Source organism: Mustela putorius, unplaced genomic scaffold, assembly GCF_011764305.1.
Source record: "Mustela putorius furo isolate JIRA1106 unplaced genomic scaffold, ASM1176430v1.1 tig00537284_pilon_pilon_pilon, whole genome shotgun sequence".
NCBI classification, from domain to species: Eukaryota; Metazoa; Chordata; class Mammalia; order Carnivora; family Mustelidae; genus Mustela; species Mustela putorius.
In genome coordinates, this window is record NW_025422422.1 from 1,604,933 (window position 1) to 1,676,817 (window position 71,885).

At 45.6% G+C, this 71,885-nt stretch overlaps 1 protein-coding gene across 1 annotated transcript; it reads left to right on the forward strand.

Annotated features, from left to right (window-relative positions):
• Window positions 1-3,610: 3,610 nt before the first annotated feature.
• APOB (apolipoprotein B) lies at window positions 3,611-41,040 on the forward strand. The gene is made up of 29 exons (XM_004745883.2): window positions 3,611-3,788; window positions 4,045-4,083; window positions 5,028-5,143; window positions 6,072-6,217; window positions 8,263-8,416; window positions 9,266-9,421; window positions 10,927-11,051; window positions 11,740-11,825; window positions 12,989-13,208; window positions 13,975-14,202; window positions 14,424-14,541; window positions 14,648-14,794; window positions 15,480-15,691; window positions 15,966-16,203; window positions 16,772-16,948; window positions 18,294-18,485; window positions 19,558-19,725; window positions 20,400-20,611; window positions 23,354-23,536; window positions 24,379-24,500; window positions 26,278-26,488; window positions 27,283-27,458; window positions 27,580-27,767; window positions 28,215-28,360; window positions 29,306-29,679; window positions 30,206-37,387; window positions 37,776-37,890; window positions 37,999-38,182; window positions 39,126-41,040. The coding sequence occupies exons 1-29, from the start codon at window positions 3,719-3,721 to the stop codon at window positions 40,749-40,751; spliced, it is 13,311 nt and encodes a 4,436-aa protein (XP_004745940.1). The 5' UTR covers window positions 3,611-3,718; the 3' UTR covers window positions 40,752-41,040.
• The last annotated feature ends 30,845 nt before the right edge of the window (window positions 41,041-71,885 follow it).

Below are 71,885 nucleotides of genomic sequence, written 5' to 3' on the forward strand. Positions count from 1 at the left end.
ACAGTTTGCTTCTGGTAACCAACAGGTGAACCCAATGCAGAGTTTCACTTCTAGAGGCTGCAGCTGGACTATTCAACATTATCTAATTCCTTGAAAACTGGTCAGGTGGCTTCCTAAGGGGGACCCGGGGCTCTGTGTTTCCTCAGACTGATGGTTCACCCAATGGGACTTTGCATCTAGGAGCCACGAAATCGCCGCTACTCTCTGGGATTAATCTTGGTGACACCAGAATGCATCTCTGCTAGAGTCACTAGTCCGCCTGCTGTGGGAAGGCCCCCATGTGCCTCAGAAAGGGCAGAGATTTCAAATACGCAGAAATGTAAGGAATCATCAAGAGACAAACAGATACTCTGGACTCCGGGAAGCAAAGTGAGGGTTACAGAGGGGAGGGGAGAGGGGGGATGGGGTACCCGGGTGATGGGTATTAAGGAGGACACGTGTTGTGATGAGCACTGGGGGGTATATGTAACTAATGAGTTGTCAAACACTACGTCAAAAACTAATGATGTGCTATACGCTGACTAACGGAACATAATAAAAAAAGAAAGAGACAAGAGGACAGCTATGCCTAACCCTCCTGCATGCCCTGTTCTGCTTTGGCTTTTCCTCAACCCAGATTTCCTATTTTTGTTCTATTCATCTCTGCTTCTTACACAGCAGGGTTAACTAGTTCAGTAGGTATGCTACAAAGATACTTCCGCTCTGATACACACATAGTAAGTTACTTTTCTTTCTTCTCTCTCTCTTTCTCTCTCTCTTTATTTTATTTTATTTTTTTTTTTGGCCAGATATCATGCTATCAGTGCAATTACTTACATAACTGTTTCATTTAATTTTCACAAAAATAGCTAGGAGGAAGGTAGATAATTTTAATCCTATTTTAGGGATGACTACACAGAGGCTTAGGAGGGTAGAGTCACTTGCTCAAGGTTATAAACTTCCCAAGAAAGCCAGGACTCAATCTCTGGTCTTCCTGAGTCTAATACTCACACTGGTTTCCTTTACATCAGCTGACCTCTCTGGACCAGTATGTTTTCTGCTCAATGAGTAGCTTATACCATAAGATTTCCTGAATCTTAATTCTATTTAATGTCTCTATGGAAACTAGTTGATATCCTTTGAAACTTAGAACTTGCTGAGGAGAGGGAACTGAGAAATGTTTTACTCAAAGGAAAAAGATGAAGGGGATGCCTGTGGTCACAAACAATGCTAATGTTTTCCAATAGCTTTTGACAAAGGGTCTAAGTAGAGTCATAATTTAAGAAAAGTCCATATATTAATCCTCACAGTATTTCTGTGGACATACTCAGGTCAACTCAACGATTCAACGTTTGCTCCATGGTGCTTGTGTCCTGGGCCCCGTCAGAGGATGGAGTCCAGCACAGGGTGACTCTCTAGAGAAAATGAGGGAAACAGAAGCTAACCCCCATATTTGCTTGTCTTGGGTTTTCTCCTTTAGAGAGGGTGACAGCTCAGAAGCATCCAAACACCCCACAAATTTTCCCAACATCCAAGTTATCAGATTCATTTTTGATTCCCCAATCACAACAATTATGTTCTCTGCTGACACAGACAATGGTACTGAGATGAGACCTCATTCATCATTTCCATTTGGTTCTTCCTACCTAAATTTTTCACCCATTCTCTTTTTTTTTTTTATTTGCCAAAAAATATGTTATTTTAAAAAATGTATTTCTTTTTTTTTTTAATTTTTTATTTTTTATAAACATATATTTTTATCCCCAGGGGTACAGGTCTGTGAATCAGCAATTGCACTATTGGGTATTTACCCTAAAGATACAAATGTAGTGATCCAAAGGGACACATGCACCTGAATGTTTATAGCAGCAATGTCCACAATAGCCAAACTATGGAAAGAACCTAGATGTCCATCAACAGATGAATGGATCAAGAAGATGTGGTATATATACACAATGGAATATTATGCAGCCATCAAAAGAAATGAAATCTCACCCATTCTCTTTAAAGTGAACATGCGTTTCCAAAAATACGAACATCAGCTCCTCCGATGGAAAGTCAGTCATAAAATCATTCTAATAAAATGCTCAGAGAAATGATGTGGGGGGCGGATACTTCTTCCAGACCTTCCACAATTCAGTGGCTCAGGTACCATCAGCCTAATAACACCTTTAATACAGCGTGAATGCAAAACCCGCTGGTCACAGCAGGGAGTTCCGAGGCCCAAGGAGTTCCTGGCTAAAGACCACTATACACCTATAAGGAGAAATGTGGAAACAAGTGCCAGGAACAAGGCCTATGTTGTAGTGTGCATCTCCCCTGAGAGCACGGAAGGAACCTTTCTTTCGTTTTTTGTTTGTTTGTTTGTTTAGGAACCCTTCTGGAACTACCCTTCTCACCACCAGAAGACTGCAACCTTTCACAGGTCGTTTATTCCATCTGGATACAGAGGCACCTACTTGTGACTAGTAAGCACTGGCTCATGCAACAGGCGATCGTGTATCTGGTAGTCCCTGGCTCCGGGTCCTTGCCCCAGCCCCTGCCCTGCACTCCTCCAGCCCTTACTCCCCACCCAGCTTAGCGCTCCTCACAGCCTACCTTCAGGGCCCTCCGGCAGTTTCCCGTCTCTGCATCTGTTCACCAAGTGGACTTGGAGGTGCCTTGTGGACAGGCCAGTCTCCCGTGTCGGTTCATCCCTTCTGTCATACCTGAGCTCGGCTCCTGGGTGGATAAAGTCCGCGCGCAGCTGAAATATCCATGCTGTGTGGATTCCCTACAGCTGCGAAAGGAGGCACCTTGTTAAATGTCTCCTGGAGGAAGAAGGGAAGGATTTGTGGAGGAGGCTCTGGGGTGTTTCCAAGGAACATGCTGTCTTCATCCGCCACTCGGTTTCTCCCCGCTGGCCTCCCCATCCCTGGAGGAAACCCAGGAGCTGGTGCATGCAGGGGAAAACCCCCCTCTACCCAGTTTCCCAAGAAGATGGAGGGGGCACCTCAGTGGGATTTCTTGAAGATTTGGACCCTTGGACTCTTGCTGGGACTGGGACTAGGTCCCTCAGGACACTGGGTCAGTCACTCACCAGGCCTCCTGCCCCTTTCCCTCTGCTCCCTCCTGGTGGGCTGAACCCCAGGCAGGTGACCCACAGCCACAGGTACCTATCAAGAGTAGGGGCACCCGGCCACCACAAAGTCCAAAGTTTTGGTGAAAACAAAGTCACTGTTTTGGCGAAAACGGGACAGAAAGGAAAATGTCTCAACCAAGAGGCCATTGAGGACTAGTTCTGGAAATGGCTACAAAGTCAGAGCAGGGAGCTGGGGTGGGTTTTGTCCAGGTGCCTGGTCATCTCCCGAAGGCACTGCTGGGTGGGCGGCGGGGCAGGGTCCAAGTTCCCCCAACCCCACCTCCCAGGGCCCCGTTCTAAACAGGCCCGAGGAGAGGAGCGCAGAGGGGCTGCCCGCTGCGCCTGGCCTCAGCCCCTGGCCGGCCCCTGCTGGCGCTCAGAGGCTGCGGAGACTGGTGTGCAAAAGCAAACAGGCCCGGCTGGCTGCCCTTTGGACCTGTTGCAATTCGCCGGGGCGCTGCGGCCTGGGCGGGCGACCTGGTATAAATGGGGCGCGGGCGCCGGCCGCGCATTCCCTCCTCAGTGCGGGGCGGCGGCCTGCGGGTGCCCGTCCCTGAGGAGCCAGCCGGCCAGCCAGGCGACACGAGGCGCAGCGAGGGAGCCGCCCGCCCCGTCGCCATGGGCCGTCCGAGGCCCGCGCTGCTGCCGGGGCTGCTGCTGCTGCTGGCGGTCGCCGGCGCCGGGGCGCGTGAGTGGGGCGGCCCGGCCTGGGGGCCGCGGGGGCCTGGGTCCCGGGAAGAGGGGTTGGGGGGGCCGGGGACCCGGACCGGCGGTGGCTCGTCCACGTACAACGCAGTTGGGGGGCGGGGAGAGCGCAGGCCGGGGAGAGGGTTCTCCAGAACCTGCTTCTCTCCAACGACGCCAGCGGGCCCCCTGCCCGGGAGACCCGGGGCCCCCTGGAAGAGGGGAGAAAACCCAGCGCTGTCTTTCTCCTTTTCTTACAGAGGACGAGGTGCTGGAAAACGCCAGCCCCAGCTGCCCAAGTAAGGCTTTTCCCCACTGGGCGGGGAAGGGCGCCCCCAGCCCCCAGCCCCTCCTTCTGCACCTCAGCTCGCTAAGATGCTGGGATGCTATGATGGGTGTGCACGGCTCTGAGCCCCAAGAAGCCAGTTCCGTGGGACTCTGCCCTCCTCCAAGGGATCTCAACTCCTTCTGCCTGCATTTCTACTCTGTCCCAAGCGCTTGGCCTGGGGCAGGGACTGTCACTCTCTGGGCCCGGGGGCACTCTACCGAGTCCCATCACCGTCTGTTTATCAGTGGCTAATCATTGATTCGAAGCACCTGAGGGTGAGGAAATGCTGACTTTAACCTTTGTGGAGAAATCCAGACCCCCACTCCTTCCTATTTACCTGACCTCCAGGGATCAAAGGAGCTGGCCTCCAGGTGGTACCCAGCGCCCTTGGCCGAGCGAGAGGCTGGCCTCTGATGGGACAGCACTGCCATCTTGTGGCCACCTGGCATCACTGCCCTGGTGTTCGTGCCCCAAATGCTCTTTTCCTCAAATTGTTCAGCCAATTCCTCTCACAGTGGAAAACTCCAGAATTCTTAATACCGTCAGAGATCCCTGAGACTTAATGAACTTTGCCTCAGGAATTTTCAAGCTGAAAAGGCATTAGAGCTATTTGCTTTATGTTGCTGATTCTTAATTCCCCAGTCTCTCTTACAGACTTTCTCAGCCCCATTGTTTAACACTCCCCTCAGATAATACATTCAGAAACTACTGGCAAATTTAAGCAGTATCCTCAACAAAACATAGTGGGGAAGTTAAATCTGTAAAGGGAAATTCAAAATAATGCAAAGTCAATTAAAAATAATTTGAGTTTAATTACCATTTTTTACGATCTTTGCCACGACCTCTCTTTTCCCAGTAGACTACTCTTGGGGGGAATTATCTACTATGTTGCTGACCTATTTCTCCCCATGTTAGAAGGTGCAACTCGCTTCAAGCACCTCAGGAAGTACGTATACAGCTATGAGGCTGAGAGTTCCACCGGTGTCCCCACGGCCGCTGATTCAAGGAGTGCCACCAGGATCAATTGCAAGGTATGAGGAGACAGGAAGAGCCACTGGAGGAACCCAGGGCTCCTGTCCTAGCAGACCCGCTCACGCTAGGACTGCCGTTAATCACAAAGTGAGGGACTGTCTCTGGGTTTGAAAGTCAGCCACTCTGCTGAGTTTTCTGCTGCAAAAAAATTTTGCCAACCAGATTTATTATTCCATTAGCTTCTAAGATGTAACTGGAATACGTGATCTAGAATATTAGCATTGCAGCATGGTAAATTTAACATGAAGAGAGAAGCCCAGGGGGTAAGCCAAAGGAGAGGGGCATCTCAGGAAAGCATTCTAGAGTACAGTTTTTAGACTCGGAGCGAAACAATCTTTTCAAAACTTATATCTATCGCTGAAATGATTGTATTCATGTCTGTGTTCACATGGAATGGATCTAAGGGTCACTATTAGGGGCCATGTGGGAAAGAGAAGTCAAGTTGGAAAACAGACCTCTTCTTTCTAGGGCCCCATAGTCTGTGTTGTCTTATAAGGTGGCCATTGGCCACATATGGCTGTTTAAATTGAGTAAAACTTAAACTTCTTAGTTATACCAGCCACATTTCAAGTGCCCATGGCCAGCAGCTCTCCTATCAGAACATTTCAATCACTGCAGAAAGTTCTTGAACAGTGCCAAATAACCCTTACAGATCTCATGTACTCTGGCAGTACATGAAGTTCTGAATAGGCCCCAAGAGATATGAACAGTTAGGTTGCTTGGTTTTTTTGATGACATTAAGGAAACATTTGCCGTTGAAACCAATGATGGCTTTCTTTCTGCTTCTTTGTTCTTCCTCTAGCTCTTAGACTGTATTCCCTCTAACCAGGGGTCCCCAACAGTATTTTCCTCTGTGTCCTGATTAGAGAGTAAGCCCTGGGCTGTGAATGGTCTCATGTTCTTGATGCTGCTTACTACCCTTCTCAGGTTGAGCTGGAGGTCCCCCAACTCTGCAGCTTTATCCTCAGGACAAGCCAGTGCACCCTGAAGGAAGGGTCTGGCTTCAACCCTAAGGGCAGGCCCTCACTGCAGAAGACTGAGAACTCGGAGGATTTTGCTGCTGCCATGTCCAGGTAAGGCAGGGGCCTGTCTGAACTTCTGAGCTCTGAGATTTGCTGGATGTGTTGTGGATATGTGTGTGTGTGCATTCGTGTGTGTGTGTGCACATGTGTGTGTGTGTGTGTGTATCCAGGGAGGGATGAATGCTTGTGTTTTATGTGAGGCCTGTGTGTGAGGACAAACATTTCATTCTGTATTCACTGTGGATCAGGGAATTGCTAAGTTGTCCCAAGAATCAGCAAGAGGTAAACATTATTTACCCTCCCCTAGCGAAGTGCCCCTAATTATCATTTAAATGTGTTTCTAAAAACTCCCATGCTTTAAATCTCCTTGAGACAATAAAGGTGAGATGGTTTGTTTAAACAGGTGAATTCTTGTTTAAAGAATTAAACAAGACCCGTAGCCCCGTGGTCTTCAGGGAAGGTCCAGCAGGACTTGGTGTGGTGCAGGGTCTATTCCACAGGGGGCAGCAAGGCTCAGCCTCAGCAAGTGCAGAGAATGCCAAGTACCCCCCGCCCCTCACTGCCCTGCCCTGCCCAAGACTGTAGTTCTGCCCAAGCATAGTGACCAGGCCACCCTGGTGTTTGCAGCTAGCCTGTCTTCTGATTGATCTATGTCTGTATCGCTCCTGTTGTAAATATTGTGAACATCACCCCTGCCTGGAGTCCAGATCACAGTTGGTAGTGTCCTAAGTGTGTGCAAATACAGACAGTTATAGGTTTTTTGGTCTGGGGGCATCAGAAACTCCCCACCCATCTTTTCGATTTGTTAAACATTAGACATGAAAGCCAGTCCTTTCTCTGCTGAGTAAGCCTTCATGCTTCTGTCTGTTGCCAATATTTTATCCAAGACCTGAATATGTCTGCAGCACAGGGATCAGTGACAGGAGGGACTAGTAGTTTCCTTTTGGGTTTTACCTTCTCCAAACTAAAGGGACTCCTGCTCTTGACTATTACCGGCTTCCCAAGCCTACACTGCAGTATCTGGAACTTTCTGCAAAGATGTTGAGCTATGGAAAATGTGCCTGGTCTCCTTCTCCTGATTATGACCTACCCAGAGCAGGTGCAGCCCTGAATTTCCAAAAGGAAGTCCCCGAAGGGAAGTCCCTAAGACCATAGTTGATATGGGCTTCAGACATGGTCTCAAGGCTTATTAAAGAGTGATGACCCAACAAATGTATGAAAAGAGGTTCAAATTCACTGTTAGTCAGGAAGTGTAATTAACGTAACAGCAATATATTTATCACATTATGCCCATACGATTACCAAAATATAAAGCAACCAAGGGCCTGTTGCTGGTGACCTCTGAGGAGAAGTGAACATTGCTGGTGGAAATGAGAGCCAATAGTCAATATCTGTTATAATTAAAAACTTACTACCTCTGACATAGCAATTTCAAAAGGCTGGGACTCTCGCCCATGAAGAGAAGAGCAGTAATGTGTGAAGATAATATGCATAAGCATGTTTATTTCAGTGTTGTTCATGTGGGAGGGAAAAATCCAGAAAGAAAGTGAATCCCATCAAATAGAGGGAATGTCTGAATCAATTATATATAACCATAAAATGAGAAAGTTCTATAGCTTAAAAAAAAAAAAATCTGTCAGACCTGTACCAATGGAGTCAAAGGATTTCTGTGGCATATAATTGAGAAAAGAAAGATGGGGGGAAATGTGAAAACATTGTGTCGTCTATGTAAAAGAAGCAATGAAAAAATCTTTATGCGTGAATGTTTCCACCCCACACCTCTAGATAGGAGTGTCTGAGTGTGGAGAGAGAAGTGGAAAACCCAGTGAGTTATTCTGTAAGGAACATGACAGCAGAGACTGGTGTGGGTAGAAAACAGAGTGAGGATGCATAAGGCAAGAAAAGCAGGTAAAGAAGTCAAAGAATACAAAAAACATACACATATTTGTACACTTTTTTGAAAAATGTACACTTATAAAGAAAAGATGGGGAAAAAAAAACAGTAAGTAAAAGGAGATGCAAAGCTACCTAGCTTACATCCAACAGGCTTACAGCGGAAAAAGGACACGTCTGTGACCTCACTCTCTCTGAAACAGGCACGAGCTCAGGCTGGCCATTCCTGAAGGGAAGCAAGTTTTACTTTACCCAGAGAAGGAAGAGTCTACACATATCCTGAACATCAAGAGAGGCATCATCTCTGCCCTCCTGGTTCCCCTGGAGACAGAAGCTGATAAACAAGAGTTGTTTCTGGTGAGAATGCAGAAAATTGATAACCATGCCCTTTGAACTCATCTTCACAAATTTGAGCTGGGTCCCACTCTGTATATAAAGTGGATTATTGACTTAGCCACATGACTAGCTACGCCCAGGAGGCCCTGTACTGGTGAGAAGTGCTGGTACCCAGGGCTCTTCCTGTCCCCTGGGCTCACTGATGGATTCCCTTCTGAGCAGATAGAGAAAAGAGCCTAATTTTAAAGCAGTATTTGAGGAGTCCTGACCACCATACTCTTCTGTTTGATTTTTTGTGTCCCCACAAGATATAACACAGTAAAGCTCTGTGTATTTTAAACCCAGAAAATAATGGAATCTGTTGCTAGCCTCTCTCAAGAATTTGAAGTTTTGATCCAAGAGAGAATTCAATTTAGTTGAATCCCATGAACATTTTTGAGCCCTTACTATGTTCTAAGTTCTATACTCTGCTCCACTTGGAGAAGACATAGATGTGTCCTGCAGAGACCTTTCGTAATATGCTCGGGATCTGTGGAGAGAACCAAGACACACTGAGCACCAGGCAGACTGGAATCCTTGCTGTAAGGAAGCAATAGAGAAAATCCTCTGAGAGCACAGAATGTAGTCAGAGTCTGCTGGGAACTAGGTGGCCAGGCGAATGTGCCTCAGAACCAGAACCACCCTTCATGGCTTTCTCAGTCTAGCTCTGGAGTAGCAGCAATGCCCACTGTCAGCCTAGGAGGAAGAAAATCCTTTCCCAATCCATGGTGCTCCTGCCTTTTCTCCCAGGCTCCTTTCCTAGCCCCTCTAAAGCATCCAGAGCTGTTTTTCCCACATTGAATACACCTGTTGTATCTTCTACTCCCATAGGATACTGTGTATGGAAACTGTTCCAGTGACTTAACTGTTAAAACAAAGAAGGCAAATGTGGCAACAGAAATATCCATTGAAAGGAACCTGGAGAAGTGTGATCACTTCAAGGCCGTTAGCACAGGAGTTAGCCCACTTGCTTTGATCAAAGGCATGGTAAGTTTCACATCCACGTCGCTCCTTGCAATGAACACTGTCCTCTTGAGTCTTAAAATTCTGGAATGTTAGAGCTGGTAAGAATTTTAGGGAAGAATCAACCCAGACTCATTTTCGTCTAGACTATAGCAGGAAACTGACGACAGGAAAGGACTGCCCAAGGCCACGTGACCTGTTATTAATTGAACCAAGACCAGAGTCAGGTTCCTGACTTCCCAGTCCAGAGCTCTGACCTTCTTGCTGTCTTTCTGTTACTGACACCGAACCATCCACCATCCCTGGAGAGTAATGACTGTCCATCCCTGAAAAGGTTCTAGAGCTTAATGGAGGATAGCAAAGCCATCTACTGCTGTTTCCTACAAGAGGACTGGATGTCCCCAGCTCCAGGCATCCAACCTCTGAGGAAGTCCCAGGACCTGTTTTCTGCCCTCCTTTCCCTCACTCCTATGAAGTGACATTACCAAGAGCATTCCAGTGTCCTATCCTTTCGTCCCATGTATGACCCTGCTCAATGCCTGGCCTCTCTGCCCCCTGCCTAGGCCAGCCTCTTAGTATTAGCCTTCTCTCCTGTCACCTCAACAGGGATCACTAAGCACCATATTACCAGAGCTTACCCAGTGCCTTGTAATCTTCTGGGACATAAATCACAGCTTATCTCAATAAACAGGAAGGACATGAGCAATCACTGCCATGCTTGGCAATGTTCCTGGTCATTGTCCTTGAGGCTGAATATATGATGTCTGACAGCCACAAGGGTCATATTAAGAAGAAGCCAAGGCACTGGCTTGTGTGTCTTTTCTGAGAACTGGCTGTATGCTTAGCCCCACTCTGGGCAGAACTGAAGGTCAGAGACAGTAGCAAATGAACCATGGGCCTTTCCTTTGTACTTACAGTCTAATCCAGGAACAAGGTTCCTACGCATGCCAAAAAGGACAATAAATGGCATACTAGATAAAGTTATAAACTGACCAGTGCAGACAAGCAATCCTAACCCTGACCAGGAAGGAGAAAGCACTATTTACATAGTTCAATGGGAAAATTTGGTGGTAGATCTGCTTAGAGGGAATGGTGGGCGGGTATCCATCAGTCTAGCCTCAAAGATTTATGGGGGATGTGGAGCATGAACCTGTAAGATACAAAGGATGTGAGAGACCTAAGACATAAGGACAGGCTTCTAGGCAAAGAAAACTTAAGAAGCAGTGTGAAGTGTTAATGTGTGGTGGGTGGGTAGGTGTATAATACCTGGTTAGATATACTTTGTGCAGGATGAGATGTTCATTGGGGTGGAATAAGAAGAGTCTACAGCTTGACTCCGCTTTGGGTATACTGAGTTATTGCATCCCTTTGTCTACATGCCAAGTACCAAGTTTCCTTCTTTAACTGAGTTTATCTAGTGGGGCAGAACTCCCATCTCCCATCTTCCTTGAAGTTAAATGCCCATGGCAGAAGAATCAGGTTCAATCCCCAGAGGCTGATAAACACGTTTTTTCTAATCTCATTTACAGCTCCACCCCTTCTCAACTCTGATTAGCAGTAACCAGTCCTGCCAGTACACTTTGGACCCCAAGAAGAAGCATGTGTCGGAAGCCATCTGCAGGGAGCAACACCTGTTCCTGCCTTTATCCTCCAAGTAGGTCACCTTCTGCACCCTGATTCATTATTTATGGGTTGACGGGAGACGAGTGCTTCTCAGTACCCTGTTCCGAGCAAGGCTGTGTTTGGAGGAGACTGTGAGGAGGTACAAAGCAGAGCCCAACCCCATCTCTCTTTTCAAGCTAACAGATAATTAAGCAAGAAAATCTTAGGTATACAAAACAGTTTGAGACCAACAAAAGATATCTTAGACCCAGACTCTAAGGGTTATGGATCAGGAAAAACCAAGGATCATTGCAGGCTGCCCTGGTTAAAAAGGCTTTATCAAAGATTTGGGATTGGGACCAGAGACTGGTATATCCCAATCCATTTTGAAACCTGAGACATCAACTAGTGTTTACTGATTAATTGCTCTATTCTTGGCATTGTTCTGAGGGAGAGACACAGGAGTTTCAAGGCACAGTGTTAGTCCCTACCCTCTGGGGACTCCAGAGTAGTGAAAGGGGTAAGTTACAGATGTCCCTCTAATGGAAGGGCAGGTAGCATGACCAGGAGGAGGTGGAGGGTGTTCATTGGCAGGGAAGGAGGTCAAGAGGCTGGATTCAATGGTTTGAAAGGTAGGCAGGATTTGGGTAGAAGTAGAGAGGGAAACATTCAACATGAAAAGAATAGTACTCTCTAGGGAACTGGCTATCCATGACATGATGTGCTTCCTTTGTTACCAGGAGTCAGTATGGGATGAATGCACAAGTTACACAAACTTTGAAACTTGAAGATACACCTAAGATCAACAGCCGCTTCTTTGAGGAAGGTAAGATTTTATATGTATATTGTTGCCGGGACCTGGAAATCTGCCCAAAACATAGCATGTATTATGGCTAGGAGATGCCTGCTGACCGGTGAGTCCAGTGGGGTTTGACGTTCTGGGTATGGGCTCCTCTAGTGAGAAAGCATATCCCCTTCAAAATGTTAAGTGCCAACGCAATAAACGAAAAGGAGAAGTATCCCAAAGCTACCTCGGTTTTCATAAAAAGGAAATTGGCCTCCTAAGTCTACCTTTGGTAGGTCTGACAACCTCCTACACTCTGAAATAAGCCTGGGACCTGGATGAGGTGGGGCAAGTGGGAGAGGCCCTTCGGAGTCAGGAATTAGTCTTTAGAGCAGGAAAAAAACCGTAGCAATCTCTAGTCTAACCCTAACCCTGCATTTGTCTTATATTTAAATCAGTCTTGTGCATTCCCTCATTGTTCCCTCATATGCAACCTGTGATGTCAGGTGGTAGCCGTGTGTGTTTTTATACCCATTCTACAGAGGGTGAAATGAAACTTGGAGAGGCTTGTGATATATCCAAGGTCTCCAAATATTGGTAGTGCAGAATCAGCCCTCGGGTCTAATTGAAGCCAGGGCTCTTTCCATTGCATCACATTTCCCCCATGAACCCCACATTTTCCACATTAACTCCCATCCTGGCATAGGTCAGGGCAGGGTGATGAAAGAGACACAGAAGCGTTTTCCCCCATCAGCTTCTTATAGATCCCATTGGAAAAAAGGGCAGGTAAGCATCAATGGGTCTAGCCTCAGCCATAGTCATGTCAGTGGCTGCTACAGTCTTGTCTAGTTCCTTCCAGCAGAGAGGTAATCTGATCAAATTCAGATAAGCCTGGATTCAGTTGCAGCTCTGCCCCTTATACTCAGAGAGGTCTTAGGCAAGGAGAGTTGCTCATCTCTGGGTCTCAGTTCCCTTATCTTTAAATTGAAGAATAATAATGAACCCATAGGACAGTGTGATGAGTCAGTAAAAACACTGAAGTCGAACACCAAGCACAGAGCCAGATACATAACAAGTATTGAGTATAGGATAGTTTTCTTTTCCTCTTTGCTGTACCTCCCTAATTTCCAATTTTCAGTAGACCAGGAATCAGTTGAAATGTAGAGGTAAGCAAGAACCCCTTTGACACCCCCCCCCCTTTCCAGGCACTGAAGTGGTGGGTCTTGCCTTTGAGCGCACCAAGTCCACACCACCCCCACAGCAGGCTGAGGCCATTGTGAAGACTATCCAGGAGCTGCAGACATTGCATGTCTCCGAGCAGAATGCCCAGAGAGCTAACCTCTTCAGGAAACTCATTACTGAACTGAGAAGTCTCAACAAGGAGGCCTTCACATCCGTCTTGCCAAAGCTGATCGAGGTGTCCAGGTATTTCTTTAATGGTGGTAGCCATATATTTTGTATGACCTGTGGTAGGGGGCTAAACTTTCAAACCTTGGCCAAGCAGAAAATCTCAGAGGCCACTGAAATATCAATCCAATAATTCCACTATTAATTAATCAATTAATGTTTGCTGGATAGAGAAATATCAGCTAATGTGCTTAGAGTTCTATGGGACGGACACACACACACACACACACACACTCCCATGCTGCATTCAAGGCAGATAGGCATTTCTGTGTCAAAATGGGAGAGCAATGTTTCCCACCTTTTGATGGGTAACTTCTAGTTCCTCATTCTATTGTGAGTACCTTGGAAAGTTGGGGAGGAAAAGAAGTCTGTGCCCTCCGGAAGCCTACACTAGTGGAGAGAGAACTAGGCAAACAAAGTGATACTGTGATTTCTCCATACTTTAAGGCACTGGTTCTAACTGTTGGGAAGACCAGAGGAAGGACTAAGGACCGAAATGAGGCCATGCCAGTGCTTGTCTGGCACGGTCTATGTTCTGAATGAAAGGCAGTGATAACCATCCTCTTTGGGCTCTGGGGTCCCTCTGGGGTCCTTCTTGAGCCTTTCCTCCGTGGTGCTTCTCCAGTGGACAGTGCTTGTAGAGAAGGCTTCCTGCTTCCTGGGATCTGTGTTGGATTTTGGGAGATGGTCAGATTTGGAGAGCGAATCTCAGAAATCATGGGCCAAGGATATTGGAGCTGCCTGAAGGTGATCTCTGTAACCTTCTCTGTTCTTTCCTTCTCAGCCCCATCACCTTACAAGCCTTGATTCAGTGTGGACAGCCCCAGTGTTATACTCACATCCTCCAGTGGCTGAGAAGTGAAAAGGCCAACCCCCTCCTGATAGATGCAGTGACTTACCTGATAGCCCTGATGCCAGAGCCCTCAGCAGAGAGACTGCAGGAGATCTTCAGCACAGCAAAGGAGCAGCAGAGCCGGGCCACTCTATATGCTCTGAGTCACACAGTCAACAAGTGAGTTTCACACTGCTTCTCCTAGTGGGAGCTGAGGAAGACCCCCACATCTCTGTACTAAGATTATACCCCACCTTCCACTTTCAGACTCTCTTGCGTACTCTTGTTTTTTCCACTAGCTATGTTGAGAGCAAAGACTTGAAATAAGAAATATTCACACACAAGTTTGTATCTTAAATAAACTTGGCTGTGCTTGCTAAGTCCTAACTCTCATTCTGCAGCTATCATAAGGCTAACCCCTTGGTGACTCAGGACCTACTGGATGTTGCTGATTACCTGTTGGAACAGATTCGTGATGACTGCACTGGGAACCAAGATCACACCTACTTGATTCTGAGGGTACTTTCAGCCTTTTGTAGGACATGCATTGTTTCAGAAGCAATTTCATGAACACCCCCTACTTCTCCTTCTGCACCTGACTTTCCCTTGTTTCTTTTCAATACAGGTCATTGGAAATATTGGCAGAACCATGGAGACAGTAACCCCAAGACTCAGGTCTTCAGTCCTGAAGTGTATCAAAAGTACCGAGCCATCCCTGCTGATTCAGAAGGCTGCCATCCAGGCCTTGCGGAAAATGGAGCTTAATGATGAGGTGAAGTCCACAGAGGAAGTCCGAGTGTAAAAACTTTAGTCAGATTAACAAGGACTTGGAAAGAGATTCTAAATCTCATCATTCTACTGCTTTCTAATTGCCAATTTCAACAAGCCTCTTGACTGCCTAGCAGTATGTGGACAAGACAGAAATAAGAGACCACAGTCCTACTCTAGCCTCAGAATATGAGATTTTAGTTACATGCTGTCCCCCTTCCAGATCAACCATCACTCTCACCTTAGGAAAACATGAACATGCTTAATTTCCACCATCTTCCCAAATTGGGTGCAAAACGCTTATTTATTTGGAAATAAATAAGAGCTTTGGAAAACGCCTTATTTATTCACTCCAAACTCTCACTTTCCCTTCCCACCTACATTCCTGCATTGAAATAACTTACAGTTAAACAGATTTGTTTTCACTTATAGTAGCAGATCTTCCTCAAGTCCCAACTTGAGTATGTTAATGCAGTTGGATGTAACGTGCATTTAATCTGAGACCCTTCCTTGAGCTGGTTGTTCTGAGGGACACTGGTGAGAAGATACCATACCAGCATTTGAAAAGCTATCAGAAAGAAATTTGACTTCTATGTAGTAAACCACCAGCAGACCACACTGGTGTTTGCCAGGCATGTTCTGTGTTCTGACCAAAGGACAGTGGTAACAGTCTCCTTTTTTGGATACAGGTCCGGGAAGTCCTTCTTCAAGTTTTCCTCAATGATGCCTCTCCAGGGGATAAGCGACTAGCTGCCTATCTCATGCTGATGAGGGGCCCTTCCCAGTCAGATATTAACCAAATCATCCAGCTTCTTCCACGGGAACAGAATGAGCAAGTGAAGAACTTTGTGGCTTCCCACATTGCCAACATCCTAAACTCAGAAGAACTGTATATCAAAAAGTAAGTAACAGTAACTTTCCCACATCTGCCACAAAGGGCAAAGAGTAATTTCCCATCCCCCTCATTCCTAAAGCCCACTGCCTGCCCTTTATGGAGTGTTCTTTCTTCTGGACAACATGCACACAAAAATGCAGCAGTCCTGAGCCAAGCTCTTGGGCAAATGAAATCCAGATCGTTTGGTAGCATTCGGCAATCCATATTTCCTTGGGGTGAGAGAGACATGGATTTGTAACATGGTGAGTAAGCTAAAAATATGCTCCCTGTTTCCATCTAGCTTGAAAAAGTCAGTGGAAGAAGCTCTGAAAGGATCTCAACTCCCAACCATCATGGACTTCTCAAAATTTTCCCGGAACTATCAGCTTTCCAAGTCTGTTTCCTTGCCATCACTTGACCCTGTCTCAGCCAAAATTGAGGGAAATCTCATATTTGATCCAAATAATTACCTTCCTAAAGAAAGCATGCTGAAAACAACCCTCACTGTCTTTGGATTTGCTCCAGGAGATCTCTTTGAGGTATGTGTGAGACTTAGAAGAAGCTCCCATTCTTTCTCTAGTTCGGTACAACTCCATAAATAGAAAGTCAAGGTGGGGCATGAGCCAGCCTGGGAGGAGCTAAGATCAAGCAGCTCATTCCTACCATCAGTTTGAGGCCACCTTCTTTCCCTCCTCCCTCGCCCTCCTGCCTTCTAGCTAAAGGTCACCTGAAGCATGATGCTGTAGTATTAAGGGAAATGTTGATGTCTTAGGGAAGCCCTTAGATCCAAAGCCAACAAAACACATGGGCTGTGCAATCAGACTGATCTGGTTCAAACCCCAAATTCATTCCCAATCTGAATCTCTTGTTTAATTGCTTATCCTCTCTGACCTTAGCCTTTTCTGGAAAAAGGACAAGTAACAAGTTCTGCCTTTCAAGATTCTTGTAAGATTTAAAGAAGACAACTCCTGTGGTTGCCGAGTTCAGCTCCTACTGCATAGTATCCATTAAATACTTGTTTAATTAAATGGACATTAAAGAGGGATTGGAGGCTGACATGGAACAAAGCAACCTGATGGCATTTTCTTGCCTGATTTTCTTTCTCAGATTGGTTTGGAAGGGAAAGGTTTTGAGCCAACATTGGAAGCTCTTTTTGGAAAGCAAGGATTTTTCCCAGACAGTGTCAACAAGGCTTTGTACTGGGTTGATAACCAAGTTCCTGATCATGTCTCCAAGGTCTTAGTTGACCACTTCGGCTATACCAAAGATGATAAACGTGAGCAGGTATGTTTTCATTAAGAAAAGCTTTGGATCTCAATGCAAAACATTTTCCTCCTAGCCTAGAAGTCGTCAAGGAGCTATCTAACTGAAATGACAATTGTGGCTATTATTAACCAGTCCCGTGGAAGTAAAGACTAGGGTCCTCTGCAGTTATAAGCCTCCTAGAGATTCAATGTGCCCAGGAGCCAGACTTATTAGATGATTACCTGTGGAAATTCTGGGGCATGGATTTGAATTCTGACCTTACTGTTTTCAAACTGTGCACACCTGAGAAAACTGCTTGATACTCTGTCTGTTTCTACATCCCCAGAGTGCTAATAATTCATACCTCACTGGGTTATTTAAAGACTAAATGAAATAAAGTATGTAAAATGCTAAGCAGAGTGCATGACTGGTACTGATTGTTCAATAAGCAGATATTATTTTAATTTTTGAATTCTTATTTTCCTTATTAACCGCTTTCTTCGGCTCTTACTCGTATAGCGAGAGCAAAATCTACTTTGAAGCTAACATAAGCCCCCACTTAAGGAGTAGAAAATAGATAGTATAATCTGGAGTTTCTCATTCTTTAGTTTTTTGCTACTCCAAGTCTGATTCAGTCATTGGCTCACATCACGGTTTGTTAGAAACGCAGGTTCTGAGACCCCATTGAGATCTACTGCATCAGAACCTGCATCTTAATGACACTCCCTAGGTGACCTGTATGTACATTTCAGTTTGAAAAGCAGGGCAATAATTTACTCCTAGATGCCAACAGATGGCCCAAACCTCCACTTTCTAATTTACTCATGTCCCCGTGAGGCTGGGGCCCTTTGCTCTGTTGGAGTCTGTCAGTCGTTCTTTTTATTTTTTTTCCCTCATGTATAAGCATCAGTCTATGGTGTTCTTCTAATCTCTAAGAAGAACTTATCTAGGATAAGGTGTTTTTCAAGGTTTTGGCCAATTTATATAGCAGCTATATTTTCTCAAGAAACCCCTGGTATTCATCTCTCATCAGAGGAAAAAGGGGTAATCAGGAGATATCTTCTACTCTTGGTGAGCCCTAGCAATCCTGGGATCCTGGAGAACAGAGGTCCCTCTTATTATGTCTGCATTCAAGTTTCCAACAGCATGGAGACACCTCCTATCCCTGATAAGACCTCAGTTTCTTTTTTTTTTTTCATCTCAATTTGGTAAAGCTATCTATCTTTCAATAAAAGGCGGGAGTGATTTCGGTGGCTTCCCTATATCCCCACCTGTGTATTTATGTCTAACCCACCACGGCTGCAGTAGATGGCCCCACAGGAGGACTCTAAAGGTGTGTGACGATGCTGACATCTCATTAGACATTTTATTGTTAAAATCCCAGGACATGGTCAATGGAATTATGCTCAATGTCAAGAAACTGATCAAAGATTTGAAATCCAAAGAATTCCCAGAAGCCAGAGCCTACCTCCGCATCTTGGGAGAGGAGCTTGGCTTTGTCAGGCTCCATGATATCCAGCTCCTGGGAAAGCTGCTGCTAGATGGTGTTCACACTCTTCCTGGTATCCCCCAGATGGTAAGTAGGCCAGGCGCCATCACAAGCAATGAGATTAGCCCATGCCCTTTGTAGATCTCCCAGACCCCTAAGATCCTGTCCCACAAACCAGAGAAGGTGCTTATACTTCCTTCAGGGAAGCAGTTTGCTTTGAATTTCAGAAAGGAAGATTCTTGGATTGCAAAGAATTGGTAACATTTAGAAATTAGGCCTTTGATAATATTAGGTGTATCTTTTGAGGGCATCCATTTGTTCATATGTGTTTCTCTATATCTATGCTACAAGTTCTCTATATCAAATGATTATGAAATCATTTGTATAGTATTTGAAAAACTGTTATCCACTATCTAAATATGAGTTATAGTTTCCATCATTATTAATTTATGCATAAGGGAGAAAAATGTGTAAATATATCTCCTGGTATTTGATAAATAATAATGTTGGCTTTAAGAAACCAGATTTCAAGTTATTTTCTAAAAATGTTTTTTAAAAAAAAATCATACTAATATGTTCATCATCTCAGTAGCTTGTCAATTTAAAAAAAATGGTTTTGGGGTATGTGGATGGCTCAGTTGGTTAAGCAGCCCACTCTCGGTTTCACTTCGGGTCAAGATCTCAGGGTCCTAGGATGAAGCCCTGAGTCAGGCTCTGTGTTCAGCAGTGTGTGTGCTTGTCTCTCTCTCTCTGTCCCTCCCCCACTCTAAAATAAATCATTCTTTTAAAAGAGTTGTTTTATCATAATAGATTATACTTCAGTAAGCCCTCATTTCCATGTAGACTCCAAATAACCAGAATTAATCCTTGCCATCCAAGGCTACTTAAAGCTCAGAAAGCTCTGAGGCCCAGCCCTATTCTTAAGTGACTCTGAACCACTAGTTCAAAATGACATGGTATCTGGGAAGGGCAATTTCTTACATCCCATTCTGTTGAAACCAGTAATCATGCATTTGATCAAATCCTCAGCTAATCAAAATATGCTAGTCTGTTCCTTTCTGGATAAAGAAGAACAGTTACTGTCTGAGATGTGGGAGACTGCCTTTCACAAATCCCACTTGGATGAGGCTTACTTGTCGTTGCCATCTTGGATCTACAGATTAGAGAGGCCATCAGGAAGGGCTCAGTGAATGACTTGTTTCTTCACTACCTCTTCATGGACAACGCCTTTGAACTGCCCACTGGACTTGGATTACAACTGCAAGTCTCCTCCTCTGGGGTCATCACTCCTGGAATCAAGGCCGGAATGAAGCTAGAAATAGCCAATGTAAGACCCTGTTCACTTTTTCATTCCTCAGGTTGTTCATTTCCTCCACGGCGGTTTCTTGTATGATTTTAAAATGTGTGTAGTTCAAGTTGAAGTACATCATCCCTGTCATCACCTTATTCATTTTTCAAAAATTTTTATTTATTTTTTAAACTTCTTTTCAGTGTTCCAGAATTCATTGTCTATGCACCACACCTGGTGCTCCATGCAATCCGTGCCCTCCATAATACCCACCACCTGGTACCCTGACCTCCCACCCCCCTGCCCCTTCAAAACCCTCAGATTGTTTCTCAGAGTCCACAGTTTCTCATGACTCATCTCCCCCTTCCTCATTTTTATAAAAAAAACTTTAGCATTCCACTAGGAGGCTCCACCTGGCTAGCTCCTAGCAGTAAGGAACAAGCTATTCTCAAGAAAATCTGATTCCTGTCCTCTTTTCATCCTATTCCGTTAACTTTAAGCAGCTCAGGCACTTCCTGGTGCTGGTATCAGTGTAGTGTGGCTCTGGGGAACTGACAACATGGCTTTTCTTCCTCCAAAGAAATCACAGTAATGTTTCCTGAGGCGTGAGTGGTCCAGACATGTGTGCCCAGGGATGGGGAAGGGTGGTTGATCTGACTGCACAGGGACATGGGTATTTAATGAAGCTGAACAGGTCATTTTCTGATTTACAGTTGCAGATGGGGCTGGTGACAAAGCCCTCTGTGTCTGTGGAGTTTGTGACAAACATGGGCATCGTCATCCCAGACTTTTCAAGGACCGGGATCCAAATGAACACCAACTTCTTCCATGAGACAGGCCTGGAGATGCAAGTTGCCTTGAAAGCTGGGCAGCTGAAGTTCATCGTTCCTTCTCCAACGAGGCCAGTCAAGCTGCTCAGTGGCAGGTAATCCATCCGCCAGAGGGGACTAGCCAGTGTGAGAGGGAGAGTGGAAACTGGGTCGGTAGGACTTGACTGCCTGAGATAATTCAGGGCCCCGTGATCTTGGGGGTGTTGGGGGAGAGAAGGTAGTGACTTACCTAGTTTTAACGTAGGTTAGACTCACCAAATAATACCAATTTCCTCGACTGTCCAGGTTTCGCCAAATTGACATTTAGGACTCACTGATTCATCACTTAATAGATTATGTTTTTTTGTTGTTTTTGTGTTTGTTTTGAGAATGAAGAAACATAAACTCTAGAGAAATCATCCTTGGGAAATGAACCTTTTTTTCACAGGAAAAATACCAGGGAACATACTAATCTGTGGTAGCTAGCTCAGTGGATAAAGCATGAGAGTCCTAATCTCATGATTATGGGAAGCAGCATATATGGAGAGCTCCATTTCAATGATATCCTTAAACACTGATTTATCTTAGTTTCTATATCTTGGACTCATTAATTTGTTGATTCCAGAAGAGTAAAAATAGTATTTAAGTGCCTAATGCATGAAGCATGTGGAATGAAATACACCTGACCTTCTAGTGCTTACACATGGAATGAGATATACCTGACCTCTGGCACTTAGTTCATGGGAAGGACATAGAAGTATCAAATGCACGCTGAGAGGAAACACTGGAGGACATGAAGTTCTGTAAGACCTAGTCTGTGGCACTCGGGGAAAGCTTTCTGAAGAAGGCCATGCTTGAACTGCTACCTGAAGGCTGTCAGAGTTCTGCAGACCAAGCAGAAAGAAATGAGTGTTCCCAGGCCAAGAGAATGGCTTGAAGGAAAAAGAACAGTTCAGGAGCTGCAAGAAAGTCAAAACTCAGTGTGGCAAAGCTCACAGGGGTCATGGAGGGAAGTGGCAGAGGCTGGCCAGGGTCCACCTTCTGAGCCACCTGAAGGATGGTGGACTCTTCTGAAGGCAGAGGACTTTAAAGGTGGGAGCATAGATAAAGAAAGGCTGGTGTTTTAGAGGACACGCTCTGACTCCAAAGTGGGGCATGGATGGATAAGAAACATGGGTGGGGATGGGGAGACTGGTTGGAGTCTGTCACATCCAAATGTGGTTGAGAGATGCTCGTGACCTGAACCAGACTAGGGCCAGGGATGGTGTCGGAAGGAGCAAACCTACTCCAGAAACTCTTCCGTGGTGGAAACATGAGCACTTGGTGATTGACCAGTTGCAAGATGAGGAAGAAGAGGAAGAGCAGTGGGGGTGCCTCTCGCTGAGACAGGGAGAGGTTTGGAGGAAGTTAACAAACTCAGTTTGGGATGTGCCTCATTTGAAGTCCTGTGAGACCACCGGTTCTAATATCCAGCTGGGAGTGGAACCAATGGGTCTGAGCTCGGTAAACAGGCTGGAGCTACAAATACCAATTTGGGCATCACCTGCAGAAGGAGGTTGTTGAGGTCAAACAGCAACTGGTGTAGGGTCAGACGCGATGGACTAGGACAGACGTGTAGAAAATGTGAATGTGTGAAGCAGCAGAGGAGAAGCAGGAAAGCGTGAGGAGTAGTGTTCAGGGAGGTGGAAGAAGGGCCGAAGTTGTAAAGGGTCTCAGCAGCCCAAGAGAGACCCAGGAGAGACCGCCAGGATTACCCCATAGGCAGCTAACGCTGACAGAGTTCCAGCCCACCAGCAAGGCTAGCTTTTTGGGTATCCTTAAAATGAGGAAATAATACTGAAAGAAGAACATGATATTTCCAAAAAAAAAAAAAAAAAAAAAAAAGCATCCTTGGATGAAATCAGCACATTGTTGAACTTTGTTGGACTTACTAATCTTTTTAAGTCCATTCTTGAGAGGAGAATTCTATCATCTGTTCAGAGGTCAGGGACTCTAAAGTCTTAATCTGGCCATAAGTGAGCAGGTCTCCCTAATGCTCCTGGGAAATCAAGGAAGATAAAGCCTAAGAAGGTCCTCTGGAGTTAGGAGCAAGAAGGTGATTGGAGATGCTGACAGAGGCAGGGGCGTGATGGTGTGGTGTCAAATCACAGTTCGTGAGAGGCGTGTTGAAAGAGTGAAGACCATGAGGCCGACCCGTTTCTTGACTGTGAGGGAGACGAGGGGGAAGCAGGGAAAGAAAAGGGTGCGTGTGCATGCGTTCACATGTGCACACGTGTCATGGGGAAGGTGTGCAATGGAGAGGTGTGCGTGATGGGAGAGATGTGCGCGGGGAGAGGTGTGCAATGGGGGGGCGGGGTGAAGGAGGTGTGCGGTGGGGGAGGTGTGCGGTGGGGGAGACTTGCAAAGGGAGAGGTGACTTAGACTTGTTCCGTGTGGGAAAGAAGTAGAAATAAGCCAATACAGTAAGAGTTACCCTTGGGCTTCCCTTCACTAACGGAAGGAAGGGGCACACCTGAGTTCAGGGCCCAGGGATCCTTATTCAACATCTGAGTCTCTGTTTGCTCTGTAAAATAAAGAGCCTCCTAATGCCTGCCATTGTGGGGATCCCAGCTAACAAAAGCGAACACCTCAGGGCAATGCCTGAAACCCAAGAGTCCCTGTGTTTGTTGCCTTGTTGATGTTTGTGCTGTTCGTTGTTTCTGAGTGAATGAGATAACCTGAGGTGGGTGCCGACAGAGGGGAGACGGAGAGCACGTTAAGGGGGCACATGTTGGCACTGCGACCTACGTACGGCCATCAGTGGTGTTCACGTCCACTGGTAACGTGAAGGTAACACAGGTTTCTTCTTTCTTCCCCAGTAACACATTGTATTTCGTCTCTACTGACAAGACAGAAGTGGTTCCACCTCTCAACGAGAACAGGCGGTCCTGGTCAGCTTGCAAGCCTCTCTTTCTTGGCCTGGACTACTGTACCTCAGGCACTTACTCCACCGTCACCTCCCTAGAACTGGCCTCCTACCATCCGCTGACCAGGGACACCAGGTCAGAGTCGCTCAGTGTCCCAGCCTGCATCTGCTCCCCTTCCACATTATGGCCACTTGGTGGGGTGAAGGGAAATCTGTGTGTTGTAAGAGGCCTGTGCCACCAGTCTTGGGGGGCTGCACCATCCTTTAATTACTTAAAATAGCGGTCCTCTGTCCAGCACACCTGAAAGGCACTCCTATTCCTCCCTAAACTTTGAGTAGGACTGAGTTTCTTCATAGATGAGGTGGGGCGGGTGGGGGTAGAGGCAGCTGGAAGGTAAATCATGAGCCTAAAAGAGGTCCTAGCTCAGAAAATAAACAACCAAGATGATTCTGGCTCACTCCCTCCAGGGAGCTAAAGCCCTTGTACATGTACAATTGTACCAGTGTACTCCTTTGAAATCATCTCTTTATAGATGGTGTCTCCCTTTTCTCCCTTATGCATTAGGGAGTGGAATCAGAACACAGATTCCACTTTGCTCCTAATTCAGTGTCCAGGTTTCTGAGCCTCCACACCCATTAGCTGGATTTCCCCTGGGAGCCCACTGAAGTGTTTGAAGTGCCAGCCGTGCTTGAGGGCTCCTTGTCTTCAACTCTCTCTGCTCCCACTGCTTCTTGTCAGCTTTGCTGACACAACAAGTCAGCTCCTGCTCTGTGTGTCCAAACCCCCTGGAATCTCCCCCTGCCTTGGGTTCTTGGAGGGATGGAAAGTGATCAGAAAGGTCCTCCTGAGTGAGGGACAAGAGATGACATTAAAATAAGGGCCATACGTGGATTGCCATGGAGGAGGAGTTATTTGGGGGCGGTTAACATCATCACCGAAAGCTCTAACATTGTGCACATGCCCTGGGATGTCTTTAGATTTGAACTGGAACTGAAGCCCACGGGAGAAGTTGAGCAGTATTTGGCCAGCGTAACCTACGAACTGCAGAGAGAGGCTGGCGCCCCGGTGGATACACTGACCTTTGTAACTCAGACAGAAGGCAAGTATCTGGAAAGGGCTCCTCGAGCTCTGCCTCGGTCTCAGATCCAGGACTCACAAGGAGCACTGATTAATTTACTGAATTTAACAAATATTTACTGTGGTCAGGCCCTTGTAAGAGCAGAGGCTAGAGCAATGAAAGTGGTGATCAAGTCTCTGTCCGCATACCATTTACAGCCGACAGCCAAACACGTAACTCTTCAGAATGCCAGATTGGTGCTGGGGAGAAAAATAGTTAAAGGGATCTAGGGAATGTCTAGAGTGACAGGGAAGAGGAGGGCGTGGGGGAAGACAGTGCCATTTGACATGATAAGGGAAAGGGTCACTGGTAAAAGAATGTTAAAAAGGGACTTGAAGGAGATAAGGGTATGAGCCATGTAGAAAGTGTTACAGTCTGAGGGGCTCATAGGTGCAAAGGCCCTGAGGCAGGTGTATGGCTGCCAAGTTTGAGGAGAAGGAGGGAAGCTGGTATGACTGAAGAGGAGAGATCAGGGAGGAAAATGGTAGAAAGTGAGGTCACAGAGATAGGGGGCAGTACAGGAAGGACGTGTTTGTAGGTCGTGGCAAGGATATTGGCTTTTACTGTGAGTGAAATAGGAAGTCACTGGAGAGTTTCCATGATTTGATCTATGTTCATAGTGGGGAAAGACGTTACGGGGGACAGGGACATTGCAGTGGGCTGTTGCGGTGATCCAGGCCAGAGATATGGGCACTTAGGATTAGAGCAGAAGCAGAAGAGTTCTAATAGTTGGATTCTGGACATATTTTGAAGTTGGGGTTTCTTGGGATTTGCTGACAAGGTGGGTGTTGAAAGTAAGAGAGAAGATGGAATCATGATGAAGTTTTTTGGCCCAAGGAACTAAGAGTGGAGTTGCTGTGTACCTAGATACAAAATGACTGGTGGAGAAGTAGCTTTTAGGGGACATGGCAAACTTAGATGCTCACCTTGGAAGGTTTTTTTAATGTAGGGATAGTATGTCGCAAAATTAAATGAGAAAAACAAAACCCACAAGAAATGAGGTACATGCTGGGGAAAAAAATGGTCACGTAACAACTTTCCAAAGGTATAAAATGGGCAATCCTGTGAATTGAAAACCTAGGAATCTTGTGACAAAGGAAGGAGAATTTGGGGAGAGGGGAAGCCAGGACTGGCATGGCTAGGAACCAAGAAGGGTGTCACAGGTAGAGAGTCACATAGAGATGTCCTCTCTGTCTGACATAGAAGGACCTCGAGGCTTTGTTGTTCCCTGACTTTGCCAGGTGTGCCCCATGTCAGATCTTTTCATTCCAGGTCCCATTGCCTGGAATGCTCTCCCTCCTGAACATGGTATGGCTCAGACCTATTCTTCATTCGGGTCTCTGCCCACACCTTGCTGCATCAGAGAGAACTCTCACCACCACACAGGAAATAGCACCTCTCTATCCCTCTCTTTATTGTCTTCCTAATTTTTACTTTTCTTCATGAAATCTAGTATCATCTGACATAAGTAAGATGATTATTGCCTGTGCACCCCCCACTAGAATGTGAGCTCTATGAGGACAAGGTGAGCTCTATGCTCCCCAATACCAAGAGCAGGGCCAAGCATACGACAGGCAATCAATAAATATTTGCAGACTGAACAAATGTATAGTTAGGAATTGAAGGTAAACTCCTAAACTGTGTCCTCATTTGAGCACATTGAATGATTACTTAGAATTTCTCTGCCTTTTCCTCTCCTTCCTTCCTAAACATAGCTTCTGAATACACATGTCTTGATTCTCTCATATACCCTTGCTAGGTGCAAAGCTGACCGAGGCTACTATGACGTTCAAATATAACCGGCAAAGGATGACGTTGTCCAGTGAGATCCAAATTCCCGATTTTGACGTTGACCTTGGTACAGTCCTCAGAGTTAGTGATGAATCTACTGTGGAAAAAAAATCTTACAAGCTCACTTTGGACCTTCAGAACAAGAAAATTACTGAGGTTACTCTCACTGGCCGCATGAGGTATGGAAGGCTTGGATGATCTGACCTGAACAGCAGGCCCTTGTAGCTCTTCCTTTTTAGCTGTAAGACTGACCAAACCAGGGGCACATGGGTGGCTCAGTTGGTTAAGCATCTGCCTTCAACTCAGGTCATGGTCCCAGGGTCCTGGGATCAAGCCCCACGTCGGGCACCCTGATCAGCAGGGAGCCGGCTTCTCCCTCTACCTCTGTCTGCTGCTCCCCCTGCTTATGCTCGCTCTCTCTCTCTCTCTCTCTCTCTCAAATAAATAAATAAGTCTTTTTAAACCTTTTTTTAAAAAGTGATGACCAAACCAGGGGCATCCCCAGTCTGTGGTCCGAGGGGCAGATAGAGAGCCCTCAATACTCCGACCGTCTGCACATGTCTAGTTGGACCTTCCTACTATTCACTGGGCACTTACTACTCATCAGGCACTGTGCTGGGTTCTCTGAAGGAATCATCTCAGTTCTTATAATAAACTGCAACCTACATATGAGTCTCCATGTTTTATAGATAAGAAAATGGGAGCTCGGAGGGGCTAAATAATTTGGCCAAAGCCAGAGAGCTAGTAAATCGTACAGTGGGATTCAGACAATTTCTGAAAATCATTCCTTTCTCCCACACCTCCTTGGAAAAGTCCCGCATTTGTGCCAAAGTCAGCTTCAGACGTTAATGAGCTCATTTTCGGAGCCGTTCATGTATCTCATTTTTGTGGCCACAAATGACACTTTTGTTTAATCCTATGTATCCCCTTGGAATGGATGGTCATTGATATCAAATCATTTTCTTTTCAATAGCTACAACAAAAAGGAAGAAGGCAAAATCAAAGGTGTTATTTCCGTGCCCCGTCTGCAAGCCGAAGTCAGAAGTGAAATCCTTACCCAGTGGTCTCCCACAAAACTACTCCTCCTCATGGACTCGTCCGCCACAGCTTACGGCTCAACAATTTCCAAGAAGCTGGTCTGGCGTTATGGTATGTACCTCCTCTTTCCGTGAGTACTTCCGAGAGCACCGTGGACGGGAGGGTATTTCTGAGAAGCATGGGTTAGGACTGACCTGGTACTACAAATGATGTCTCACATGTGCACTTTCAGACGAAGAGAAGATTGAATTTGAATGGAACACAGGCACCAACGTGGATACCAAAAAAGCAGCTTCTAATTTCCCTGTGGATGTCTCTGATTATCCTAAAAGCTTGCATATGTATGCCAATAGTCTCTTGGATCACAGAGTTCCTCAAACAGACATGACTTTCCGGCACATGGGTTCCAAATTAATAGTTGTAAGTACAAATCAGTCAGCTGATAAATACATGGTTAAAAGAACTAATTACATACTTAACTCTGAGTTAGGTGAAGAAGAGTATCCAAAGATGGATATGCTTCCTACCCCAGGGAATTCCTGGGGAGCAAACAAATATGAATGCATGGTTAGTTACCCAGTTACACAGGCCATATGTGATAAATACCTAATGAATATTACTAACCTTCAAAGGAAGCTTCAAGACCTTGGCTAGGAGTTTGCCTATGTTATATATTCTTTTTATAAAATCCAGGAAACGATCGATGATGAACACCCCAAATTCATAATTTTCTGTGATTTCTTTATAACTTTCAATGCATTATTCTGCTTAATGATTGATCTGTCAAATATAGATTATCACCTGATGTTAATTATACTTTGAGGTCCCTCCATACCCTTTGCTCTAAAGGCTTCTTTTATTTTGTAGGCAACAAACACATGGATTCAGAAGGCATCTAATCATCTTCCTTATGTCCAGAACTGGCAAGATCAACTCAGTGGACTAAAAGAATTGTACCTCCAGAAAATGGGATTGCCTGAGTTCCACATCCCAGAAAACCTCTTCTTGAAAAGGTAAAAAAAAAAAAAAAAAAGAAAAATGAAAAATTTCTTGAACCATGGAAAGTAAATGGAAGGTTTTACTTAGCATAACTTAGACTCTTTTTAAATTTACCTTTTTAAGAGAAATAATTGAAGCATCTTAAGGAGATTAATAACTCTCACATAAGCATGATGGCATTTTTGCTTTATGGGTCATGGGATCTGAATGTGAACACCAATCCAGTCAGAAAGAACCTAAGAAAGTGATTGGGGGATTCTGGAACATTCCCACAAAGAGGTTTTATGCACCGCAGACTGAATTTGAAAGCCATCTAGTTTTCCTCTGTTATAAATGAACTATTATAATAGTCCACTGTATGTGCATAGTATTGAAAAAATTTCAAAGGGCTTTTAGGTATGTGAGGCCAGCTCTGTGAGATGGGTACTATTATCCTCTCTATACAGATAACATCACTGAGATTCAGAGAGGCATAGACACATAGCATCACCATTCCATGGAAGCTAAAACTATAGCCCAAGATTACTGCCCCTACACCACACTCTTTTCACACACCCAGTTGTCTCATTTCAGTTTGGCAAATAGGAAGTATCAAATGTCACGTGTGTGTAAGATGCTACACTAAGTGCAGTGAGGAGCTAGAAACCAGATAAAGTATCATCCTTCCTCCCGGGAAGAACATGTAAACCTTGACAACTGAACAGGTTAATTATGTAAGCAGAATTGCAACATGTTCTTTGAGATAGATTTAAGGGACTGGCTCTTGGAAGGTTTTTTAATTGATTTGAGTCTTTGATGGTTGGAGGTAAAAAGCAGGGTTCTGGACACAGGGAGCAACATGAGGAAAAGGCAGTGTGGGTTGGGGTATAGGGCACATGTGCCACTGCCTCTGTCAGAGAGCAGGGAACTCTGAGTTGTTGATGTCTGACTGTGGGGATGTTGTCTTTCTTTCATTTTAGTGATGGCCGTGTCAAATACACATTGAACAAGAACAGTATGATAATTGAGATTCCTTTGCCTTTTGGTGGAAAATCCTCGAAAGATCTAAAGATGTTAGAGACTATTCGGACACCAGACCTCAACTTCAAGTCCGTAGGATTCCACCTGCCATCTCGGGAATTCCAAGTGCCCACTTTTACCATTCCCAAGTTGTATCAACTGCGAGTGCCTCTTCTGGGTGTTCTAGACCTCTCTACAAATATCTACAGCAATTTGTACAACTGGTCTGCCTCCTACACTGGTGGCAACACCAGCACCAACCACTTGAGCCTTCAGGCTCGGTACCACATGAAGGCTGACTCTGTGATTGACTTGCTGTCCTACAGTGTGCAAGGTGAGCCATGGTCGGGTAGAGGATACACAGGGTGAATTCATTGCACGCTCTGACAGGATAGTCTCCTCTGGGAAGGAAAAGACTTGGGCTTTCTTACAGATATTTCCCTTCTATTTAGAATCCTATTCATTCATTCATTCATTCATTCACTCAACTAATAGAAATATTAATTAAACGTATAATATGTACCAAGCATTCTACTGGGGCATCAACAGAGTAAGAAGGCAGCTAAACTGATAATGAAAATTTAGCATAGGAGATACTATGAAAAATATAGTGGAAAAGTACAAGGCACAGAGAAGCACTTGATAAGGGAACCCAACAAGATCTGTGGTGGTTAGGGAAGCCTTTGGCTGTCAGATTTTATGCTTGTGTTATGGATGGAGGAGACTTGCATGACTAACTCAGATTAAGGGGACTTTATTTTTTTTTGAAGGGGAGGTACTTTATTACTGAAAGACTTTCAACATAGAAATTGCTATGGAAATTTATTATTTGATTTAACGAACTTTAATTTTTATGTCAGGGTCTGGAGAAACAACCTACGACCGCAGGAATTCATTCACATTATCATGTGATGGGTATCTACGCCACAGATTATTGGATTCAACGATGAAATTCAGTCACGTGGAAAAAATTAGAAATAATCCAGCCTCAAAAAGTTTGCTAACATTTGAAGCTTCTAGTGCCTGGGGACCTCAGATGTCTGCTTCAGTACATTTGGACTCAAAAAAGAAACATCATTTGTATGTCAGGGAAGCCAAGATTGATGGGCAGTTGAGAGTCTCTTCGTTCTATGCTAAAGGCACATATGGCTTGACTTACCAGAGGGATTCTAACACTGGCCAGTTAAGTGGAGAGTCCAACCTGAGGTTTAACTCCTCCTACCTCCAGGGTACCAACCAGATGACAGGAAGTTATGAGGATGGTGTTGTCTCGTTAACCTCCACCTCGGATCTGCAAGATGGCGTCATTAAAAATACTGCTTTCCTAAGATACGAGAACTATGAGCTGACTCTGAAATCAGACACCAATGGGAAGCATGAGGACTTTGCCACTTCTAACAAAGTGGACATGACCTTCTCCAGGCAAAATGCATTGCTACGTTCTGAGTATCAGGCCGATTACAAGTCATTGAGGTTCTTCACCCTGCTTTCTGGATCACTAAATTCCCATGGCCTTGAATTAAATGCTGATATTTTGGGCACGGACAAAATTAACAGTGGTGCTCACAAAGCAACGCTAAGGATTGCCCAGGATGGACTGTCCACCAGTGCAACTACCAACTTGAAGTATAGCCCGCTGGTGCTGCAGAATGAGCTGAATGCCGCGCTTGGCCTCTCCGGGGCATCTATGAAATTAACAGCGAACGGCCGCTTCAGGGAACACAATGCAAAATTCAGTCTGGATGGAAAAGCTGCCCTCACAGAGGTGTCGCTGGGAAGTGCTTATCAGGCCATGATCTTGGGCGTCGACAGCAAAAATGTCTTCAATTTCAAAATTAGCCGGGAGGGCCTAAAGCTTTCAAATGACATGATGGGATCTTACGCGGAGATGAAGCTTGACTACACAAACAGCCTGAATATTGCAGGGTTATCGCTGGACTTCTCTTCAAAACTTGACAACATTTACAGCTCTGACAAGTTTTATAAGCAAAATGTTAATGTACAGCTACAGCCCTATTCTCTCGTAACTACTTTAAACAATGACCTGAAATTCAATGCCCTGGATCTGACCAACAGTGGGAAGTTACGGCTAGAACCCCTGAAGCTGAACGTGGGTGGGAACATAAAAGGACTCTACCAAAACAACGAAATAAAACACATCTACACCATTTCTTACGGTGACTTATCAGCAAGTTATAAAACAGACACCGTAGCTAAAGTGCAGGGTACGGAGTTCAGCCATCGGGTCAACACAAACATGGCTGGGCTGGCTTCGACCATCGACATCAGTACAAACTACAACTCAGATTCACTCCACTTCAGCAACGCTGTTCACTCTGCCATGGCCCCATTTACAATGACCATTGATGCACACACAAATGGCAATGGGAAACTGAGTCTCTGGGGAGAGCACAGTGGGCAGCTGTATAGCAAATTCCTGCTGAAAGCAGAACCTCTGTCCCTGACTTTCTCTCATGATTACAAAGGATCCACAAGCCACCATCTCCCGTTGAAGAGCAGCATCACTACTGCTCTTGATCACAAAGTCAGCGCCCTGCTTACTCCGGCTGAGCAGACCGGCACCTGGAAGCTCAAGACCCGGCTGAATGAAAATGGATACAGCCAGGACTTCGATGCTTACAATAATAAAGACAAAGTTGGTGTGGAGCTTCAAGGACAAGCCCTGGCTGACCTCACCCTGCTAGACTACCCCATTAAAGTGCCATTTTTGTTCAGTGAGCACACCAACATAATTGACGCTTTAGGGTTGAGGGATGCTGTTGACCAGCCCCAAGAATTCCGTGTTGTTGCTTCCGTAAAATATGATAAGAATCAAGATGTCCACACTATCAACCTCCCATTCTTTGAAACCCTGCCAGAATATTTCGAGGAGAAACGAATGGTGATTATAACCGCACTGGAAACCATACAGAGAGAACTGAAACTCATTGATGTTGATCAGTTTGTGAGGAAATACAGAACAGCCTTGGATGAGCTCCCACAACAAGTCAATGGTTATTTGAATGCACTCAATTGGGAGAGACAAATTTCGAGTGCCAAGGAGAAACTAACTGCTCTCGTGGAGAATTATAAAATTACAGAAAATGATCTACAAATCACATTAGACAATACCAAAATCAGCCTTAATGACAAACTGTCTCAACTAAAAACATATGTGATACAATTTGATCAGTATATTAATGATAATTATGATTTAGATGATTTTAAAACCGCTATTGCTAAGATTATTGATCAAATCATTGAAAATCTGAAAATTCTTGATGAACATTATCATATCCATGTAAATTTAGTAAAAACAATCCATGATGTGTGTTTGTTTATTGAAAAGACTGACTTTAGCAGAATTGGAAGTAGTACTGCATTTTGGATTCAAAATGTGGATGCAAAGTACAAAATCAAAATCCAGATACAAGAGAAATTAAAACAGATCAAGACACAGATTGAGAATCTAGACCTCCAGCACCTTGCTGAACAGTTAAAACAGCAGGTTCAGGCTACTGATGTCAGAGTTCTTTTACATTGGTTGAGAACTATAATTCCATTTCAAAGAATACAGGAAATTATTGAGCATGTGAAATACTATATTATAAATCTTATGAAAGATTTTGAAGTAGCTGAGAAAATCAGTGCACTTGGAACCATGTCCCATGAGTTAATTAAGATGTATGAAGTAGACAAACACATCCAGGTTTTAATGGATAAATCGGTACAGTTGGCCCACCAATATAAGTTGACAGAGACTGTTCAGAAGCTAAGCAGTGTCCTACAACAAGTTAAGATAAAAGATCACTTTGAGAAATTGGTTACATTTATTGATAATGCTATCAAACAACTTAAAGCATTGTCTTTTAAAAAAATCATTGAACAAGTAAACAGATCCCTTGACTTGTTGGTAAAGAGATTAAGGTCATTTGATTACCACCAGTTTGTAAATGAAACCAATAACAAAATCCATGAGGTGACCCAGAGACTCAATGGTGAAATCCAGGCCCTGGAACTTCCACAGAAAGCTAAAGCACTGACACTGTTTGTAGAAGACATCAAGGCCAAGGTTTCAGTCCATCTGGAACACCTCAAGGGCACCCAAATAAACATATTCTTTGATCAGTTGCAGGAAGCTTTAAGTTCAACATCTTTAATCTACATGAAAGAAAAATTCCGAGAAACCCTAGAAGATACACGAGACCGGTTGTATCAAATGGACATTCAGCAGGAAGTTCAACGGTACCTGTCCCTGATCAGCCAGGCTTACAGCACGCTTGTCACTTTTATTTCTGACTGGTGGAGTCTCGCCGCTAAGAACCTCACTGACTTTGCAGAACAGTACTCTATCCAAGACTGGGCTGAGAACCTGAAAGCCTTGGTAGAACGAGGATTCACTATTCCTGAAATCCAGACCACTTTCGGAACCATGCCTGCCTTTGAAGTCAGTCTCCGTGCTCTTCAGGAAGCTACGTTTCAGACTCCGGACTTCATAGTCCCCCTGACAGATCTGAAGGTTCCATCAATTCAGATCAACTTCAAAAGGTTGAAAGATATAGAGGTGCCATCCAAGTTTGCCACGCCAGAATTTACTGTCCTTAATACCTTTCATGTGCCTTCCTTTACAATTGACTTGGTAGAAATAAAAGCAAAAATCATCAGAACGATTGACCAAATGCTGCATGGGGAGCTGCAGTGGCCAGTTCCAGAAGTGGACCTGAGGGACCTGATAGGGGTGGACACTATTCTTGCTAGTATCACTCTGCCAGACTTCCATCTGCCAGAAATCACAATTCCAGAACTCATAATCCCAAATCTCGATTTTAAAGATTATCAAGTTCCTGACCTTCACATACCAGAATTCCAGCTTCCCAGCATCTCACCCACAGTTGAAGTCCCTACTTTTGGCAAGCTTCATGGCCTTTTGAAAATCCAGTCTCCCCTTTTCACATTAGATGCAAATGCTGATGTTCAGAATGTAACGATTTCAGGGAACAGGGCAGAGATCGCAGCTTCTGTCACTGCCAAAGGAGAGTCCAAATTAGAAGTCCTCAATTTCGATTTTCAAGCCAACGCACAGCTTTCAGACCCTGAGATTAATCCACTGATTATGAAGCAATCCATGAGGTTCTCCAGCAAGTACCTGAAAACAGAGCATGAGAGTGAAGTGCTGTTTTTTGGGAATAGGATTGAGGGAAAATCAAATACGGTGGCAGGCTTACACACAGAAAAAAATACGCTGGAGCTTAGTCATGGTGTGCTTGTCGGGATAAACAATCAGCTTACTTTGGACAGCAACACAAAATACTTTCACAAATTGAACGTCCCCAAGCTGGACTTTTCTAGCCAGGCTGAGCTGCGTAATGAAATCAAGACCCTGTTGGGAGCTGGACAAGTAGCATGGAATTCTTCTGGCCTAGGGTCATGGAAATGGGCATGCCACACATTCTCAGATGAAGGGTCCCATGAATCACAAGCTGGCTTTACTATGGAAGGACCCAGTGCTTCCTTTGGATTATCTAATAAGATCAATAGCAAACACCTAAGATTAAGCCAAAACTTGGTTTTTGAATCTGGCTTCTTCGACTTTGCTAAATTTGAAATCCAGTCACAGGTTGAATCCCAGCATGTGGGGCGCAGTGTTCTGGCTGCTAAAGGCACAGCACTGCTTGGAGAAAGGAAGGCAGAGATAACTGGCAACCATGATGCTCATTTAAATGGAAAAGTTATTGGAAATTTGAAAAATTCTCTTTTCTTTGCAGCACAGCCATTTGAGATTACTGCATCCACGAACAATGAAGGGAATTTGAAAGTTAGTTTTCCATTAAAATTGATAGGGAAGGTAGACTTCTTGAATAATTACGCATTGTTTTTGAGTCCCAGCACCCAACAAGCAAGTTGGCAAGCAAGTGCCAGGTTCAATCAGTATAAGTACCATCAGAATTTCTCTGCTGGAAACAATGAGAACAGCATTGAGGCCCACATAGGAATAAATGGAGAAGCCAACCTGGATTTCCTCAACATTCCTTTGACGATTCCTGAAATGACTCTACCTTACACAACACTCACAACTCCCCAGGTGAAAGATTTCTCCCTTTGGGAAAAAACGGGCTTGAAGGATTTCTTGAAGACAACAAAGCAATCATTTGATTTAAATGTAAAGGCTCAGTATAAGAAAAACAAAGATGAGCACATCATCCCAATTCCTTTTTATGCAAAAGATTTCCAGGTACTGAGTACCCCAAATGATATTTTCATTCCAGCCATGGGCAATATTACCTATGACTTTTCCTTTAAGTCAGTCCTCATCACGCTGAATACCAATGTTGGACTGTATAACCAGTCAGATATTGTTGCTTATTTCCTAACTTCCTCTTCTTCTGTCACTGATGCTCTGCAGTACAAATTAGAGGGCACCTCAAGTTTGACGAGGAAAAGAGGCTTGAAGCTAGCCACAGCTTTGTCTCTGAGTAATAAATTTATGGAAGGAAATCATGACAGTACTTTTAGTTTGACCAAGAAAAACATGGAGGCATCAGTGACAACATCTGCAGAAGTCCAAATTCCTATTTTGAGAATGAAATTCAAGCAAGAACTTAATGGAAATACCAAGTCGAAGCCTACTGTCTCTTCATCCATTGAATTAATGTATGATCTCAATTCTACTGCTACAGGAACAATCAACCACAAACTCAACTTAGAGAGCCTCACCTCTTATTTTTACATTGAATCATCTACCAAAGGAGATATCAAGGGCTCAGTACTTTCATTAGAATATTCAGGAACTATTGACAGCGAAGCCAGTACTTACTTGAATTCCAAGAGTACTCGGTCTTCAGTGAAGCTGCAAGGGGCTTCCAAAGTTGATGGTATCTGGAACCTTGAAGTAAAAGAAAATTTTGCTGGAGAAGCCACTCTGCAACGCATCTATGCCATCTGGGAACACAACACAAAAAACTATTTACAGCTAGGAGGCTTCATTTTATCATCTGGAGAGCATACAAGCAAAGCCACCCTGGTACTCTCCCCATGGAAAATATCAGCCTTCATTCAGGTCCATGAAAGTCAGCCCCATTCCCTCCTTGAAATCAATTACCTTGGCCAGGAGGTGTCCCTGCATGCTAACACTGAGAACCAGAAGATCAGCTGGAAAAGTGAGGTCCAGGTTCATTCTCAGTTCTTCCAGAACAACATACAAATTTCCAATGGCCAAGAAGAGGCACGCCTTGATATTGCAAGTTCCTTAAAAGTGTCCCCATGGTTCCTCAAAGATATTGTCCTTCCAGTTTATGATAAGAGCTTATGGGACCTCCTAAAGTTGGATGTCACCACCAGCATTGATACGAAACAGGATCTTCATGCTTCAGCTGCCCTTGTGTATACCAAAAACCCCAATGGCTATCATTTCTCTTTCCCTTTGCAAGAATTAGCTGATAAATATATTATCCCCAGACTGAAAATAAGTGATCTAAATTCAAGTTTTGTCATACCTACATTCCAAGTCCCATTTACAGATCTTCAGGTTCCATCCTACACGTTTGATTTCAGTGAAATAAAAATCTATAAGAAGCTAAGCACTTTGCCATTTTCCCTCTATATACCAACACTACCCAAAGTAAAATTCCCCCAAGTTGATGTGTTAACAAAGTATTCTGAACCAGAAGACTCTTCAGTTCCCTTTTTTGAGATAACTATGCCTGCATCTCAGTTAACTGTGTCCCAATTCACCTTTCCAAAAAGTTTTTCAGCTCACAGTGCTGTTGGGTATCTAAATGAGGTGGCCAGAAAAATTGCAGACGTTGAGTTGCCAGCCATTACCATACCTGAGCAGACTATTGAGATACCTACCCTTACGTTCTCTGTACCTGCTGGAATTTTCATTCCCTTCTTTGGAGGACTGACTGCACATTTTGGAGTGGCCTCTCCCATGTATAGTGGTAATTGGAGTGCTGGTTTGAAAAACAAAGGAGAATATGTTGAAACATTCCTGAATGCTACATGCAGTTCAACCATTCAATTCCTGGAATATGATCTAAATGGTAAGATCCTCTCCTATATGCTCTATATTTGCAATGAGAGTTGTGAATGAATAATTAGATATTTTTGTAAGACTGGAAGCAAAATTACTTCCACAGCAAAATTTTAAAAAGAGAGAAGGAGAAGGGTATATACCCCACATGTAAAAACCATTCAATAGAAAACCTATGATATTCAAGAGAAATAGATTCCAAGAAAGTGTATTTTTTTTTTTCTGTGATGACCTTAGGACTAAAAATGTCTGCTTCTGTTTATCGTTGTTAAATATGGACTGCATGTTTCAAACATGTAAAGCATGTAGTTGAGATGGAATTCTCCTGGTTTTCACAATGAAAATGCTTATGTCTTGAAATTCTTAGTCTAATGAAATATAGCTTTTCTCCTCTACAGTTGTGGGAACACACAAATTTGAAGATGGCACGTTCATCTGTAGGACGAAAGGAACATTTGCACATCGTGACATCAGTGCAGAATATAAAGAAGATAGCAAATATCAAGGACTTCAGTATGGAACTTTTATGGAAATCTCACCTCTTTTCAAATCACTGTGATATTTTTTTCTTCCCAAATCCGTGCCCCTTTCATGATGGCTCATCTGCTTTTCTACTTTCAGGGACTGGAAAAAAGAGATTCACCTTGACATCACCAGCCCAGCATTCATTGATGTCCATCTGCACCACCAGCTAAGCAAGAACAGCCTCTCCTCCTCTGTGACCTCCCCAGCCATAGGCACTGTAGCCTTGGACTTGGAAGAAAATAACAGTACCTTAAAATGGAACTTGTACTATCGCCCTCGGGTGAGTCCCATCTAATGGGTTACATACCCTGAGAATGGGTAGAGAATTTGGGAAGATCAATTCAATTCATTACAAGTATTCTCTCAAGGCTTTTCCAAAGTACGGGAAAACAAGCAATGAGCAGGCTGAACTTTTTCTCTGAGAAACTACTCTCCAGAATGTACTACCATGATTTTGTTGATTTTAGTTATGATGGGCACATATGACATCCTATTTCCACTATTATTTTATTACTTTGTGGCAAATTTAGAGTGACAAGGGTTATGCCTCATCATCTAAATCATGAGCAAACTCTCCTGAGTACAGTTTTTCCATAGTGGTTTCCAGAGTATCTGAGGCTTCAGAAATTTTTCCCACAATAGAAGCGTTAGCTGAGATATGCCAAATTTCTCTCATGTACTTTACACGTTCTACTGGGGCCAAATCAAAGTTGCCATTAGTAGAAACGAAGAAGCCATAAAGTTCTAGTGCAAGAGTTTGTCATAGGTTTGGAGAATGAATGGCTCCTCATACTAGTATCCTAGAACTCTGCTAGATGGGCTCTGGACTTTTTCCTTTTTGCTACTTCTCCTTTCTCTGAAGTAGTCTTCTCCTGTGTCTTTTTCCACTTTCTCCTCCTCCTCCTCCCCCTCCCCAACGCTCTCCCCCTCTTCTAATCTTCAGTCCTTAAGAAGGCCTTAATGTTAAGCGTTACTGTGTAAATGCCATGCATAATTTTATCTTTCCTGGGTTACATGATAAAGAGGAATTAACAACAGTGAATTTGTTTAACCATAACACAAACACATGAACTGACATATGAAAGATAAATCCCCTTCAGAGTATGAAAGATCCTCTGATCTTTACTTTTAACTGCTAATGAAGTTTTAGTGTAGTATATTATGTATCAGGATAATGGAAAACATGTTCTTTTCATCTTCTTTTTTTTTTTTCTTAATTTTAGTCCTCTCTAGATAAAAAACTTGACATATTCAAAACTGAATGGAGGTACCAGGAATCTGGTGAGAACCGTCAGATCAAGGTCCGCTGGGAAGAAGAAGCAGCATCTGAACTACTAAGCTCTCTCAAAGACAATGTGCCCAAGGCCACGAGGGCTCTTTATAACTATGCTAACAAGTACCACCAGGAGCACACAGGACTCGATCTGGGAGATGCTTCTTTAAAACTGAGAAGAAGTCTGCAGAATAGCGCTGAGTGGGCCTATCAAGGTGCCATGAGGCAGATTGATGAGGCAGAAATAGAGCTCCAGAGGATAGCCAGAGACACCACTAGAACCTACCAGCAGTGGAAGGACAAGGCCCAGGATTTGTACCAGAAACTGTCATTGGCTCAGGGAGACCAAGCTGATCTCCAGGGACTCCAGAATGACATGTTTGACAGATTAATAGTAGTTACTCAGAAATACAAAGTCTTAGTCAGTCATCAGATTGACTTGTTGGTTGATTTCCTGAAGTCCACCAAATTCCAGCTCCCAGGAAAAGCTGGGACATATACTATAGATGAAGTCTGCACTGTGGTCATGAAGAAAGTAGGGCAGGTGCTGTCCAAGATATATTCAAAAATCCACAGTGGGTCAGAAATACTGTTTTCTTATTTCCAAGACCTGATGGAGAAATCTGAATTAATCAAGGACCTAGAAATTAAAATTCCTTTTGAGTCAAAGAATGTTAAACTAAAAAATTTAATCTCAGAGTTTGGGAGTCTATTGGAATATTTATCAGATAAGCTACAGGATATATTTAATAAACTTCAGTCTCTCAAGACTACAGAGATGCTAAGTGATCTTCAAAACCAGTTACAAGACACTTTCAAAGACATAGAAGAAGTTATTCCATACTTAAAGGGTACAGAATTTGCTTATCTCATTGATTTTATTCAAGACAAGATCAACATAATTTTCAATGAGTCTATCACATATGTTTCTGAACTCCTGTCCCTTTACCTTGGCAAGTTTAATGAACTTGAATACAGGCTTCAGGAAGCTTCTGAACAGTTACAGCAGTACCGTCAGTACATAAAGGATCTTTACAAAGAATCTGTTGATGGAAGTGTGTTCAGCTGGACAACGAGGTTTTATGAACTTGAAGAAAAGATCATCTGCTTCCTCGAGAACCTAGTGGGTGTCCTTAAGGACTTGCACTCCACTTACATTGTCAGCACTGCTATGTTGTCTTCCGAAATCTCAAATCATGTTGAGCAGTGGCAGAAAGATATCCAGGAATACCTTAGCATCCTTACCGATGCAGATGGAAAAGGGAAAGAGAAGATTGCAGAGCTTTCTACCAGGGCTCAGGAAAAAATTAAAAGCTGGGCCACTGCAATGAAGGAAATCATTTCTGATTACCATCAGCAGTTCAGATATAAACTACAAGATTTTTCAGAACAACTCTCTGAATATAATGAAAAATTCATTACTGAGTCCAAAAGATTGATTGACCTGTTCATTCAAAAATACCACATGTTTCTAACATATATCACTGAATTACTGAAAGAGATACAATTGACCACAGTCAATAACATGATCCCCTACATCACGGTTTCTCCAGGAGAATTTACTATTACCTTCTAATTGTTTATAGCAATTAATTAATTGTTTCAATTAAACTTTCATATAGTAGGGGGAAATTCAAACTGTACTTATTGATATAACCACACACTGAGCCAACCTTATGGCAAGCAGCTCACTATAAACAGAAGCCCATATGAACTGGATCTGCACGGAAGCTGGTATCAGATCTCTGAAGGTCTCTCAAGTCTGGGAAATAACATTTCTTTTGCCAGTTAAAAAAAAAATCAGGATCTGAGTTATTTTGTGAAACGTGGGGGAGGGAGAACAAATAAATGAATTCTTTATTGCATATACTAGCACGCAATTTGACTCATTCATCTTGAAAAATAACAAAATGAGGGTATTGGTTCTAATATCTGGTATTTCAAAACTTCTAGAAGAATACATGCAGAGTTTAGAGTAATAGAATAAAAGAGGAAAGGGAGAATTTGAGGAGGGAAATATTTTGTCACCTAAAAGAAAAAAGAGGTAACTGATATCAAGGATTGTATTTGCCAAGTGAAAAGGAAGAACTATTTCTAAAGGCTTTCATGTAATATGATTCCAAGGAGCAACTTACTTGTCTTCATGGGCCACAGTCTTCTTTGTCCACCAGTCTGCCCTCACCAGGCAAGGCACTCTATTGGGCTCTGAGATCAAACAACAGGCTCTTTATTTCACCAGCCTGCCAGGGATGGAGAAAGGATAGTAAGGAAATCCGAACCCAAAGGGCTTTATGATAATAGGGACCTCAGATGTCTCTCTGCAGCTTAGCAGCATCCACTCAAGGCACAGAAAATAAGGGTGGAAGAGGAAGCAAGGAGACATAAATTTCTAACATTTCTGAGACCAAGCATACATTTATGTTCTTGAGTTTCCTTATTCCCCCAAATTTAGTATCTAACAAACCCAAGTATAATCAAAACTTAAGAATGTCTCCTGCCACATCCACTCACCTCAAACTCTTAGTTTTAAACCTTGGCAACCTCCGGTCAGAGCATCCAAGCTGAGCTCTAGCAAGGGAAGGCTGCAGAGAACCTGTGCAGCACAACCATCACCAGTATCTTGGGGAAGGTGAGCTCTGTCTTTCCTTTCAATGGCATTGAACAACAAAAGCTGGATGAGGCCTCTGGAGAAAAAGAAATTGGAGATTACCACCCCTTCTGATTCCTAAATGAGGTCTGTTTGGAAATGACTCTTTTTATCCCAAAATTCCTTCAAACTTCATTATTTCCTAAAGCTTTCACATTCCCTTGGTGAATCTCTGTTAAATCCCTGTTAAAATACACAAGCATTACCTGGAAAAGAAAAACATATTAGCCTATTGGTATCTTAGCAGGATTCTTTAGAACTAAAGAGCCAAAAATAGTCCTAGGGAAGTGGATTACATGGTCGTGTATGGATTTGGTCCTGAAGATACCAGATAATGAATTGGATAATGAATTAATAGATGGATGGACAGACAGATGGATGGATGAATGGACAGAGAGCTGAGTGAAAGAGTGGGTAAATGAGGGGTTAATTCCAAATGTGATAGATGGAGGAAAATTAGCCCCAGGTCCCAGGGCATCACATGAGTGCTTCTAGGCATCACCCTAGAAGAGTTCCCCTGATGAGCTCTGAGTAGCAAAAGCGTACTAAGTGCCAAATTGAAAGGAGGCCTGGAATTGCAGCTTGATTTAGAGGGGGAGGGGGAGTCCAAGTTTTCTGATGTTCATGTAATGATACCTACATCTCGGGCATAACAAGAAGAAGAAATAGAACCAAATCCGAAATGATCGCGTAATCCCACAGTGCCCACCTGTCCCTTCACATGGTGCTCCTGGATGACTTAGAAAACCTTCAGTATGCTCAATCAAGTTGGGATAAGGGATACTTGGGAGGACTTCGACTTTGATTTCTTCTTTGGTCTTCTACCATCAATCAGGACACTTCCCTGGGGTCGATTACTGGCTGCATTCCTTACTTGCTTATTGATTTGGATTACTTATTTCCCCTCAGTGAGCCTGTTTCCTAAACTACCAAGTGAGGCTAATATCTATCCTGCCTGTCTTTGAAGGGTTGTTCATTAAAAAAAAAAAATCCATTGGAATAATACATGTGAAAGAACTTTTACAATCATTAACGTTTTTTTTTTAAGTGCCATGATTTTTAGATGATAATTTAAATGACTTTAATGCAAGGATAGGAAATAGAAGCAGGAAGACCTATCCAGTTCAATGAGCATTCATTAAAATGTTTCCATATGCTAAGCACAAAGGCTCTGTAGAGGAAACCAAGGTCCATACGATGCAGTTCATAGGTACCTTCCCATTTGCCTATCAAAGGTAGAATGTGTTATCTTGTGATGGGCATAAAGAAAGTACTATGAGGGCTTATAACAGGAAAGAATGAGAATCAAGAAATTTTCCTGAAGAAATTGGAATGAATCTTGAAGATGCAATGACAAGTGATAAGGAGGAAACTGCATTCTAGATGAAGGAAAACATGCAGAAAAGAAGATGGGTGTGTGTGTGAGAGACACTGGCTCTTCTAGTCGCCAGAGCACAGGAAACGCAAAGGGAGACAGGATTGCAAAGGCAGGTTTGGCAGGTTTGCAGAGATCTCAAAAACCAGGGTGTAAGGTGGTACCTTCGTTGCTGGAGAAGAGCACCCAATGAAAGTTTTGGAACAGGAAGGGTGATAGAAGTTGTGATCTAAGAAAACTGCTATGGCAACTCACGAAGAATAAATTGTAATTGGATGAATATGGATACAAAGCTGCGTCAGCATCCAAATAAAAGATGCTAAGTGCCTTAGCCAAGTCATGATTGCTAGGAATGTTGAGGAGGGATAGGACATAAGAAGCTTCGTGAAGGCATTTTTGACAGAACTAAGGGGCTGATTATTTAGAACAGAGGGATAGTGCAGAAGCTGTTGGAAAGGAAGTTGCCTTGATAAATCACCAGCACCAAGAATTGCAGAGGGTGCAGGAGACACCAGAAGAGCAAAGCAGAACAATGAGTGAAACAGGACAGTTATAAAATTTTGAACCTGAATAGCTTGAAGACCTATGGGGCATCATGGAAACAGAAGGAATGTGCTGGGGGCAGATTATTAGTGTAAGGCATGGACTCACAGACTATCACAGCTGGAAAGGGACTATGGTAGGTTTCAAGTTGTAGAGGTATGCCTAAGCAGAAATTACAAGCAAGCTATCAAGCTGGAGATATGTGCTAGAGAGACAATATTCAAAGGAATAGAGACAAAGGAGAATTTTAACTAATACTGCATTAATTTTATGACTTATAAGTATCCTTAGAAACTTAACAAGAAAACAAAGAGGTTTTTTTTTTTCTTGTACAATTAATTAGGTATGATCTTGAGAGTGAGCCAACATATACATCTTTTAAAAACATATCGTGAGGGACGCCTGGGTGGCTCAGTTGGTTAAGCAGCTGCCTTTGGCTCAGGTCATGATCCCAGCGTCCAGGGATCGAGTCCCACATCGGGCTCCTTGCTCCGCAGGGAGCCTGCTTCTCCCTCTGACTCTTCCTTCCACTCTGTCTGCCTGTGCTCTCACTCACTCTCTCTCTGACAAATAAATAAATAAAATCTTTAAAAAAAAAACATATCGTGAGGTGACATGGAAAATCCTACTATAATCACAGATCTTCTTTCTGTAAAACAAATGGCCAATGTTTCAAACCAAAGAAGAAGTGAAATAATGGAACCCAGGCCAGGTCCTTGGAACCTTGGAAGGAAGCATGATCAAGCTGTGTGCTTTAGTTTTACTTCTGGCTCTTGCCTAGAGTAGGGGTGTTGTCCCCACAATAAACCTTATAATTAATAAGTTCACTGGGAGTGGGCACCCCCAGGTGCATTTAGAGCAAGGCTGGTTAGGTGAGGAGCCCAGTGACCTTTCACCCATGAGATGAGCAAAGCACCCCCCACCCGACTTCTTATTCTAGGTCCCCGTTCTGGCTCTAATTTATGACTTAGTCCCCATTCAGTCAAAGAAGAGGCCAAGCTGGCCCTCGAACAGGGCCTGCAGTATGGGAGCTGGAATGGCCAAGCAGATGTTCCCTCTAAAAGTGTCTAATAACCAGAGATAAATGTGCAGAAACAGCCCCTACCTCTTAGCTCATCTCCCTGTCTTGCTGTTTCACATTAAGAGGTCAGCTGCAACTCCCTTCGGAGCACTCCATTTGTTGGTGCGATGGTTGGGTGGTCACCAGCAAATAACATTCCAGTTCCTCATAAAAGTTAGTGGGGTCGGTGCACATGTTTCTGTGAGGAAAGGGCCCTGCCTTCTCCTCCCGCACAGACTGCCTCATGCCCTGTTCAGGTCTGAGCGGTCAGTGATGTGGGTCAGTGATGCCTGGGACACCACGTGCTAAGCCCTGACCTCTGTGTCAATTTTACACCTCAAATGGCACCATTCAGTTTCAGGTGAAACTCAGGCCTGGGAGGTGGCCTGGTCCATGAGCAGTAGATTGGTGTCCTCACCCTCGTGTTTAAGCCATGTATAGGGCTGTGGCTATGCAGTGTGAGTTCTAAGCTACACTGAGTGGAAGGGTTTGGAGTTGACTCTAGAAAGTGGCCTGAGGGAAGGGTAATCGGTGAACAATCCAGCTCCATCAACTCCACCTGGTTCCCCAAGTGCATGCCGCCCCTTCTCTGCAGGCAGGGAAGGTCAGGCTCAGGATGTCATGTGGGTCCCTATAGATCAGGGGGCACCAGAAAAGCTCCAGGAGCCTTAGAGCAGGTCTGAGCTAGCTTGGTGGGGCCCGTGGTCATTAGAGCACTTCTGGAATTGCAGGAGGTACTAGAAGATCATGGAAACTCATTCACAGTAAGAAGATGAAGGCTTAACTGTGGGTGGGTTCTGTAACATCAGGAAAGTTCAGGCTTCACTGTGGGTGGGTTCTGTAATGTCAGGAAAGTTCAGGCTTCACTGTGGGTGGGTTCTGTAACGTCAGGAAAGTTCAGGCTTCACTGTGGGTGGGTTCTGTAACGTCAGGAAAGTTCAGGCTTCACTGTGGGTGGGTTCTGTAACGTCAGGAAAGTGACTTGGTTTTTCCAGTTTCATCTTTAAAATGGGAGTTGTGAAAGAATAGGTTGAGCCACTCCGAGCAGTAGTAGAAAGTGGTTGCCTCTTATTCATAGGGTTGTAATGAAGATTAAATGAGAGAATGTAGGGGCGCCTGGGTGGCTCATTCAGTTATGACTGTATTCAGGTCATGATCTCCTGGGATGGAGCCCCACATAAGATTCCCTGTTCAGCGGGGAGTCTGCTTCTCCCTCTGCCTCTGCCCTTCCTCCCCTTGCTCTCTCGCTCTCAAATAAATAAATTAAATTAAAAGATAGAATATATATCAAGTGCTTGGCATATGAAGAGTGGATAAATTGTCATATTCACAGAAGTAAAAATGAATGATACACAGTTACGATTATACACAACTATGTCAAGGGATTTCACAAATAAAGGATGCAGTGAAAACGTAAGATGAAGTGCAGCATAATACCCTTTTTATAAAGTTAAAATCAACTAAAACCAAACAATTTGTTTTCTCGTTTTAGAATTATAGTTTTAAAGACAGGGAATGATAAACTCAAGAGTCAGGATAGGTTATATCTGGTGGAGACGGGCAGGGGTAAGGATGGGTATATTAGTCAGAGTATTCCAGGAAAATGGAACCAGTAAGATATGAGAGATTTAGTATAGGAATTGGCTAAGAAAAAGAGGATAAGACTATCCAGAATCTGCTCTCTGCGAGCTGGAAAACCAGGAAAGCTGGCTTTGTCCAGCGGGGTCCAAGCCCAAAGCCTGAGAACCAGGAACACTGATGTCCAAGGGGCAGAAGGGAGAAGACAGATGTCCCAGCTCAAGCAAAAGGAGCAAATTTACCCTTCCTTGTTTTATTCAGACCTCAACAGATTGGAAGGTGAACGTTTTTCCTGGGGAGGGCCATCTACTTTACTTAGTCTGCTGCTTCCAGTGCTGATCTTTTCTGGAAACACCCTCATAGACAAAACCAAAATGAAGGCTTCACCAGATATCTGGGCGTCCCTGGGCCCAGTCAAGCTGACACCTGCAATTAGCCATCCCAAGGACGGTGCAGTAGATGTGAATTACGCCATGTTCTTATTCTTGTGGGGACTGATGAGTTTGGGAGTGTTTAATATGTTACTAATTACTTTAACTATGTTGTTGATTATTTATGTAAAACAAAAGACCGAAAAGACAAGCCTTTAAGTGTCCAGCACATATGAAGCACTTAATTTATTTTGTGTTTCCTTTTCCCCTTCAGGGCATCACCCTGGGATTTTTGGGTGGACAAGCCCTCTTTTCAAGAGGAAATCATCTCATGTCTTTAGTAGCTACTTATTTTTTTTTAAATAATGAATACTGTTTTTCTGAAAATAAATAAATTGAAAATTTTTTTAAAAACTGAAAAAAAAAAGATTTTATTTATTTATTTGACAGACAGAGATCACAAGTAGGCAGAGAGGCAGGCAGAGAGAGAGGAGGAAGCAGGCTCCCTGCTGAGCAGAGAGCCCAATGTGGGGCTCGATCCCAGGACCCCGGGATCATGACCTGAGCTGAAGGCAGAGGCTTTAGCCCACTGAGCCACCCCGGTGCTCCTAGTAGCTACTTATTAAGCTCCTTCTCTGGGCCAGTCACTCTCCTAGGCATTCAGGGTAGTGCTGGGGGAGGCCCTCAGTGTGGGAGGGGCCCAGATGAAGATGACTAACAGGGATCCTGGAGCCCTGGGGAACCATGGGGACAGGGAGGGAGAAAGGTAGACTAGTTATAGGGGCCTGGGAGAGTCACTTTACCTCTCTGACCTTCAGTTTCTTCATCTGCAAAATGGGAGCTCTACAGTAATGCACTCCAGGTGCACTCAGTTAGTCTGGGTCCTCCAGCATGTGGAGAGTCTCCACGACTGGCTCTCTTTTATCCTCACTAGGGAGATTCTTCAAGGCCCAGGAAACAATGTCTCTTAGTCTTCAAAGTCTTCTCCGATCATCTCCGGAGCATACCCAGGACTTGTGCTTGCATTGGTCTGCTATTCCTTACCGACTCATGTTGCTGCCCCAGACCTAACCCTGAAGTCAACCAGGCCATGTGCCATGGGCTTCCCCTAGGGCCTTGTCAGTTTTCCTCTATGTTTCATCTTAGGGCTGGGGAGATGAGGGGTCCAGCCCTTCTTGGGGATTCATTGATTTTGCTAAAACAATCATTCCCTTCTATGAAGTCCTGTCAAACAACTCACTCAACACTGGCACGTGCTGTTTGTTGACTGACTCACCATTTCACTGAAGTGGTACTTCAAGGCTTTCCTCTCACAAAGACATTTGAATGGTCGGAGGAAGAAGCTGAGGAGCCGTGAGGCTGACTTCTGTCCTTTGAAAGAAGACTGTCCACATCCTCCCAGGAGATGAGTGGCCAGGAACTCCTCAGCATGGCAGGGAGGCAAAACTCCCCTGTTGTTTCCTCTACAACTGCTCCCATCCCAGGAACTGCCCCCATCCCCCTAAGACCTCCTGGTCCTCCATCCAGTCAGTGGAGCACTTGGCAGAATCTGCTGTTGTCTCTCCTCAGAATCTCCTTCATGGCTGTCAGGAGGCCTGGCTCCTGCTCCATCTCTGTCCCTGGCCTGACTGCTTCTGTGAATTAGAGACCTGTCCTTAGGGTCCTCTCAGAGTCTCTATCCTTCTGTTCTTCCCAATACTGACAGCCTGTGGGCTGAATACGACCACAGTGTGTCCTACCTTAAGCAAAACCTACCTATCCAGAATGCAAGCCTAAAACTCACTCTGCAACCAAGTGTTGGCTGCCTGGATATGCCCACAAAATCCAGCCTTCAAGATCTTCCCTTTTTGACATCTGAATACAGCAGTTGAGCGCCATCCCACATGCCTTCCCGAGGCTCCCTAATGCATGAATGTCCTGTGAGCTCTCCACTCCTGTCTGTCTAGGTCTGTCTCTCTGTGTGTCTCCCATTTAACTTTCCCCAGGTCCCCAAACCCTGTCTGCCCCACCCAACAGAGGAAGACTCGTGCCCCTGTGGCACGAGGAGCAATTTGTCTCTTCCGTGATCATAGCTAGGGAGGGGGTGGGTTCTCATGTTTTATAACCAACAGGCCCATTGACCTATTTTCATTTAAGAAAAAGCAAGCAGTCTTCTTAGTAGGAATCATGTTGCCTTCCTTTTAGGCCTCAGACTCCCAACTGCATGCAGCCAACTTTAAAATACTTTTTAATCTTTTACAAATAAAACAGAGCAATGACTCATCTTACCATGTGTTTGAAAGAATCTATTGATCTAAAACTCTGCACACAACTTTCCTGGAACAAGGTAGATTGGCAAAGAGACGTCCCCATATACTTACCTTCTCCTAAGAGGACAAGATGAGAGCCTTGCTCAGGGCAAATTACTGAAGTCTTCGGTTTTGTTCTAGGAGATGGGTCCTCTGGATTCTCAGCTTTTCCTCCAACCATTCAAATGTTTTTGTGAGAGGAAAGCCTTGAAGTACCACTTCAGTGAAATGGTGAGTCAGTCAACAAACAGCACTTGGCAGTGTTGAGTGAGTTGCTTGACAGGACTTCAAAGAAGGGAATGATTCAGGTTCCTGATAGCACATTCTTTGCCTGTGCCCTTTCTGGGCCTAAAGGAAGGAAATAGGTAGGATAGGGTAGGGGATAGAATTTGCAGGCAATTGTCTTTCTTTTTTCTTCCATTATTACGTTCAGTTAGGCAGGCAATTTTCTAATCTAAGAGTTACTTGGGTTGTAAACTGGTGGCTGAGGCAGTCACAGCCTTGCCTCAGGTTCCATACACATTTACTAGGTTTAATAAAATTGGGGCATTCTCTTTGCTAAATCAAAGAATATTCGAAATTTACAACATACGAGAACCAAGTGGGAAATGGTCTTATAACGCAGTTTCCCCTTAGCCTGTGAACCATTGTACCTAAAATGAATCTTCACTGCAGATTTTGGGTTTTTTACCGAGTGTGCTTCAGTCAGTTTGGCGCCGGGCCAGGTCCTACTGAGGCCACTGGGACACTGTACACAGTGTCCACCTGCATAGCAAGAAGGATTTGTTCTAGTGTTACTGAAACACTTCTAGTCCAGGGAATAATCAATCAAGGAAAATCAAGCAAGCTACTTATGCATTGTCTTCACAGAGGCCCTAGACTGACAGGAACAGGAGATACTTCCTGTCACCTTGTCATCACTGACACATACACAAGAGTGAGGTTTCCTGGGAGAGTCAGTCAGCTGATCCACTCTCACCTCCGGGGAAGTCTCCTCATGCCCCCTTGGCTACCCATCATGCTTTGCCATCCACCCCTAGGCTTTTTTCAGTCCCTTCCCTGTGCCTGAAACCCCCTCCTTGACCATCTGTGGAAATAGTCAAGGTCTCCTCAAGTCCCACTTCCTCCCGGAAGTCTTCCAAGACCGGTAGCCCTTGCTTTGATCATCTGTCTGCCGACAATGGAAGCCCACTGTTCCCTGTCAGGTTCAAGGTTTCCTCTGTGCCTGACCCAGCCTAGGCATGCCACAGCACCTCAGCAGCACCTGCCCGCATCAGTCTCGTCTGCAGGCCCTCTCCTCAGAGTACGATGACGTTCCCTGAACACCCCTAGCCCCCCTCGAGGTCAGAATTTGGTCGTGCTCCCCCAAGAGTGGCATCCCCCTGCCCCAGATGTGGCCCTGCTTCCGGCCAGCCAGCAAGTCCACTGTGGTGGAAAGGGCAAGTCAGGTCAAGAAAAGCCTGGACCTGGGAATCAGAAGGACCAAGTTCTAGTCCCAGCTCTGACCTATGGCAAGGAAGTCACGTCACCTCCCCAAGACTCCTGTTCTTCATCTTGTGATATCTCTCTCACAGGAAAACAGAAACATCTGGTGGGTGCTGACACTCAGGTTTGCACACCGCTGGCCACAAGATAGATGCTCGATGAAGGTGCGCTGACTGGAAAAAGGATGGTCAGGGATCCACGCTGTCCCAGAACAGTGACCCTTTTCCTTCTGGGCTCTGACCTCAGGAACCAGCCTGGCTCCCCTGTTAGTCCAGCTCAGGCAACTATCTGCACCATCTTGATTCTTGCAGAAACTTTCTCTTGTCAGACAGAACACACGCTTCCTGTCAGCTTTTATTTCTGTGAGGGCTTGCTTACGAGCAGGGCATTCTGTTCTTGGAATTTCTTGTTAAAATATTTCATTTAATTAAGTTTTTACAACCAGCTCTGCTTTGTGTCTGTCAGAAGGTAGGGGCCAGGACAGCCCTCTCCTCAGCTCCCTGGGAGGCCATGTCACGGAGACTCTGGAGAGAGCCAAGGCCAGGCCCGGGGGCCATGTCCCTAGGTCTCCAGGCGTTCCTATGCAGCTACAGGGGCTGGGATCCTCCACAGGCTCATCTCCATGACAGGCCCCGCTGGAGACCTAAGTGGAAATCTCTCTCAGCCCAAGAACTAACTGTTCAGGCGTAGTTCAGAACAAATATGTTATGAATAATCTTAGCTACCTCTTAGCACCCCCAAAACTCTAGTCAAGACCCACTGCTCGTCCCCTTACTACTCAGGACCCTCCTTACCCATTCTTCTGGTCTGTTAAAGCCTTACTCAGGTTCTTCTCTCCTGCAGGTCTTACTGAGTCCCTCGGTTATACCTGCTTTTCTCTTCCAGTCGCTCACTGGATGGAGATGGTACCTCCCTGGTCAACCTGGTGATTCAGCCATACTCTTGTCCCCTGCCGTAATGGGGTCAGAGCACCTTTCTCTCCTTCCCAAGCTCCAGCTTGGGGCCATGCTGGGGAGGCCACAGGAGGTCACGGAACCTGGCTGAGCGTGTCCTTCCCTGTCCCCACAGAGCCCAGCTGCCACAGGACAGGGATGTGTAGTTAGGGACGTGGCAGAAGATGCTGTTCTCCCGCACCCATGTTTTGAAAGGCTGCAGACCACGTGTGCCTAACAGGTGGAACATGCGGTCACAAGAACGGCAGGAGAGGAGGGGGCCCGGGTGAGCAGGCAGGTTTGTACAGACTGTTCTCAGCAGGGGCGTGGCTGCACCCACGGCTCTTCATGGAGCCTCGGCCAACTCTCTTTTTATAACAAACCAACCAGCGTTTCTGCATGAGTCTCCAGGATTCCATGGTAAAGCTTCCCCGCACTCCTCACCGCCCCAGTGCTGCTGCAAAGCCTAGAACCCATGCCTTGGGAACCAGGGAGGTGGGCTGCTTCTACGCCCTTCCCAGCTCACCCCCGGGGGCTAAGGCTGTGCTCTGGCCTGTCACAGGGTGGCACTGGAGGCCGAGGCTCTGCCTCCGAGGGCTCTTTTCCCCCAGCCGGCAGCCTCCTGACCTGGCCCATACCTGGCCTAAGGGAACCACTGTGGCCCCTGGATAATTCCAGGCTCCTTGTGGGTTGCTAAGAGCCTGGCTGCCACCTGTCAGGAATTCGCGGTCAGGGATGTGGCAGAATGCGCTGTTTTCCCACACTCATATTTTAAAAGGTTACAGACCATGTGTGCGTAACAGGCAGAACATTAGGTCACTTGTCTCACTTAGAACAATAATCCGTTTTGCTAGGGGTCAGGTTGACACAAAGAATCTGTCCAGACCAGGTCTCTGGATGGGACTTAGCCCTCCCCTCAAACTAATGAAATTTTCAACTCGTGGGTACTTGAGTTAATAAAGTGTGCCACACATCTGCTCAGGCCGCTGGCAGAAGAAAGCCCTGGGGTTCAATTTTGAGATCACTGACATAATGTTTGAGTGGCCTCCCGCTGGCGCCCAGTGGGACACCAAATTAAGGAAAGCCGCACAATGAATGTGTGAGAAAAAACATTAGTGTATAAACACAGAGGCCAAGGCTCCCCGAGGGGAGGGTGAGCGAGGGGAGGCCTTGGAATTACAGAGAGAGGGTCGGTGGGGGCTACCGCTGGGATTTCACGCCAATGGCCTGCAGGTAATGAATTATTTTAAAGGAAATTGGCATCAACATGATCTTGGGTCAAAGAGATGAAAAAAGTAAAAAGAGCATATTTTCTATGGCTGTTGAATTAAGTGCTAAAGTATAATGTGAGTGGTTCTAAACAAAATAAAAACCTGGAGGTGAGACTATAACACAGCCCCGGGAGAGGCTACAATTCAAGCCCGCAGACCCCTGAGAACCTAGCGGCTCCCTCTCACCGGCCTGGCTGGGGCAGAAGACCTGCCCCCTCCGGGGGGCTGGGGAGGAAGGAGCCCCTCGCCCACTGGAACAGGAACTCTTCACGGTCATTCCCAGCAGCCCTCAGATAGAAAATCAAACTGAAAATTCCTCGGGAGAAGCAAAGCTGGATGGCGCCCCTCCTCCAGAGACTCCCAGGCTCTGGAGAGGAAGGGGACAGGTAGCACGCTGAATTTTCTGTGGTCTTTCCTTGGGGAAAAGGGAGAGGACTTCTGACTTCCATGGCCCGGCTCCCAGGAAATGCCACGTGTTTGCTTTGAGGTCCGAGCAGGTCAGGCCTGAGACCTGCCGCTGACACTTGCCTGCACCTCCCCCAACCTGCCGGACGGCCGTAGGCTGTGGAAGCCGAGAGCCCCCCAAGTCCTCAGACCAGGTCCCCAGGCTGCAGGTGGGGGTCCTGGAGGGTGAGGCCACATCACCGGAGCAGGTCAGCTTCCCCTCAGACCCCAGTCCAGAGGCTGTGTGGGTTGAGGAGGTATATACCTAAGGCAACATAAAGGCCACCTGCAGCCTTGGCCAGCCTTCTGTTCAGGTGCTCTGCTGGGGCACTAAGGTCAGGGTAGGGAGCCAGCTGTGGCTTGTCCTTGGGTTTTTTTGTTCCTTAAAGTGCCTACCATGTGCTTTGGGGCCTTGCCCCATCAGGTAGGCAGAAAGGCCAGGGTGAACCGAGCACAGGAGATGAAGACATAAGCCTGTCCCAGGGGGTGGGGTTCAGCCCTCCTGACACATGACGAAAAGGGCTCAGCAAATGTGGCCCCCAAGGCTTTGCCCTTAGCACCCCTTGCCCTCTCCTTTCCCAGCGACATGCCACACTTTGTCTATCCCCTTCCCCTGGGAAGTCTTCTCTGACCCCAGTCCCTCAATCTGTAGGGCCCTACTTGTCCTCTGAGCCATGAGCCCTCTCTTCTCCTGACTGTGTACTTTGATGGGAGTTTCACACACCTGGTCCCCTCTGTAGCCCACTTCTGGGGTCCAAGCTCTTGGTGGAGCTGGGGGACGAGACCTTGTAGATCAACTTAGAGCCAAATTGGTCCCAGCTACACACCTTCAAGAAGGTCAGGAGTTTACCCACCAAACGAAAGTCATGGTCCCTTCCTCAGAGAGGACTTAGCAAGGGAGGGGGAGAGGCTGGTCGAGGTGCAGCTGGTCCTACCACAGGGGCCACACCATGATTAATGATGTTCCCCAGAGGCTATCCCAGCAACTGCACAGGGCCACTGCGGAATGCAAAACCAGTGCCTCTGGGAGCGGCCCAGCCATGCCGTGCAGCTCAGGCCTTCCCTCTCTGCTAGGAGAAATGTCCATGCTTACAGCTTCCCAGCATTCAGCCCAGATCTCCCCCGGGGGAAAGAAGAGGCTTTGTCCTTCAGTCCCACCGTCCAACAGAGGACACGGAGGAAACAGACGCCAGGCCCGGCCACCTGGATCTCATTCCAACTCCCTCCCGGTCTTTTCAGGGCACTGTACCTCCAGTCCTCATATGTAAAATGGGGATGACAATAGCACCTACCTCAGAAAGTTCTGGTGAAAATAATAGACGTTTGTGTGTGTCAGTGGCTGAGAGGAGTGTCTCACGCAATGAAATGCTATGTACATACTTGCTACTTTTATTATCTAATGATCTGATTTCAGAAACTTGTTCTTCCTTGAGAACCAACCCAGCACCTCATGGGCCATCAGCCTCTCCCTCCCTCCTCAACCCCCGAAAGTAGCAATACAGTTCTGGACTATTCAGTACCCAAGGTGCAGGGAGATCTTGTGCTGCCTGAGTTTCTTCCTCTGCCACTAACTTAGAGGCAGCATCTTCACAGGCCTCATAACATGGAGAGTTTTGCAGGTGATGGGACCAGGGCAGCCGAAGGACCTGCACACACCAGCCAGGCCGCGGCTGCTCCCAGCACGGAAGGAGCCCAGCAATGCCATCCCCACTTCTCCCCTCTCCTCAAAGTCACTAGGAGTCGGGGCTCCGAGGAGGGTATGTGGAGAATGGGAACAACAATCCGCACGTTTACTGAAAGTAATGAAGGCGTAGATAGCACCAACGCCTCACAAGGTCCAAAGGGCAGCTTTGGGGCCCAGGCTCAGCAGAGTGAAAAGGCTGTTCCCGCCAGAGGCACACCGGCCTGATGCCTCCGTTGCCTCCTCAGGCTGCTGGCCCCAGGGAAGCCTGAGGTCAGTCACTTGTCACAATTCTCCAGACCACAACAGGCCCATCTGTACAATGAAATGGTTGAACCCGGTGATTTTTAAAGGCCTTCGGGCTCTGAAGGACTGCAGAGGGGTCCCTCTGTTACCTTTACCAGCACCATCACCATCATCATCATCAGGAATAATAACCAACTCATTTATAATTACTTACTCTGTGCAAGGCATTGGGAATCATCAGAACAAGCGCATCGTAACGTTTTGTGGTCTTCGTGGGGACCACAGTCAGGGAAACTGAGATTCAGAGAGGCTGAGTAGCTCAAGTTATCAATAGCAAAGTGGGCTTAAAATCCAGATCTCTGTGATCTCCGAAACCATAGCTGGTAACCTACACTGTACCATTTTTATGGTAACAGTGACGACACCGGTGCCGTTGACGACAACTCCTCTGCCCAGCACACTTGATGAACGTATTCTCATTTCGTCTTTACACCAATCTGACCCAAAGGTAGGGCTGGTCACGGTCATTCCATTTTTCCAAGAGCATTAATGCAACTTACCTAGAGCCGACAGTGTCCTTTCTAACACAGAAATCTGATCCTGTCACTCCCTTTAGTGAAAATCGAGCTCACGGTGACCAGAGTGTATTTCCTTAATTACTCACCCAACTTGATTTTCAGTGACAGCAGAACTGATGTTCTTCCCGTGGGCACAAGGAAAACTATACCAGTTATTAAAATATTGAAATACATCTGAGCCAGTTGGTACGCAGCCACTGGCCCAACCTCCCCACAAAACCCCCTACCCTGCCCCCTCACTGTAGCACCTTCCAGGGGACCTGTGGGTCTCCCTGGGACTCCAGTGCTGCTGTGTTCTGATTGGTCAGTGCCCACGTCAGGCTGGGTGTCACCCCCTTGGTGAAGGAGACCTCTGCACATACACAAGCGTGTGGGACACATTCTTCCCATTCACACCTGGCCCTATGCACTTGCCCACAGGGGACCCGGGAACTCAGAAGTGCTGATGTTAAGTTCATTAAACACGGACGTCGTCAGCCTGAGGGGGTTCCAGTGTCTCCGTAGCTCACACTGGCAAACCAAAACCAGCCTGTAAATGTCTCAAGATTTAAAAAATTGAATTCTGGAACACTGAAAAGAAATTTTAAAAAATAAATAAAAATTTTAAGAAATTAAAAAAATAAAGAGGAAAAAATTTTAGAAAAATGGAAACCTCAAGCAAACTTAATCACAAACGACAGGCTTTCCCAGAGACAGCAACCGCTTCGGCTATAGCTGGTCAGACAATTTCCCTGTTTGGCTTCGGGTCTCCCAGACGAGTCTTGCCCCTAGCTCCGGCAGTGGGGTGTTCCTCAGCTCGCGTGCTCTAGCACTGCCCAATTTGAATTGACTGTGCTCACATAAACTCTCAAAAATTTCTGTTATGCTTCAGTTTATCTTTTCAATGCCAGGACTCTGCCCGGCTTCTACGTACAGACCCTAGACACGTGCGTGCACGCGCACAGATACACACATCCGCAGGAATGCGCGCACACGCAAATGAGCAGGTGCACCTCCCGCATACAGACCCCAGCTCGTGCCTCTGGCTGCCTCTCTGAGGCTGCCAGACATACTCCTTCCCAGGCTTACTGCCAGCCTCGGCTTCTGAAATTCTCTCTTTCCTGCCGCATGTTGCCTTCAGCGGCTCCCTGGAAATCCGGGGCCGGGCCTCTCGACATGCGGAGGCAGACAGGAGCGCAGCGACAACGGTCAGATGAAGGGGGACCGAGAGCACGTGCTTTGTCAGCCTGGCCTGGCACGCTGAGCACACGCCACAGCCTGGCGTGATAGAGGTCGCCTGGACGAGGAGAAGTCGCCCGGTTGCCGGCAGGCAGGTGCTCTTGCCCGCAGCCTGCAAGCCTCCAGGAAGTCCTCCCTTGGGGAAGGAGGAGGCTTTGGTTCCACCAGCTTCCGGTGAGTCCCAGCTTGGCACCAGCTTCAGGGAAGGGACCAGGGACATTCCTGATGCTTTCGAGGGGGAACGCAGAGACACTCAGGGAAGGTGGCCTTCCTGTCGAAGTGATAGAAATCTCCAAGAATGCATCACAGAACTTTGCCCTCAATTGAACTCCTTTGCAGGTCAGTTCACACCTCTTGACTTGAGCACAGATGGAGGTGGGGGTTCCCTCCAGGCCAGGCTGACAAAGCATGTGCTCTCGGTCCCCCTTCAGCTCCCTGCCTCTCACTCCAGCGAGAGCCAATACGGTGCTGAGACAGGCCCAGGAGTGGAGGTGGGCTGTACTTGTTCACCCAACAAACACTAAATGAGCACCTGCTACGTGCCCGTTGCCCTTCAAGGAGAGAACAACACAAGAAAATCTCTTGATTCTGTCTGGAGTAGCTCTGCTTACAAGGCCAATCCTTTATCCCCAGGGAGCACAATGACATTTTGGTGGTTGGTCTCTGTGACATCTATTGGGGCCACAAACTTGCCTTCTGTTCTACGATGTTTTGGGGTCTTAGAACCTCTCATATCCCTTCTAACGTAAACTTGTTTAGCAGGATAACCTCCAGAGACATCTAATCTTCATGGCCAGGAGAACAACTGAGCCTCCAAGGACAGACCTACAGGGTCTGGAGGTCTGGGGAGCATAGTGTCAGCCATGGTCTCTGCCAGAGAAAGGAGTGCTCCTGCCCAGCACAGGCACCGGGCTTGGGTTTCTCTGGGGAGTATCTCACTTTAGTAAGATGCCCTGAAATAAAACCCATCCCACCTGAAGAACTTCACCTAAAGCCTTGTCCACGATCATCTTCCCTTACTTTTAGCTGCATATCAGCTGTCTCTGTTGCATTTCAGGTAGAGTGGCCCCCGGGGGACTTCAGAGGTGATGCTGATCAAGGGAAGGCATAGGACCCAACTGCCAAGACCCACAGAGCTGTTTGGGGGACCTTCCAGCCAAATTTCTGTTCCCCAGGAATCGTTCACTAGAGGGGCCACCCCGGGACAAAGCCACTCTCAACTGGGGCCACCCACCCACCTGCCTATAGCCTGAAAGTGCCCTGTGCCCTCTCTGTGGGCCAAGGCCACATCCCACAGCATCTTCACACCCAGTGAAGGATCAGGCACAGAGTAATGACCCCATACACATACTGATTGTGCTTTCCTCCCGCAGAATCAGCTCAGTGAAGGCAAGGTCTCTGTTTCAGACCCTCTCCTTTCCTGAACACTCATGTGTCCTTCTCCCCACCAGCCATCACCTCTCTACTTCGACCACCTGCCCGCCAGGTAGACATCAGCTGAAGGAGTCAAGGCAGGGAGCTCATTTTCCGGATAACTCCTGCCTCCAGGGGGCTGGCTCGAGTCGTCCCTGCCGCTCATCTCCATTTCCCCCCTCACACCTGCAACCCACTCGGGGCAGAGGAGGCAGCATCTGCACACGGGCTGTCCTTAGCCCAAGGGCACAGATATTTTATATGCAGCCCTGAGGTTCAGGCTAAGGCCCACTATTGGCTCCAAGCAAAATTTCCAAATTAGCTAAAGCTCAAAATGGGCCAAAAAGGCTCAGCCCAAGAGAGGGATTTACAGAGCATCGACCAAGTCATGGGTGTTAAGCTGATGGTGCATTCCTCACTGACTAGAGGACCAGTGCGGAGCAGACCCCTGGAGCCACTCTCGGACCTCCAAGTCCTCTCTAGGAGGGTGCTATTCTCCCCAGCCTTGCCGCCCAACTTTGTGGTTCAGGGCGGGAGGCAGGGGTTTGCAGCATGTTGGACCACAATCACTGTCCCTGACAACCAGCTGGATGCCAGAGAGCCTCAGGCACAGCCAGTGGCAGAAAGCCTTGTGGCCAAGCCTGGAGCAAAATGGCACTTTGCTCTCTCCCCTTCCTGCACCGGGAACAGAACAAGGAGGGAAAAAGACAAGAACAAAATGCTGCTCTGACTTTGACTCACCTTGGTAACATCTGCCATTTCAAGTACCTCCCATTCCCGGGAAACATACTTGGAAGAAAACTTCAGCCCCCTCAGTAACATCAAGAATTCACATAATGTCGAGCATTTCCACTGAAATGACAGCTGTACTGAGGCTTGAACTCTACTCCGCGTTCTCAATGCCCAGAACAAGGCAATCATGTGGCTCGTATTCTCCAATGAGTGACAAGAGCCAAGTTATTTCTGTTTGGTTTGGTTTGGGGTTTTGTCCATTTCTTAAGCCTCTCGCCATGTTTTGTTCATGCCACACCAAGAAAAGCCCTAGATGTCCAGCCCATCCAAGAAGACAGGCATCCTGGGGCCTGTGAGAGCTCAGGGCTTCACAGGAAATCTGCAGGACTAAGTGTAAAGCTGAGCTGCGGACCCCACGTCCCACAGTCTGCGAAGGCGAATGAGCATTGCTTCCTTTCTCCTCCCGGGGCTGTTGGCACTGGTTGTTACTGTCGTCTCTCTCTCAGGTTCTGTCCACTTCTTACTCTTTGTTCAGTTCTGTCTTCCAATGCCTGGCTGATAACTTTTGAGGGGATGAAAAATCATGGCACCACCCAATTTATCAGATGTCCAGGGGGCTTGAGAAAAGTGGGCATTCACCATCTGGCAAGTAGAAGGGTTTGGGGAAACACAGAACTCGGGTCTGAGCAGGAGTCCTATTTCAGGTCTTAGTTCTGTCCCCAGCATCCCGCGAGACCTTGCGAAAACCTCCTCTTCCCTCTAGACTTCGGTGTTCTTAGTTTCTTTGGAAGGAGGCCAAAGGACAGAAAAATGTGGAGGGAGCCAGGGAGCTGCCCTCCTGGAAAAAGATGCTGAAGTGAATGGAGTCCAACCAAGGACGGACCGATGAGGCTATTGTCCTGGCTAAGGTGCCTTCTCCTTGGCCCTGGGAATCATACAAGTAATCAGGTTCCCTAGACCCATACGAGGTAGGAGAGCACAGGCAGGGGCCCTTTCTTTCAACTCTGGGGTGCCCAGCAGACTTCCTAAGTCACTACATGTACCAAAGTCCCCAGGGCAGCAAGCCAAGCTATTCCCAGGCCTTTCCCTCACCCTGCGTTTGCCCTCCTCTGCAAGGGAAGTTGGTTAGCATGCTCTTGCTTACTCAGTGTGAGCTTCTACAGGACAGAGGTCTGGCCAACCAGCCCTGAGGCAGTTTGCATGTTCTGTGATCTTACATGATCACAGAAATGATAATGAAATCTTGGGCTCAGAAAGACTAAGACACCATAACCTCTCCAAGAGTGAAAACAGGTAATAATCTCCACATGCTCCTGGGATTCTCAGTGTTTCTGTGAGATGCTAACACTGTGACAACCACGTTCTCCTCTCCGCCTTCCTTCCGCCCTGGGAAACAAGGCTGGTGGTGTGTTTTTGAGAATCAGGCAATGGGAAATTGGGTCTCAGAAAGACAGGTGGAAGGCAAGCCAGGAGCCGGGGATTGCTCGCCCATACAAGGCTGGGAAACGAACCAAACCAGCACTTCCCCAATACCCCCTTTGCCCCAAGTGAAGCCCCAACCATGAGGTTTCCAGAGTGTGCCTCACAGGCATCCCAAGACCCAACTCCTTATGAAACATTACCATACTCATTTGGGCACAATCAGATTTTTTTAATCATCTTCCTGAACCTCAGTTTACAGTGATAGATCATTTCCAGATGTCATTCAGCATACCAAAAAAAAAGCACACTCATTGATTAACAAATAATTTCTCGATGGCAAATACATGTGACTAGAATCCCCACTCGCAAGTTGTATCAAATTTTGTTTGAGTGGGAGAGATGTCAGCAACCAGCACCCCCTGACCACCCGCCCCCAGAGAAGTCAATCTCTTTTCAGCTGAGGGCTCTTCCCCAGGCTGGCTCCAGGCGCATCTTCTTTCAACCAGATCAAACAGGAGCTGGAGAAAGAGCTCTGGCCCTTACCAGACCCCCTCTCCCACTTTTACTGATGACTTCCCATAGCCACCAAGGGCAAGAGTAAATGATACCTAGAGGAAGAGTTCTGGGCTGCCAATCAAAAGAAAGCTTTCTCGTCCCTACTCAACAACAAGCTGCCTATGTGAGCTTCAGGGAGACATTTCACCTGTCCATTGTTCTCGCTCTTCGTTTGACTATTTGATTTACAAACATTTCTAAATCACTTACTGTGCACTAGTCCCTGATTAGCCTAGGTGTGTGTGTGCCTTTGTCCACAAGCAGACATTGCTGACCGATGGTCGCACACTTTCCCAAAGAAGGTTCCCAAAGAACCTTCAGCCTCAGCACCCCCCGCCTAAAATCTACTTCTGCCTGAGATAAGGACTTGGTACAGGTCTGGTTGGACTTGGTGTCCTCAGTGGAGCTGACAATTCAACAAAAGAGGCGGATCCCGTCACAGCTGCCGCAGAAGGCGATGAGAACTAAAGATTCCAGAAAGGGAGGAACCTGGGCTTGGTGTGTGGACCCTAATGTAGGAGCTTACGGATTCAAAGGCGGGGGGGTGCCCATCCTAAAAAGAAAATAAAGACCCTGAAAATTTGGAAGGATGACCTCGAGCCAGTCAAAGTCTCTGGACCAGCTTTCGTTCTGACCAGACTTAGCCGACCCCTGTGCACACAGGGACACACTTTGCTCTTTCCCTGGCCTCTCAGAGCCCCTGCAGTTCCCCTAGAGGCTCCACATTCCATCAGTTAATTGGTTTGTTCCTCCCATTCTGTGGCAGCCGATGTCACGTGACATGTGCATTATTCTCAACCCTCTTTCAAAGGGTATCAATTCCTCCAGTGACCGTAAGTGATTCTTCGTTCCTACATGTTTCACGGGGCCACTGGAAGGACAGATGCGCCTATCAAAAGGGAAAATGTCTGCATCTTGGGCTGCAACCAAGCCGCAACTTAATTTCCTTCTCTGGCTGTACTTCTGGAGAAGTTAATATGAAAAATGGGGCTGGGGTGACTTTGTCTCAGATCAATAGGCCACACTCCGTAACTGGACAAACAAGGTGCTTGGCTGGAAATAAGATGTTCTTTGGCTGGCATCTCCGAAACGTGAGAGATTCTTCCCAGATGCTATTTTAAGCACGCGGCGAGCTTTCCCCGCCTCGATGCATTGCTTACACCGGACTTTAAAAATCAGGCAGAGTAGAAACATAGCACCAGCAATGTTGACTTTAAGAAAACTAATGTTTTCCAAGCACATGAAAGGGAGCAGTCACTGGGAGAAGCACTTTGCCTGTGTTTTCTCACTTAATGTTTACTGCACGAATCCGGTGTTATAATAAGGAAACTGAGGCTCAGTGAGGTTAAGCAAAGTGCCCAAAGACACACAGTTAATAAGTGATACACTAGAAGTTTAAACTCAAGCATAACTTCAAAAGGCGTGGCCTTAACTGCTGGAGGCCATGCCTATCGGATCTCTGTCCACCTCTGTGCTCGTGGCTGAAGCTTGTCACCATAACAACAAGCCCCGATCTGGGCCACAGTGATTCAGCGATGATCAGCAAGTCAGAACGGCTTTCTGTCTTTCTCCCAGGAAGTCTGGGGGCCATTTTCCACAGCTGGGGGGCCTCTGGCTGGCAGAGGGGCTGGAATGCTAGGTCTCAGTCTCAGCAGAATGGTCATTGCTCTGAGAGCGAGACAGGCAGGTTTCTGATGAGCACAGAGCAGGCTGAGAGGAGGCATGTAGCTGGTTACTGCCTCACAGGAGGGACTGAAATGCAGCGTGAAGGCCAAAATACAGAGAGTTGACAATGTGTTACTTTTACAGCCAAAAAAGCCAGTGTTTCGGGCAAAGCAGAAATTCTATATTGAGCACACCCCTCTGTCACAGCCCAGGATGATGACTTTCAAATGCAAACATAAAATAACACACAGAAATTTGTCATGGATCTCAGTTGATGACTCTCTTTTACCCTCCAGAAATATCCATTACCACCGGCAAGCATTTCCAGCCACAATTTCTTTCCAGCTTCATCCATATCTCTACATTAGGCCCAGCTTTTCATTTCCTGTAGAACACTGGTCCTCATCCTGTGGATCTGGATCCTTATCATATCTCAGAACTGCAACAAGAAGCCCGTGAGGCTGTTCACACACTAATGCCTAAAGCCTTTGTATGTCTTATTTCACATAAACTTTGACTACTGTGTTAATCCCATCTGATGCTACCGTGACTACAACATATACATTTATGTCCCAACTTTCTCAAATTTACAGTAACTTGGTTATTAACTAATTTTTCAAACATTAGATTGTGAAAGGCCATCAACCATTCTGTGGGGTTTTTGAAACTTTTTAACATTAAAAAGGAATCCGTATCATCTCCCAGACATTGAAGTTCTTCTCAGATTCCCTTTTCACAATTTATTTGATGGACCTCAAAGGGCTGGAAGGAAATCCTTAAGGCTACCAAAAGCACAGAGGACACCTGCGGTTGATTGCAAGAATCGCCACAATTCTTTGTGGCTTCTTGCATCAAAAGGTGGAATCTATGTCTTGAGCTGGTGATTTGGTTTGGATGATAGAACTCAGAGAACATGATGTTCCTGGGCCTCAAGAGTTTCACACATTTCCATAGACTGTCTTGGGAGCTGTTACGTGATAAATCTAGCTTTGCCTGATGGAGGATAGGAGAGCAGCTTGTAGGGCCCTATACCTCTGGGAACACTATATTCTTGAACTTGGCTGACATTGACCCCTGTCTTAGTCAGCTTGGACCTCTGTAACAAAATACCATAGACTGAATAGATTAAACAACAAACATTTATTTCTCACAGTTCTGAAGGCTGAGAAATCCAAGATCAAGTTACCAGCAGATATGGTGTTTGGTGAAAACGGGCTTCCTGTTTCCTCATTATATCCTTAACATGGCACAGAGCAGAGAAGAAGGAAACAAGCGTGTCTTGAAGACACAAGCATGTGTCTCCGAATAAGGACGCTAACCCCATTCACTAGGGCTTCACCCTCACAACCTGATCACCTCCCTAGGCTCCACTTCCTAATACCATTTCATCGAGGGTTAGGATATCAACATACGAATTTGGAAGGGGACGCAAATACTCAGTCCCTAAAATCCTCTAAAGGCAGAGCCTTCACAGTTGCCAAAGGAAGGGATCTGAAATTTCAGAATGAAGTTAGGACAGTTAGTGCCCCTTAATTTTTGGCATCTCGCACCTGTTTGCTGCGCTCAGGTTAGCCAGACTGGAGATGCTGCCTCAGCACCTGTCCCTCCTCCCTCCAGCCTCATGTATCTCACCCTGCATTCCCTGTGATCATGAGTCCTTTTTATTCTCTCATTCCTCCTACTGGGATTTCCATTCTGACCCATTCTGTCGAAGGTTGAGATTATGCTCCAACCATTTTTAGCAGGATACCTCAGATCTTTTTTCCATAATAGCTAAAGTCCCTAATGCAATTGTGAACAAAGTGCCTGAACCATCTGACCACTTCAGGGGTCCAAGGTCTCTGGAGAGTCCGTCAACATAATACATTTAAATCTTCTAATTAAACCGGGTCAGAACTAGTAATATAGGAATATGTCCAGAAGATCCATGTCCCCATTTTCTTATGATGCGAAGTCATCTCCACAGTCAACTGCTGAGAGGGGTAAGGGCCAGAAGACAGTCTTCCTGGGAAAGGCTCATCCTCAGGTTGCAATGCTCAGCCTCTGGGCCAGGTCTTAGTCTATGGCCTTTCTCTTCTGACTGTTTCAAAAACTCCTTTTCCTCCTATGAGGTCACTGTTCATCAGTAAATCCTTGAATCGAGGAACTGCAGTATTTAGGAACAACTTTCTGAGAGAAAAAGATCAGAATTTAGAGAAGTTTGCTTTAGTCCAGAACCCAAATAGCTGGATGGGCCAGCCTCTCTCTGTGAGACCCTGCCAGTCAAACCTAGTAGGATCTGGACTCTCCCTGATACAGAAAATAGAGCTTTTCTTTAAAAAATAAAATAAAAATTTTCCCCCAGAACAACCCTGGTATACTGGCTCTAACTACTATTCCCAGGATACAAAGGTGGGGAGTGGGAAGTGACCCTTCTTGCCCAGCCCATTGAATGCCCTGGTAATAATTTCCAAATATTTGGATCGAAAGATATTTTGGTTAGTCTCACAATAATACTGGAAGATTATTCCCAGGAAGGAGTGAGAGTTCATAGCCAAAGGAAGGAGTGCCTGTGTCATAGTAATTATCACCATTAAGTCAATTCAACATTATGTAGGGCTCTGGGTTCCCCCACTGCCCCCTAAGGTCAACCCCATCAGGTTCTGCTGACTGCAGCATTAGAGTAAACCCTTCACCTTGCAAGTACTACCTGGGAGTGACACAAGACTATTCACAGGAAAGAGTCTGCCCAGAGACTGCTACCACCGTCCACAGAGACCTCAGAGCTAGTATGGTCCAGGCTGCAACAAGCAATAGATCTTTTGAGATTGCTGAGTACAAGGGAAGAGAAAGGTCATCACCACCACTGTCACCATCATCACCATCACCACCACCACCATCATCATCACCATCATCATTACCATCACCATCATCATCATTACTCTCACTGTCATCATCATTACCATCCCCATCATCATCACATCACCACCACCATCATCATCACCATTACCATCAACTTCATCATTACCTTCACCATCATCATTACCATCACCATCACCATCATCCCCATCATGACTATCACCACCACCACCACCATCACCACCATCACCATCACCAACACCACAACCATCATCCCATCACCACCACTATCACCATCATCACCACCACTGCCACCATCACTATCATCACCATCACCACCACCATGACCACAATCATCATCACCACCATCATCACCATCATCTTCATCATTACTCTCACCACCATCACCATCATCACCATCGCCACCACCACCACTGCTACCACCACCACCATCGTCATTACCACAAAACTTACATAGATTGGTGCAAGGAAGAGTTCAGTATTAACTCCTTTAAGTAATTACAACTCTATGGGACAGATATTAACAATATCCCCCCTTTCACAGGTGAGGAAGTTGAGGCATGTAAAGATTAAGTAACTGGCTCAGAATCATCAGGTGCTAAATAGTAAACCTGAAATTCCCCCCAGGTAACAAGCACCTGAGTCTATGCTTTTCATCCTTCCATGAAAAGAAATGGACTTCCAGCCCTTGGGATAGATGGGCATCCAGTGTTCCTGCACACAAGAAACAAGGGAGCAGGTACCTGGAGGATTAAGTAAAAGAAAAGATGTAGAGAGTAAGGACTACAGTGGGCAGAAAGGTAGTTGACTGGTGATGGAAGTCTCTCCACATTCCAGCCACAACATGGTGAAGCATGCTTCTACTGGGTCCAACACTATGACAATCCTGGGGATATCATAATTTCTCTCTAAAAGTTGTCCACACCTGGATCATACTTTGTCCTGGTACACTATATGGGACATCATGACTGAGTTGTTCCTAAGCTTGTCATATTGGGAAGAACTAAGTCCTTCTGCCAGAGCACAGAGCAAGCTCAGAGCTTTTTGGAGTACAGTACTGGGAAGGAACAAGGTGGGTGGGCAGAGGAAAGGGGTTTAGGTTGGCATCCTTGGGACCCTCTCACCAAGCCCATTGATGGAGAACCTAACTAATAATTCTACCACAGCTGTCACTCCCTTGCTTACTCAAAGATACATCCAAGGGAACCTAACTAATAATTCTACCACAGCTGTCACTCCCTTGCTTACTCAAAGATACATCCAAGGGAACCTAACTAATAATTCTACCACAGCTGTCACTCCCTTGCTTACTCAAAGATACATCCAAGGGACCCAGGCCTAACCATTCCTAGGAAGAGGTCTTTCATATCCTTAAGGCTGAGCTCTATTTCTCTGGCTCGTGAAACAAACTTGAGAAGTAAGTCTTAGGTTCAGGAGCAGCTATGAGCCAATAGGACATGGGTTGTGAGTTGCCAAGGGAAAATCCAGACAAGGCAAAACAGCAGCAAATGGTTAGTGCCTGATATAGGAGAGCATGTGAACTCCTGAAATCAAGTCAATCATTTGAGAGATAAGACAATAACAAGCAAGCTAATTGTAGCTACATCTTATTTAGTACCAGACTCTATGTTCAAAATTACACACAAAAATCACATTTAATGCACATTTAATACAACAGCAGTGCAAACTGGTTCTAACTTGAATAAAGTCTGGCTTTCTGGTTCTGTTCCTTTGTGAAACCATTGAAGTGGTAGAAAAACAGACTCAATCAATACTGTAGTCCCTCAAGGAAATACCAAAGTGGTAGCACCATGCTAACGCACAGAGAAACTTCTAAAGATTGTCATTCCCTAGTTCCCTCTGTTACCATGGTTCACCTGCTTGATGGATGCTCTGAAATCCTTTCTTACCTCAGCCCTAAGTACAAGAGAATTGCTCCCAACTGAGCCTGCAGGACAACACCTCCCTCTCTGCTTTCCCCACTCTGTCTTATTCTGAGCCAGTAAGTAGTGCCTGCTATTTGCAATGGAAATCCTATAAGGCTCTGTGTTTCACCCTCCTCCTCCCCAGTCTGGGTGATAAAGACTCCAGAACTATCAGGCAAGGATAGTGGTTGCTTCTTAGCCAGCAAGGGGAGGGCAGGGGATGGTAGAGACAGCATTTCGTATTTGTTGGACCATCATAAGTGAATTGTCAGCCATAATTTACAGTTAAAAGAACTGAGGCTCAAAAGTAAGTACTTTCTCAAAACACACTAATAAATAGATATGAACCCATTTGCAAATAAATAATAAAAAGCCACCACTATCTGAATGCTGTTAGTTTATGTGGAATATATGTGCTCTTCCCACTACTCTCTCCTGGGTTGATATACAAAATATCTTATTTTTTATTTTTGACCTCACAAACACAGATTGCACAACTGTGCATACACACTCACCACAATACACACTCACGCACAAGAAGCATACTGTCACAATGTCACCCACTGTGTGGTGAAAACTCGGGCTGCTTGTACGCTGGCCAATGGGAGCCTGTTATGGGAAATGGCTCCTGAGAATCCAGCACTTCTGCATTTAGCCTTGTCTGCTAATTTGCAAGGAAACAGCTTCTTTTCACCAATGTAGAAATAGCCCTAAGTATGTTTGTGCTGCAGCAAAGGAGGCGGCTGACCAACATTCAGTTACTGGGGCCATACCCTTAGGCCAACCAGCTAGGGCACATCTTGCTGCCCACTGGGAAAAGAGAAGGGAGATGGAGTCTGCCTCCTGGAAGATGTGGTTGTTTTTTTGTTGTTGTTGTTTGTTTGTTTTAATAAACACTTTGTTTATATTTGTTACAGAGAAACATTTTGAAAAATAAGGATTACTTTTTTTCTCTTTCGCATTCCCTTATGCATGACCTAGTCTTTAGCCAGCTGAGGAATATATTGGGCGGGTGAGGTGGAAAGGGGGTAGCTGATACTGTTATAACAGGAATGCATAAAGGAAGAGTTAATGTTCAGCTCCTATTATTGAAATACGATTTCACAGTAAGAGGATAGCCTGAAAGCTAGCCATTGACAAGAGAGAAAGGATGTTCTAAATCACTTTAGCTTCTATTCAACATATTGACAATCAATCAGGCAATATTTATTGAGCCCCTTCTCTGTACTATTCCAGAAGATTAGTTTTGTCCTCAGGAAACTCAGGGCAAAGAGACATATCACAAACAAATAAACCGAGGGAAGGTAATATTAGGCATTAATAAGTGCTATGAATGAGATAAAATTGGATAATGGGATATGGGGTGTGTGTGTGTGTGTGTGTGTGTGTGTGTGTGTGTTGGAAGGTGAGCAGAAGGCCTGTTTTATTTAGAGAGATCAGAAAAGTCTTGTTGTGGAGGTGACATTTAACCTGAGACCTGAGAAATGAGATAGCAACCAAGCAATGATCTAAAGAACACCATTCCAAGAACTAATAGCAAGTACAAATGTCCTGAGACAGGAACAAGTTTAGAAAATTGGAGAGAAGGACAAAGGTCACTGCTGCTAGAGTATTATAAAAAAGCAGAATGGAGAAATTGGGAAAAGAGGTATACAGAGGATAGATTCTATAGGGTTTTGAGACTAATGCAAAATTTTAAATTTTATTCTTGTTGCACTAGAAATCCATATTGTTTTAAGCATAGAAGTGACAGGATCTAATTTATATTTTAAAAAGATCACTCTTGTCACTGTGTGGGGAAAATAAACCCTTTGGCAGTGTGGGAGGGTTTCTTGAGCTCAGTACCTTCTGGGCCAGGTGACTCCTGGTTGTGGAGGGGCTGTCCTGCGCACTGTCAGATATTGGGCAGCCTCTCTGGCTTCTGTCCACTAACTACCAGTGGCACCTTCCCCCAGGAACAACAAAAAAATATTTTCAGACATTGCCAAATGTCCCTTGGATGGAAAAGGATTGACCCCAGATGAGAACCTCTGCTCCTTGGAGACACAAGTAGGAGTCAGAATCCCAGTTAGGATCCATAGCTATGGTCAAGTGAGAGAGATAGTAGCTTAGATGCTGACCAGCTCTTCCTCTTCTTATAAGGGCACTAATCCCATTCATGAGGGCTCCACCCTCATGACTAATTACCTCCCAAAGACCTCATCTCCAAATATCATCACATTGGTGATTAAGATTTCAAATATGAATTTAGCAGATCAAAAACATTCGATCCCTAGCCAGTGGCCTAGGAAGATGTGATTAGAGAGGCCTGCCCACCCCCCACCATCATGAGTCTTGACACCATCCCCAGAGGCACAGTGTTACCTCATGGAAGAAGTTCCTTCAATGCCTATGGTAACTTGAGCTGTCACCAAACCAGCTGGCAGAGATGGCCAGAGGGAACTTCTGTTCCCAGCTCCTTTGCCAACAGCACCAGCCCAACTGGGGTATTTGGATGGGGGGGGGGATGGGAATATAAATAGAGTTAATACTTCAAACACCAGCTTTCTTAAGCTGCACTCTACAAAATATAGACCACTCAATTTTGTTTATTTCTGACTTTATACTTGCATTTTACTGAAACACATTCTTTGTATGTAAAATGGGACCAACTTGCGATTTCACACCTACCTTTCAATCTGGCAGTGAATCAGAAATCCAGGGACCTAGTTCTTCCATTGGCTCTGACACTTGCTCTAGAACCTGGGTGAGGTTCTTTACGTCTCCAGATCTTCCTTTCTGGGTAATGAAGGGATTAAACCTTAAGCTCTCTAAGCCTTCCAGCTCTTACCAACTGGGCTTTGAAGAATAAGCAAGGCGTGGCAGTGTGCTTCCCGCCCACCCTCCTCCACTGTAGACAATGGGGGAACAACTGAACCAGCCACCACAATCCTTAATTTTTTGATCCTCAATTCCTCAACCTACAGGAAACGCTGGATCTTGCTTCTCTTCTGGAGGTCATTCCTAGCCCTGCAGAGCTGGCCGTAGGGACTGGGAGTGGTAAGGAGCAGTCAACCAGGAAGACTTGAGAACAGTTCCCCTGGTGGCTAGGAAAACCCATCAGAAAGAAGGACCCTGTTTTCCTTCTTCATTCCCTCAGTGCTTCCTTGAAACTGAAGGGAATGACATCACAACAAAACAAAGTTGCCAAGACATACTCTACAAAAATGTCCTCACATGGTTACATTTTCTGCAAATTATAGCGTTTGGAGTATAAATCAGAGTAATTGTTTAAATCAGAGTGACTGTTGAAACAGATTTCCAGTGATCAAATCAAAAACGCAATCATTCTTGCGGTCGCTCCGGTGCTTGGAGCCCCACATACTTCTGAAACTGTCGGTTGTCAGTTACACGGAGTGTTTACATTAGCATGCTGCCCTACAGAGAAAATATATATTTTAAGAAGAAAATGTGAATCCAGGGTTACAAGAATGTTTCTGAAACAGCTAAGTCATCTTGTTTCAAGTAAAACCAGATGTTTGCATCAAGAGAAAGCCAATCATTTCTTTTAATTATGCTCAATGGTCAGGCCACCAAGAATACCCACATGTGTACACATGAGCCGGTGGAAATCAAAGGCTTTGTGACAGAGAAAGCAATCAGTAACTCCCAGACCACCAAATGGTATCCCCAGCACCAGCTCTGGGCACTGTTCGAGTTCCTTCTCTGAGAAAGCCAGGATCCCCAGCAAGGCCAGGCTTAGGAAAGGATTCTCTAATCAAGGCTGAAGTTCACGAAAAGGCACCTCAGCAGTTCAACTATCCTCTTCAGTGCCCTCCCGGGACACTTCTCCATCACCAAAGGCTCAGGAACGTGCCTAAAGGCAGAGCCCATTCCCCTTGCCTTATCCTGAAGGAGATGCAGTGGGGGGTTCCCCACACCAGCCTCATCCCCAAGTCGTGGAGGAGCCGGAGTTCACAGATGACATACCTGTTGGCGTGGTCTTTGCTCAGGTGCGCGATGAGGTCTGATGGTCCCGGGGGAATTTCATCCAGGTGGCTGGCAGTGTTATCCCTGACAGGTGGGTAGAAGCTGTCAGCTTCCGTCTGAGGTCTAGGCTCCATCCAAGAGAAGGTCCACTCTCTGAGGAGATACCACTGCCTGCTGGGAGGCTTTACTGGTGGACTCACAGAATCTCTATCTAGGAAGATCCTTTAGTCAAAATGTTTCCCATAACCCAGGAGAATGGCCACGCCCTTGAGACTTCCTCCAAACACAACCACAGTATCTGAGCCTTCCCCCAAGTGGATTGCAGGTCCTGAATATTTATTCTAAATAAGGCTGCAGAATCTGAGTATTTCTCCTAACAGTGCTGTTAGAATTCTCCTTTTAAATCTGTTACCCAAACTTCATTGTGTAGGTACCAGCCTCACAATATCACTA

Coding starts and splice junctions, on each gene's coding strand:
- APOB (XM_004745883.2), top strand. CDS start 3,719: ATGGGCCGTCCGAGGCCCGCGCTGCTGCCGGGGCTGCTGCTGCTGCTG. Junction 14,203..14,423: donor CTGAGTCACACAGTCAACAA/GTGAGTTTCACA, acceptor CTCATTCTGCAG/CTATCATAAGGCTAACCCCT. Junction 26,489..27,282: donor ACTCTCACTGGCCGCATGAG/GTATGGAAGGCT, acceptor TCTTTTCAATAG/CTACAACAAAAAGGAAGAAG.